Raw genomic sequence first — 72,089 nt, 5'->3', positions numbered from 1 at the left:
AGTCATTAAGGAAGCAAAAGGAGACTCGGCATCTTCTTCAGCCCGAACTGCGTCCTTTTGGCGTCCCCACCCACACAGCCAGCGGCAGAATTTAAGAGTGTCATTGTCCAGCCATCAGAAGCACACCAACTCTAACGGAAATGCCTCAAATTCACTCTTCACTTTTAAAGTAACACACTTTAAAAAATTATTAATGGTTTAGTTGTGTGATCATCCATGAATGAAGGGCATTTCCCTCTCCCACATCTTTAATGGAAATAATTAATGAGGTGTTAGAAATTAACAACAATTAACAGTGCATAGGAACAAAGGCAGAAGGTCAGAGACTCCAAAGTAATACAATTTTGCTTCTTGAGTAGAATCTTGCCATGTCAAGAAGTGACACACTTCTCCTGAAAGAGAAGCATTTGCGTGTTAAATAGGTCGCCATTATATTGATCTTTCAAATGGGGAAAAGTACGGACAATAGTTCCAGTAGTCTCACATGTAACAGTACAGATTTCTCTAATAAACTCTGAGAATTCCTAGCTTTGGTATGTATCTCTGGGGCACAAATACACCCATTGCTCCAGAACATGGGCGCAAACACCATTATTTTTTAAGATTATGATGTTAACAGAAGGAAGTAAATTACTTGGCACTTCTATCAAGCATACTGGTTTTGCTGAACAAAAAAAAAATACTAAAACATAGAACATTTTTCAGCTTAGTATTGATAAACATTGCTTGACAGAGCAGACTTATAATTTAGCAGTAGTGGGATCATTTTAGATTATATTGGATTCTAGTGGATTTCTGGAAATAACTGCCGCTTAGAGTAATTATTAATGTATATCAGTTATACGAATTACATATGTGTTTTTATATTTAGCTATAGGATCCTGGTGAACATCATTTTATATATCTATATCTATATACACAAGGGTTTCCCTCATGGCTCAGATGGTAAAGAATCATCTGCAATGCAGGAGACCTGGGTTCGATCCCTGAGTTGGGAAGATCCCCGAGAGAAGGGGATGGCTACCCACTCCAGTATTCTGGCCTGGAGAATTCCATGGACAGAGAAGCCTGGCGGGCTACAGTCCATGGGGTCACAAGGAATCGGACACGACTTAGTGACTTTTACTTCACATACACAGATATGTATGTAAATTTATAAATAGTTTGCCTTAACCTTATCTACCTGATAGATAAGTGCCAAAGAATATTACTACCAATATATTGGGTCTCCCAGCTTCACTCCATGCATTTGTTCCCATTTTCTAAAGCACAGCCAAGAGTCCTTGAGCCAAGGTCTTATGTATATCCCCAATATTGAAAATATAGTCAGAGGGAGTGAGTCAAGCTCAAATCTACAACTAGATGACCTCATCAAGGATATCCACCAAGGATATTTTACTAGAAAATGGGTATGGGATAGACCTATTCCTCTTCTACCCACAAAGTAATTATAATTATAATTACATTACCTGCAATTATAAACATAATAAATTATATTCCTGCAGCACTTTAAAGCTTACCAAGTACATTCACAGACATTAATTATTTAACCTCATCAGTTCTCTGTGAAGCAGGCAGAGTAGAAAACCTGCAGAATGGCACCAAGGACTTCTCACTGAGACCAGACCTGTTGCCTCCGGGCTTCCATCTCTTTCTGTCTCTCATGATTATCTCCTTAAACCAAGTATATGCTGAAAGTGAAAAAAAAAAGACAATTTCTAGAAGCAATGATGCTTCTGGCTTCTTGGTCAAGCCATTTTCAAACAAAGCAGCACAAGTGCTGTTCAGAGAAGGAATGAGCCAGAATTTCTGGGAGGAGGTACCAGGTTCAGTGACCTTGAGGCTCTGGTTCGGTCCAGGTTTCCAGGATCAGCTCACATACCCAGAGCTACAGTTGGGTTCTCATGGACAAGAGTCATTAGCAGAACAGACTCTGGGAGCTAGAAGAGCAAAATGTCCATGGCACATCTAGGATATGCACCTACAGTTGGGAATGCCAAAAGAGTAAGTCAGAGCCCCACACAGCTCTGGTAACGGGATGGGATCTTGTCATGACACCATGCAGTTCAGCCCTTGGCTCTTGCCGGTTAGAGGCTCAAATGAACAGCCTTCTGCCTGCTTTTCAAGGATCTCCCTCATACCCACCTCTCAAAATGCAACCTAACACATCACTAAAGGCTTCCCTTTGTGCCTTCATATCCCATCCACTCGCTGTCTCACGACCAAGCTACCTCCTGTTCATGGTCCCAGGTTCCTCACTGTAGGGCTCCCAACCCTGTGCTCCTTCAAGTCCCAGTCCAAGGACTCCTCCTCTGGATAGAAGGGAAAGTATTAATAGATGTTGGTTTTTCTGTTGAGAACTTGGTTTTCTTGAAAAAGAAATTTACACTCAAATAACTACAATAGAAGTTGTAAGATGTTCAGGGCCCTAAAACAGCACTACTTAAAGTGTGAACAAGTGACATCAGTAGTACCTGGGAACTGGTTGGAAGTGTAAATTCTTGACTCCCGTGCAAGATCTACTGAATTAGGATCTTCAGGGCTGGGCCCAGGAACCAGTATTTTAAGAAGTCCTCCAGGTGAATGAGATAATCTAAAGTTTGAGAGCCCCTGCCTTGAAGGGAGATTTTTATGCCAAGTCAGAGAAGAAGTGCTTTTGGAGACAGCCCTTTAGGAATGATAGGAGTCAGACCCCTTGTTACCCTGGAGGTAACAAGCATTCCAAAGGTGAAGGCAAGGGGACCAGAGGCCTGATCCAGGGAGGTGGTCTGGAAATAAGGATTTCCATATTGCTACACCTAGGGTGGCTGCAGAGTTGCTGGTAACTTTCAATAGTAACATATTAACATTTGGGCTTCTTTGGTGGGCCAGTGGCTAAGAATCCTTGTGCCAAAGCAGGGGACACAGGTTTGATCCCTGGTCCTGGAAAGTTCCCACGTGCCACTGAGCAACTCAGCCGGTGCACCATAACTACAGAGCTGACACGCCGCAACATACTAAAGCCTGAGCACCTGGAGCCCGCGCTCTGCGACAAGAGGCGTCACTGCACGAGGGGCCTGTGCGCCGCAGTAGAGTACCCCCTTTCTTCCTTGAAAGAATTCAATCAGGTTTCTTCCAAACTTGGAAGCAACAGAACATACCAAGTGAAGCAAAGCCAATTAACTCAATAATTGGCAACCTTCTTCAGACACCAGGATCACCCATGGAGCCTTCCAAACGTGGCAGTGATGGGACTGCACACCCAGACATCAGGATCAGTTGGCCTGTGAGGCCAGAGCAGCACTTCTTGTTGTTTGAGGCTCCCCCAGGTGTTCGGGGTGCACACAGCAGTAGGATGCAGAACTGGCCAGTGGACAAGCATCTGCTGCTTACCTCCTCAGCGGGAGGCGCTCTGCTCCACGCAGTGGGAGGTGCCAGGGATGAATAAGACACTGCACCAGCCCTAGGAGTGGATATCTTCCAGGATCTGCAAAAGACCAAGGGGGAAGATAGAAACAGTACTAGGGAGCAGAGCAAAGGACGTGAACTTAGCTAATGCCTCAGAATTAAACCCTAGACCCTGCTAGGAGAATGGGGGAGGACTCAAGAAGGAGAGTGTTTATACTAAAGAAAGCAGATAAGGAAACCATCAGAGATTGCTGTGTAAAGTTATGCTTCCCCTTTGGAGGTTAACTGGCATAGACTAATTTGTCACCTTCTGCCTCCTTTCTTAGCAAGAGGAACTCTGAATGGTTTAGTATCCAGGCCTGGGTCAGGGTCTGGCGCCTATACTGCTGATGGTGGGACATGTCTTTCTCTTGGCCAATGAGAAAAGAAGGAAAACGTTTCAGGAGCCGCTAAATCCCAGGGTCTTTATTTGAACTTCCCTGGACCAGGCAAGTTAGTGGTATTTATGGCTTAAAAGAATTTCCATCTGCAAGTTTATCTTCTTGTTAAAAATCAGCCACCCCCTACCCTAAACAACCAAAGACAATAAATCAGGGCTTAAGTAAAAAACAAATACTTATCTCCACAAATTGGAATCCCTGTGGTCGCTAACATACTATTTTTTTAGTATCAGACATCGTAAGAGGTTACATGATTTGTGGACGGGAGTGAGTTTCCCTTCAACTGGATACACAGAAGGCATGGAAATGAGACCAGATGTTGTCCAAGCTAAAGGAGGAAGAGCTGGGCTAACATTTCCTGATGAGTTCCAGTGCTTACTCAAGCTTTTACCTCTCCTGAATGACCCACACGGGGGTTGCTGTTATTTTTAACCAATTCTGCCAAATGATGACTATCTTTGCCAGTCTGGTTCCTTTTTCTTTCACAGAAACAATGGTGTCAATGGCGGATTCAATGTATGGCAAAACCAATACAATATTGTAAAGTAAAATTTAAAAAAAAGGAGACAAAAAAAAAAAAAAAAAAAACAAGTAACATCTCATTCCTGACTACTGAATTGATGCACAGCTCTGTCATTGTCATTGACAGAAGGACAGCAGAGTATTGTGCATGTGCTTGTTCAGTTGTGTCCGACTCTTTGCTATTCCATGAACTGTAGTCTCCTAGGCTCCTCTGTCTATGGAACTTTCCAGGCAGGAATACTGGGGTGGGTTGCCCTTTCCTTCTCCAGGGGATCTTCCCAACTCAGGGATCGAACCTGTGTCTCCTGCCTTGGTAGGCGGATTCTTTACCACTGGGCCAACTGGGAAAAGCATAGCAGAGTATGGTGGCCACCCACTGGTGCAATAAACTACTACTATTTTTATTAAAATCTTTTTTTAAAAAGGTGTTATTTGTTGCCCACTGCTGAGTGACTTCACTTTCACTTTTCACTTTCACGCATTGGAGAAGGAAATGGCAACCCACTACAGTGTTCTTGCCTGGAGAATCCCAGGGACAGAGGAGCCTGGTGGGCTGCCATCTATGGGGTCGCACAGAGTCGGACACGACTGATGTGACTTAGCAGCAGCAGCAGCAACCTCAAAATAGCCTCTTCCAAAAAGGCTCTATACTTTTCGTGTTCATACCTGGACTCAAGTATAGCATCAGTGATGGGTCCAGACAACAGCCTTTCTACCCTGACACCCAAATTGTACCCACTCCCCATCCACATTGCTTGGGGGTGTCAATCTCCCCCTGTTCAAAGTCAGCCCTATTTAGAGATACAATAGAAGTAGTTTATATCAACTATGTCTACTGATCTGTCAATGTCACATTGTCTGAGATGTCTTCTTTCATGAAAAATTTCTGAATAATCTTTGGCAGTTTTCTGTTTTGGAAAATATGGGACAATTTCTCACTCTCTCAGAACCTCACTTAAAATGTATATGATCTTTGGGGATTTGGGTTCCACATCTTCAGCCATTTTCTGTTATTTATTCCCCATGACACAGTGAGTTTTCCAGCACTATATACTAAATGATAATACACACAACAGAGTTGTTGAGTTGAATTTAAAACCTACAAATCATGTTCATGGAAATGACTTGTTCTTCACAAACACTATTCCATGTGGGCAAACTGAGCCTTCACCTCTCTGTGTTAAAAGCCTGTCTCCTAGGAGTGCTCTGTGGTGCAGGGTGCGGTGAGAGGTCAAGAGAAGGGAGACAACCTGTCATCAGAAAGAGCTTTTCCCAGGGAAAGTCCAGCATTCACTCAGTTTTTCTTCCTTTCACAATGGGAAGTGCACATTGCTATGGTCCTCCAAGGCTCAAAGGGAAATCTATACAATTCTTTCCCCTGACAGACTTTTCTCCCACCCCACCACCTTTTCTTGGGAAATTTAAAAGACACAGAAAAGTTAAACTCTCACACTCACACTTCCCAGAGTTAACAACTGTTAACATCTGGTCATACTTTCCTACAGGTTTTTTTTTTTTGGTAAGAAATAATATGTTTCAGATTCTAAATTCCATCCTCTTTAACCAGTCTACTCCTCCCACACCCACATCCATAGAAACAAAACCACTTTCATGAGTTGGGTGTGGGCCTTTCAGTTCAGTTCAGTTCAGTCACTCAGTCGTGTCCGACTCTTTGCGACCCCATGAATCGCAGCATGCCAGGCCTCCCTGTCCATCACCAACTCCTGGAGTCTACCCAAACCCATGCCCATCGAGTCAGTGATGCCATCCAGCCATCTCATTCTCTGTCATCCCCTTCTCCTCCTGCCCCCAATCCCTCCCAGCATCAGGGTCTTTTCCAATGAGTCAACTCTTCGCATGAGGTTTAGAGTCTATTAAAAATGTATATGTTTTATACATATAAAACATATACATCCTTATCCATCAGAGGGCTGACAGGATGAAAACCACAACCACAGAAAACTAATCAAACTGATCACATGGACCACAGCCTTGTCTAACTCAATGAAACTATGAGCCATGCCAGGTAGGGCCACCCAAGATGGACAGGTCATGGTGGAGAGTTCTGACAAAATGTGGTCCACTGAAGAAGGGAATGGCAAACCACTTCAGTACTCTTGCCTTGAGAACCCCATGAAAAGTATGAAAAGGCAAAAAGATAGGACACTGAAAGATGAACTCCCCAGGTCAGTAGGTGCCCAATATGCTACTGGAGATCAGTGGAGAAATAACTCCAGAAAGAATGAAGATATGGAGCCAAAGCGAAAACAACGCCCAGTTGTGGATGTGACTGGTGATAGAAGTAAAGTCCGATGCTGTAAAGAACAATATTGCATAGGAACCTGGAATGTTAGGTCCATGAATCAAGGTAAGTTAGAAGTGGTCAAACAGGAGATGGCAAGAGTGAACATAGACATTTTAGGAATCAGTGAACTAAAATGGACTGGAATGGGCAAATTTAATTCAGATGACTGTTATATCTACTACTGTGGGCAAGAATCCCTTGGAAGAAATGGAGTAGCCATCATAGTCAACAAAAGAGTCCAAAATGCAGTACTTGGGTGCAATCTCAAAAATGACAGAATGATCTCTGTTCGTTTCCAAGGATTATTCAATATCACAATAGTCCAAGTCTATGCCCCTATCAGTAATGCTGAAGAAGCTGAAACTGAATGGTTCTATGAAGACCTACAAGACTTTCTAGAACTAACATCCAAAAGAGATGTCTTTTTCATCATAGAGGACTGGAAAGTAAAAGTAGGAAGTCAAGAGATATCTGGAGTAACAGGCAAACGTGGCCGTAGAGTACAAAATGAAGCAGGGCAAAGGCTAATAGAGTTTTGCCAAGAGAACACACTGGTTATAGCAAACACCCTCTTCCAACAACACAAGAGAAGACTCTACACATGGACATCACAAGATGGTCAACACCAAAATCAGATTGATTATAGTCTTTGCAGCCAAAGATGGATAAGCTCTATACAGTCAGCAAAATAAGACCGGGAGCTGACTGTGGCTCAGATCATGAACTCCTTATTGCCAAATTCAGACTTAAATTGAGGAAAGTAGGGAAAACCACTAGACAATTCAGGTACGACCTAAATCAAATCCCTCATGATTATACAGTGGAAGCGAGAAACAGATTCAAGGGATTAGATCTGATAGACAGAGTGCCTGATGAACTGTGGACCAAAGTTTGTGACATTGTACAGGAGGCAGGAATCAAGACCATCCCCAAAAAAAGAAATGCAAAAAGGCAAAATGGTTGTCTGAGGAAGCCTTACAAATAGCTGTGAAAAGAAGAGAAGCGAAAAGCAAAGGAGAAAAGGAAAGATACCCATTTGAATGCAGAGTTCCAAAGAATAGCAAGGAGAGATAAGAAAGCCTTCCTCAGTGATTAGTGCAATGAAAGAGAGGAAAACAATAGAATGGGAAAGACCAGAGATCTCTTCAAGAAAATTAGAGATACCAAGGGGACATTTAATGCAAAGATGGGCACATTAAAGGACAGAAATGGCATGGACCTAACAGAAGCAGAAGATATTAAGAAGAGGTGTCAAGAATACACAGAAGATCTATACAAAAAGATCTTCATGACCTAGATAACCATGATGGTGTGATCACTCACCTAGAGCCTGACATCCTGGAAAGTGAAGTGAAAAGTGAAAGTCGCTCAGTCGTGTCTGGTTGTTTGCAACCCCATGGACTATACAGTCCATGGAATTCTCCAGACCAGAATACTGAAGTGGGTAGCCTTTCCCTTCTCCAGGGGATCTTCCCAACTCAAGGATCAAACAGGTCTCCCACATTGCAGGCTGATTCTTCATCAGCTGAGCCACAAGGGAAGCCCAAGATTACTGGAGTGGATAGCCTATCCCTTCTCCAGAAGATCTTCTCAACCCAGGAATCAAACCAGGGTCTCCTGCATTGCAGGTGGATTCTTTACCAACTGAGCTATCAGGGAAGCCCAACATCCTGGAATGTGCAGTCAAATGGGCTTTAGGAAGCATCACTACGAACAAAGCTAGTGGAGGTGATGGAATTTCAGTTGAGCTATTTCAAGTCCTAAAAGATGATGCTGTGAAAGTGCTGCACTCAACATGCCAGCAAATCTGGATATCTCAGCAGTGGCCACAGGACTGGAAAAGGTCAGTTTTCATTCCAGTCCCAAAGAAAGGCAATGCCAAAGAATGCTCAAACTACCATACAATTGCACTCATCTCACACACTAGCAAAGTAATGCTCAAAATTCTCCAAGCCAGGCTTCAGCAGTATGTGAACTGTGAACTTCCAGATGTTCAATCTGGATTTAGAAAAGGCAGGGGAACCAGAGATCAAATTGCCAATATCCGTTAGATCATAGAAAAAGCAAAAGAGTTCCAGAAAAACATCTACTTCTGCTTTATTTGCTATGTCAAAGTCTTTGACTGTGTGGATCACAACAAGCTGTGGAAAATTCTCCAAGAGATGGGAATACCAGACCACCTGACCTGCTTCCTGAGAAATCTATATGCAGGTCAAGAAACAATAGTTAGAACTGTATGGAATATGTCAAGGCTGTATATTGTCACCCTGCTTATTTATATGAAGAGTACAACATGAGAAATGCTAGACTGGATGAAGCACAAGCTGGAATCAAGATTACCCAAGAGAAATATCAATAATCTCAGATATGCAGATGACACCACCCTTATGGCAGAAAGTGAAGAGGAACTAAAGAGCCTCTTGATGAAAGTGAAAGAGGAGAGTGGAAAAGTTAGCTTAAACCTCAACATTCAAGAAACTAAGATCATGGCATCTAGTCTATGGCATCTGGTCCATCACTCCATGGCAAATAGATGGAGAAACATGGAAACAGTGACAGACTTTATTTTCTGGGTCTCCAAAATCACTGCAGTTGGTGACTGTAGCCATGAAATTAAAAGATGCTTGCTCCTTGAAAGAAAAGCTATGACCAACCTAGAGAGCACATTAAAAAGCTGAGACATTACTTTGCTGACAAAGGTCCATCTAGTCAAAGCTATGGTTTTTCCAGAAGTCTTGAATGGATGAGAGTTGGACTATAAAGAAAGCTGAGCACAGAAGAATTGATGCTTTTGAACTGTGGTGTGAAGACTCTTGAGAGTTCCTTGGACTGCAAGGAGATCTAACCAGTCCATCCTAAAGGAAATCAGTCCTGAATATTCATTGGAAGGACTGATGTTGCAGTTGAAACTCCAATCCTTTGGCCACCTGATGTGAAGAACAGACTCATTGGATAAGACCCTTATGCTGGGAAAGATTGAAGGCAGGAGGAGAAGGGGACGACAGAGGATGAGACGGTTGAATGGCATCACCGACTCAATGGACATGAGTTTGAGCAAGCTCTGGGAGTTGGTGATGGACAGGGAAGGCTGGCATGTTACAGTCCCTGGTGTTGCAAAGAGTCGGACATGACTGAGCAAATTAACTGAACTGATACATTTTTGTATGCAACAATATATAGTATTACTTCCTATATGTATTTTGTTATTTAAATGAATGACATAATTATTTATAGTTTCTGCAACTTGCTTCCCACCCCCACCCTACTATTTAGCATTAGGTTTTTGGCCACCTATCCATGTTGAGGTACGTAGACCTGTTTCACTCTTTCCATTTTGTATATATCACATTTCCAGTTCACCGTTGATGGATATTTAAATTCTTTACAGTTTTCCACTATTTTCTGCCAGGCTGCAACAAAGATTCTTATGCAAGTCCCTTTGTACACAAACAACTCAGGAAATATACTCAGTAGCAGAATCTATGGGCCTAGTATATGCATGATTTCTATTTTACTTAGGTTCTGCCAAAAGACTCTGAAAGAGACCACTAATTTACATTTATTTCTACCAGCAGAAGTTGATTAGACCAATACATACTGGCCAATACATGATATTATAGGACACTTAATATTTTTCCAATTGAATGGTTAAAAAATAATGGCTAAGTATTGGTTTTATTTCTCATTTCCATGATGATTAGTAAACTAAATTATCTTTTCGCAGGTTTATTGGCAATAGCAGTTTTCCTTGATCATATCCTTTACTTATTTTTATTATATTATTGTATTTTTATTATTATTAACAGTTTGTAAGGGTTTACATGTACCTTGGATAATAATCTTTTGCAAATTATATACATCTTTTAAAATAAATCTTCATTTCTTATTTTTGAATTGGTAATGTATATACATGGTAAAACCTAAAGAGTTACAAGAGTATATAATGAAAAGCATTTTTCTGGGGCTATTACCCTCTCTCCATTCATTTTATTTTCTTGAAGAAAAGTAATGTTCTAGTGTTCCCTTCCAAAGAGTTCTATGCATATGCAAAAATAATAGTTTATAGTTTCCTCCATAATTACTTTTTATAAATTCATAAAATAGTATACTATACATTCATTTTGTATCTTGCTTTTTTTCACTTAAAGCTATCTTAAAGATCATCCTAAATCAGTTTATATTTCTTCTCTTTTCTATTTATTTATTTTTGGCCACAGTCTTTTATTTTATTGATGGACCAAAATTTATTTAACTAGTTTCCTACTGATTGACCTTTATGTTGCTTCCCATTTTTATTATTAAAAATTGTGTTTCAATGGATACTCTTATATATGTATATTATTTCATATACGTATAGATAGGTGGAACAGTGGTAAAGAATCTGCCTGCCAATGTAGGAGACACAAGAGAACTGGGTTCCATCCCTGGGTTGGGAAGATCCTCTGGAGTAGGAAATGGCAACCCACACTAGTATTCTTGCCTGGAAAATTTCATGGACAGAGGAGTGTGGTGGGCTACAGTTCATGAGATCGCAGAGTTGGACATGACTGAGCAACTGAGCATGCATGAGTACAAATTGTCAGAAGTGAAAGCATTATTTAAAGCTAAATATTTAAAAATTTTTAATAGGTATATCCAAATTATCCTCTGTAGAGGCCATGCCAAATCACACTTCTACCAGCAATGTGTCACTCGTCTTGTTTACAGATTATTAGAATAATAACAGATAACACTTACCAAGTGTTTACTATAGGCTAGGCATGGTTCGAAATCCATTGCTTGTATTTTTAAGAAATCTTTATGGAAAATGTCAAATGTGAATAAAAGAAAAGAATGTAATAAGCTCTCATACACCCTTCATCCAGCTTTAGTAATTAAGAACATATCCACAATGCTATATGTCAATTATGTCTCAATAAAACTGTAAGAAAAGAACATATGGCAAATCTTTTATCTATACACCCACCCCCATTCTCTTTTCCATACCTATTGGATTATTTTAAAGTGAATGCCAGGCACTGCATCATTTCATTCATAAATATTTCAATAATATCTCTAAGATATATGGATTTTTAAAAAAGTAACCACAGCATCATTATCATGCCATAAACAGTTACAATAATTTTTTATGATCATTTAATCACCTGTCAGGACAGTTTCCCCCAACCAACCCACTAACATCTTTCTATAATATATTTGGTTTCTTTGAATCAGAATTCGAATAAGGTCCACACATTTCATTTGTTAGTTCCTAACAGCCCTTCTCCCTCTTGTTTTCTCACCATTCATTTATTAAAGAAAAAAGTGCCAAGGTGGTCAAAAGTTACAAACTTCTAGTTATAAAACAAATAAGTCATAGTGCTATAACATACTGCACGGTGATATAGTTAACAATACTGTATGGTATATTTGAAAGGTGCTAAGACAATAGAAAAATTGATGCTTTTGAACTATGGTGTTGGAGAAGACTCTTGAGAGTCCCTTGGACTGCAAGGAGATTCAACCAGTCCATCCTAAAGGAGATCAGTCCTGGGTGTTCATTGGAAGGACTGATGCTGAAGCTGAAACTCCAATACTTTGGCCACCTCATGCGAAGAGTTGACTCATTGGAAAAGACCCTGACGCTGGGAGGGATTGGGGGCAGGAGGAGAAGGGGACGACAGAGGATGAGATGGCTGGATGGCATCACCGACTCAATGGGCATGGGTTTGGGTAGACTCCGGGAGTTGGTGATGGACAGGGAGGCCTGGTGTGCTGCAATTCATGCGGTCGCAAAGAGTCGGACACAACTGAGCTACTGAACTGAACTGAACTGAACTGAAGACAATAGGTCTTAAAATCCCCATCTCAACAACAACAAAAAATTATAACTAAATGTGCTAATGGATGCTAATTAGACTTATTATGATGATCATTTATATACAAGCTTAAAAGGTTGAAAACCTGAAACTAATATAATGTTATATTAATACATCAATTATATCTCAATAAAAAGTGTCATTTGTTCTGTTCAATTGCATTTTAACTTTATTTATAGTGGGTTTTACTTGTTTGTTGCCATTTAAAGTATTTTATATGGAATTTTGCTATAATCAAATTTAGGTACATTTTTCTTTATAGTGTGTGTTATTTGTATCTTGTTAAAGGAAGCCTTTCCTAATCCAAGAAAAAAAATTCTTCTCCACATAGGCTTAAAGCTATGTGATTTACATTTTAAGACTTTAATCTCATACTTTATACCATATGCTTAATTCGCATTAAGCTCATTTGTTTTTCCCATGGGGTAGGTCCATTCTATACTCTTTCTTCATTGATTTGCAATGTTATCTCCAATACAATGGACTTCCCTGGTGGCTAAGAAGGTAAAGAATTCACCTGCAGTGCAGGAGACCTGGGTTCAATTCCTGGGTTGGGAAGATCTGCTGGAGGAGGGCATGGCAACCCACTCCAGTGTTCTTGCTGGAGAATCCCCATGGACAGAAGAGCCTGGTGGGCTATGGTCCATGTAGTTGCCAAGAGCTGGACATGACTGAGTGACTAAGCGCACAGCACACTCCAATGCAATGCATGGCTCGATCTATAGGCTCTGTCTTTTTGATTGATCTATTTATCTGATTTGACTTTAATATCTCACTAGTTAATGACTATAGCTTTGTAATATGACAGGCCATTGTTAGGACAAATCTTGTTTCAAATTTTTTTAATGTACAATAAAATGAGACTAAGCAGATCCTTCATATGTCAAAAAAAATGATGGATTTTAGTTTAGGAGGATAGTGACATTTTACAGGTTGTTAGAATTGAGGTAGGAATCCATGTTGTGCTGAAAGATCACATTTAAAAGCTAGATTTACTTTGTTTGTAAAGGTTTCATGTAGTTCTTCCACAAGTATGGTACTTTCACAATGTCTTCTCAGATCACAGAAGATTTTACCCTTTCTTCCTCTTCTCCTCCATCCTTATCCACACACGTGGGTAGAGAGAAAGGGAGAGAAAGCTCATGAATCCAGGAGGCAGGTGAAGGTAAACATGCAAGCCTTTGGTTTATAGATTAAGAATAAGAGGTCCCAGAAGTGGGAGAAGGTCAAGCCCCAAGTCATAGGACTCTTGTTATTTACTGTCCTGACAACTACTAAACATGGTAGATTCCAATGCTTCAAAGAGCCAATGATTAATTCATCAGATACTTCCTGCTTGAGCAATCCTAAAGATGTGGGAGGGATGGGGCAGTGATTGTACCGATCAGCTCTCAGATGAGAAAGGAGTGTTCTTGCAACAAGGAAAGAACACGGAGAACCCCAGACCCAGAAACCTGCCTCACTTCCTCCAGGGTGAACATCAACTGAAACTCTAGCTATTCTGCACATGGCCCCACACTTGACAATCCCTCCATGCTTTTGTTCGTGCCATTCTTGCTGCCTGAATTGTCTCCTCTACCATCTCCATGAAACCAATTTAAATGACATCTCTTCTATGACACCTTTACAAATACCTCGTTAGGTATGTCTCTCTACCTCTCTTACCACAGAATCAAATAATTGTTTTCTCCAGGCTGGATCGAAAAGAATGCTAATGGATATCTGTTCCCCTGCTGTCTCCTCTTCCAGGGAGTCCTGCATACCACTGCTGGATAAATCCACACATTCTTCCTTCCATTAGAACTTTTCTCTGTTAGAGGAACTCCAGCATCCTCGCCTAAAACATGTGCCCTTCAGCTCTGCAGTCCAGGGACGCCATGGGTAAGTGACGGAAGCTGACTTTCCCAGCAGAGAAAAGTCCCTCCCTTTTGTCAGATGGGCTCCATCTACATCTCCACCCACATTTCTTGACCCTTCCTCTATGCTCAGGCCATTTTTTTTAACCCCAAATTCTTTCCCCTCTTTTCTGCTAAGAAATGTTTTATACTCCCCTCTAGAAAGACTTTCTTAACTAAGAGGGCTGCTCTTTTTATTTTAGACTTCTTGATTACTTGGCCAGACAGAAATCAAGTGTCTGGATCTGTAGTGATATGAATTATTTCCTAGCCATTTGGAGTATTGATATCTTCTCTTCCTACCAGGAATATACATGCATGTGAACATGCATGTGAGCACAGTTGCTCAGCCGTGTCCAAATCCTTGCGACCCTGTGAACTATAGCCTGCCAAGGTTCCTCTGTCCATAGAATTTACCAGGCAAGAATACTGGAATGGGTTGTCATTTCCTTCACCAGGGGATCTTCCTGACCCAGGGGTTGAACCTGCATCTCTTTCGTCTCCTCCATTGGCAGGCAGATTCTTTACTGCTGAGTCACCTAGGAAGCCCCACTAGGAACATGAGCTACCTCATATTTCTTTTGCCCACTCCCACCCACCTGATGTATCTAGCACACAGGAGACAATAAACATTTGTTGATGTTCATTAAACAAGTTATATCTTATCAGCAGCCATCTCATCAAAGAACAGCTTAAACTATATTTTGTGCTGAGAAGCAAAACTAAATAGAGAATTTTTAAAAAATTTAAAGATGTATTGCAAAGGGGAGATCAAGAAGAGAAATTGAATATTAGCAGTGAAACAACAAGGTTAAAAAAATCCTTAATAGCTTCCCAAAGGAGTAAGCATGACCACTTTAATTGAAGCAGAAAGACACGAACACCAGAGATGTGTTCATTTAACACCAGAGAGATGAATTAGAGAAGCTGCTCCAAATATTTTTCTTTCCCCTGAGTGATGTATTATGTGATGAAAAGCTTATAATACATTATGGTTGTACCCTTGACATAGGATTTAACCCATTGGTGCACTGTCTGGACTTCTCGATTTGCCTCTGTCTGTGTCTAGCTTTTGGAAAGGAGATTCTGAAATAAGAGCAGAAACGGAGTCTTATAAGGGTTTGATGGAGACAATAAAGTCTTTCTGGAGATTAATGCTGAGAGTTCACAGTAGCTTAACAAGAATTGCGAAGCTAAACAGTCCAATATGAAAGTTATTCCTTAGAGACAGATCACTCTGAAGTCTGGCTCCAAGTGGTCTTCCTACTTAAGCTTCCAGGCTGAATGATGGCAGGTGAATATATTGCTAGAAATTGGAGATGCAGCATTTCACTCTTCCAAATGTTTTCAGAAAGGTAACTTTTATTGCAGGAATATCTTCAGAACAAAGCAACACTGAGCCACTCTGTAGATCCTCACCCTGACCCAGGCTGAGGGAGATGGCCAGTGCCTAGCTGGCCCATCAGATGGTTCTGAGAAGGAAGCTTCAGAACATTCTGAGATAAACTTGGTGAAATCAGATCCAGAGTAGAGAAACAGGGGGTCCTCTCTGCATGTCCTTTGTGTTCTGTTAACCCATACAACTCTTGGGCATGAGTTTAAAGCTACTAGCTTAAACCTTATTTTCTTTTCCAGTAAAAGTCTTTTCAATATTTTAACAGAACACATGTTTTCTTCACTTTAGGGCTATGCTGCTAGCTCATTTTTAAAGTGCATTACAACCCCTAAATGTTTTTCTGCCCTGCTTGCATGAAGCCAGCCCAGCTACATCTCATGTTTGGCAGGTTAAATGGGTTTCCTCTCCTATCTCTATTTTCCATCATGAAAATCATTCCTGAAGCATTTAAGCAAGAATGGACTCAGCCCTATACTCATAAACCTTGCCTTTCTCTGCCTTCTAGGTCATACTGACCTGGTCTTGGGATCACCACTCTGGTTATATTCTGTTAGCTGGTTGAACACCCATCTAACAGTAGTGTGGTCTACACAGCATCTTCCTCCAGATGACTGATAACTACAGTACTCAGGAGCACATTAAAACAAAACAAAACAAACAAGAAAAAAAAACAGAGCACAATAGAAAACAAAGTATATAATCTGTTTCCTTTCAACCCATCAGGCCCACCTCATGGGCATTGATCCAGGCTAGCTAATGAAACATTTTCTGACTGCTACCCTATTTTCAAAAATAATTTGCTATGACTTTGCTGAATTAGAATCAGTGCCTCCTTGCATTTGCTAGATCTCTGAACTCCATCTGTGGCAATTAGCCTTAGATGTTCACTTATGAAGCAGTCTCACCACAAAGTCTACAAAGATGTATCTTGGTTTCATCCACACATGATTCAAGACTCCTCCTTCCCCTGTCTTCCTGCTCCAGGTTACAGCCCTAGGATAAACGCTAGGCTCTTTATTCTCTGTGATCTCTCTTCCCTGTCCTTTGGCGAATGTGTAGCCCGCCTTTTCCTCCAGGATTCTGCTTCACAGAAATGTATATGGATCAAACTATAACATTCCTCATTAGAGGGCTTTGGGGAGGTGTGTGGGGGAGGGGAGGTGCAAAGTGCCTGACTCAGGCTTACCCACAAATCTGAGAAATGAATCTAGAGTGTTCTGCTGTTCTTCAACAGCTGTCTTTGGAGGGAAAGAGCTTGCAGAGAGAACAGATGTTCTGAGTTCACTTAACAGAGTTATTTCACTGAATCAGGTGTGGAGCCTGAAGAACCCACAGAGCAGCAGGCAGACATGACATAACAATGTGACCCAAAACTTCCACCCCAAGGGTGGACAGACTGGGTGTTTCTTTTTTAAAAAAGCTTCTCCTTTGAAGTGGACATTCCAACAGCAGGTGGGACTCCTTAGCTCAGACCAGGAATCTAATTTTTGTCTAAAGTTAGGATCTCTACTGAGGGAAAAGAGAAGATAATAGATACTAGATTATCATATTCTACTGATGTAGCACAAAATCTTCAAGAATACTTTAGCTTCTCAATCCATCTAGGATTGAAATGACAAGTGGTAAATAAAAGATTGAACTGAGGAAAAGCAAGTTAGTGTACTTAAAACCTTTTGTTATTAACACTAATAACAATTAATTACAAACATTAATTCTGATTTATGGACACCTGCTTAGCATCAACAACACAGACCCACCCTTCCAATTATTTAGTGATACAATGGCACATTCATGTTGCTCAGAGGACCACGACTTTTCTCATTTCCTGTGTTGCCACCTTCAGCTCTGTGTATATCTTCCTATTTTAAATTACCACCAGGCCTCAAACATAAGTGCCTGGTTTTGAAAGCAGCAGGAGGTGCTTTTTGAAGTTTCTGGAATGCATACACATGGGTGTATGCATTTGCATGCGTGCACACACCCAGAGGTCATTCCATCTACCGACAACATGGTATGATCCTTTTTATATCAAAGTTTTCCAAGGACTTAATATCCCTCAGATAACAAAACTTTTCTCCCCTTATTTGAATGATCTATCACAATTAGCTGTGTTTCTTATTTATAACACTATTTTTGCAACAACAAAAAAAATGTGGGATAAGTGATGATCAAAATGACTTTAGAAGTCAGCATAGGACATGATTTTCTGCTATTAGTCCTTACCAATGTCAAGTGCAAAATTTAAATTAACAAGCACTTCCCTTATTGGAATGACTTCAGCATTTCTGCTGCCTTCCATTGATTTCTATTTACTTTGGCAGGCACAGGCAAGAAGAACATATTTCTGTGCTTGAAGAATCAACCTAAGACTACATGAGGCTGTAGAGATGCAAATGTCAGGATGAAATGTTGCTGTGAGGTTATTCTAAGAATTAACATAATACAGGAGGACCACTATTTATATAGTGTTCCTGCAGGCCTTAACTTCCTGTTAGTGTTGTGTTAGAGCTGTCTCCCAGCTGTATTTCTCATATTAACAACTGGTCTATAGTTCTTTCACCTAGCAGTAAATATGATGTCAAAGCCATTTAAAAACCAACCAGTTTACCTGCAAATATGTCATACGCCAGCTATCCCCAGCCAGAGGTAACCTTGACCCCAAACTAGCTCTTGGGGAAGAAGCCCATGTTACTGCTTCATCACTAAGTTACTGTTGGTAACTTGTGTCTACAAGGCGTTATTCTTCATTAGAAATGCCAATAATAAACATTTCCATGGTCCAACTTGGCCTCAGAAAGGTATAAAAATCTACAGAAAGGTCAAAATAAGCTTTAGACTTATTATCCAGGTTTTTTGTCTTTTAATTCTTTTAATCTGCTAGTCTCAGGTTTTTTTGAGTTGAAAAGTTGGTGGAATAAGCAATCAGAAGATATTCCCTCTCTTTTTTTTTTCTTCTCCATCTTATTATCTGCAGTAAAAACTCCAGCCATACAATGGTATCAGTTCAGTGCAGCTGCTTAGTCGTGTCCAACTTTTTGCGACCCCATGGACTGCAGCACACCAGGCTTCCCTTTCCATCACCAACTCCCGGAACTTGCTCAAACTCATGTCCATTGAGTCGGTGATCCCATCCAATCTCATCCTCTGTCAGCCCCTTCTCCTGCCTTCAATCTTTCCCAGCATAGGGTCTTTTCCAATAAGTCAGTCTTCGCATCAGGTGGCCAAAGTATTGGAGATTCAGCTTCAGCATCAGTCCTTTCAATGAACATTCAGGACTGATTTCATTTAGGATAGACTGGCCTGATCTCCTTGCAGTCCAGGGGACTCTCAAGAGTCTTCTCCAATACCACAGTTCAAAAGCATCAATTCTTCAGTGCTCAGGATTCTTTATAATCCAACTCTCACATCCATACGTGACTACTGGAAAAACCACAGCTTTGACTAGACAGACCTTTGTCGGTATACTATGGTATATTCAATTCAAATTCATCTACCAAAGGTAACCCCAGGCAGAAATGTGAGCCACCTGATTTTCATGACCCTGTCTTCTTTATCCTGGCATTGCAAACATTTGCCAACAGCCAAAAGTCGCCCCACTGGCTTTATCAATAGTGTAGAAATAAAGAAAATAAGTTAAGGTAAATTTGTAGAAGTTCAATCAAATCTAGAAAACTACAGAAGATATTTTCTCACTCTGTTTAAACTAAAAAAAGACTCTGCTGATCCAATATCAACCTCAGTCCTCCTTCCAGACCTGGTGGTAGCTGGACACAGCCCTGGGACAGGACAGAGGACAGAGGAGACACCAACAGCCGGGTAGCTGGGTGGGAAAAGTGGTACTTGACCCGCAGGAGGCAGCTCATTCAGCGGCGCCTTAACCAGAGCGCCTGTGCTAACACTCCCTCCAGGGTGGGAGAGAGGGGTCTGGGCTTCTTAATGACCCCGGAGAGTCAGGACCTCTGTTTTATGTCTTACTGCAATTACTGGGGTGCCGGGCCAGGTAAGTCAAAGCAGCTGCGGGTCCACATGCACATGAAGCCCGGATGCGCCGCCTCCTTCAGATCGCCCCACCCAGGCACCCACCACCCCCCAACCTAGGCCAAATCCATTTCTTGAAGGCATTGTACACAAATGCTGCTTCTCAGAAATTCTGAGTTACTTTTGAATGCTGCATTGTGCTTACTATCTTCATCTCTCTGAAATATTGGCCAGTGATATACATAGGGGAAAAAAATCCACCAGACCCTACAGAAATGGATAATAGCTAAGGAGGAAATTTCTACAGCAGAAAATGTCTCACAGCGTCTCTTGCCATTTTGATAGGTGATTCCTGCGCAGCTGTGCTAGTGGCCTGCCGTCCATTATCCAGTCACTTAACCACCCACATTTGCGCTCCCTGAGCTGGTCAACACACCTATCCTGACTCCTGTAGGAGCCAGGGCCTTGCTCTCACTCAGCTTCTAAGTCAAGAGACAATTTGTTACTGTGAGGGGTGGTGAGTGTGTGCAGAAAATGAGAACAAAAACTATAACAACCATGAAAATGGAGGTTCTCAGGCCAACTACACAGAGACCACCCTCCCTCTGTAAAGGTCAACTTTAAAGGAGACCAAGAAAACTTTTTAACCACTTTGTTGTAAAGGAACATGTAGTCTTTCAGGCCCAGATGTGATTTCTGCCTATATTCTTGGAGGTTTTCCAGGTTAAAAAGTAAATCTAAATGTGAACTTCTGCCTCTTTAGAATATAAGCAAAGACTGGACTTTGTTAAGTCTTGCATCCAGTTACCAATTTCTTTATAAGCTGCCTTCCTCATAGTCGCTGGAAAGTAGTATTGGGGGATTTCGAATGCATTTATTTGTTAAACACCACTAGTTTTAACCCATTAAAGCCTCACTGGAACCCTATGAGAGAGGTGCTGTTAGTGACCCCATTTACTGATGAGGAAACTAGGCACTGAGAGGTTAAGTTACAGGCACAGGGTCACATAGCAGGTGAGAGTAGTAACTCCCACTCAATCTTTTTTAATCTGTCTGGACATCTGTATGTCAGGGAAGCTCTCTGAGAATGACAGTCTGAACAGCTCATCCTCATCCCCAAGGCACCCCATTCTCTCCTACCTACTGGAAATACCCTCACCTGAACTCTGTGTCCACAGAAAATCTGCTCCATGCCAGGAAGAGCAAGAGACCATCAATGCAAACCCCTTCAGGCCCTGAAGCCAGGGATGGAAGAACCAAAGCAGAGTCCACTCCCCTAGACTTGCAGGAGGAGAATCTTGTGCCTAAGAAATCTCAGGGGAAAAGAAAGTCTAATTATTAAAGTCTTAAAAAAGGCCAGGCAAAACCTCCAGAAGATCTGCAAGAGCCCCTGCTTTAGGGTAGGTAAGAGATAGAAGGGGGCAGTCTGGCTCACACCCACCTCGGCACTCCAGTGGCTGGGTGCTCCGGCTCAGAGTGCCCTCCCTGCCCAACCGATGGCACAAAGGATTTGATGAGGAAAGAGCAAGCCTTGGTTTCTTTCCTAGGAGTCTAGATATCATGCATAACCTTGACCATGACAGTGTGATAGATACCACCAGTCAAATTCCAAGCATTTTGATGGAGAATTGCTCTTGCAATATAGGCAAGGGGCATTTGCAATCTTGCACCACAAAATTAACCACCCGCAGTTAACAGAACAGAAGGCATCAACACTAAAAATAAGACACAGGCTTTTTCAAGGGTGGCAAAGCGAGTTCCTTGACACTAAAAGTATTCAAGCATCACTTGGCCCATATGTTTCAAAGGGAATTCAGGCATTGAGGTGGTTCAATGAGATCAACAGCTTCCAAACCCAGACATTCACCACAGTCTCTTGGAGAACTTTGAAAAAATACTATTGCCGAGCTCAGTGCCATATGGTCAGATTCATTAGGTCTGGAGTGGAACTTAAGGAATCTATAATTTTCATAAAAGTCACAGCTATTCCAGTGCTCCTGGGACTGGAAACCTTTGGACAGGATAACTTTGGTGATTCCTTTCGACCCGAAAGGCTATGATTTCTTGCCAAGTCTCTGAGCCTCACCCACCACATAATGACAGGTAGAAAAATGCTGGTGTAGGTTGCTTGTCACTGGGGAATGGTTTTTACCCCCACGCAATGCAGCGGTTTGCATATTTGCTGATGTTTCCCCAAAAGCACGCAGGAATGAATCATTATTGAAACAATTTACTTTCCGTTAGTGCATGAATGCCTTCCCATGATGCTCCGATGCTTTGTTTGTCCTCCTATAAAAATTATTTATGACCCAAGTGTGATCTTTTAAATCAGAATACTTATTCCTGAAATCAAAGCTCTGGCATGCTAATGCAAGTATAAACCTTGATAATTTTTCAAAGCCATGTTGAATATTCAAAAGCTGGAACTGAAGGAAAGGAGTTAACATTAATTAATATTTGAAGCAGTAAAATAAAAGCAACAGTGAAGCTAATTTTGCAGGACAATTAATCATGAGTCTTGCTAATTACACATGGGATTTTGCAAATGATTTTTTTTCCTCAGGTAGCAAAGTAAAAATGATAATCCGCTACCCATCAAAATCATTGGCTTCTCACCAATGTCCCCAGCAAGAGCAATTAGTGGAAACAGCAGAACCCTAGTAATTGCATGTCAAGAGAGGAGAATGTGAGAATTTTAATTGCTCTAAATAAAGACCACTTGCTCATATGTACACCTGATTGTCCAAAACAACTCTGCAAGATGGAGCAAGTATGCCTCCACTTCCAGGTGCCCGCATAAAAATAACTCTGGGGGAGCAGTATTCTCCCAGCAACCCATGCAGTTTCTGGAAGAAAATATCAATATGCATTCACATTCTGAACTGCAGTGTCATCACTTGAAAATAAGAACTGCAAAAAAAAAAAAAAAAAAAAGCACCCACATGGGAAAATGTGCATATTCTTTATATTTGCCAAATATTTATTGCTGACATTTTTTTTGAAGAACTTTAACTATCTACAAGGTGCCAAGGGCTTCAGATTTACTGAATTTTAGGATCACCAATAAAATGTTTTTAACAAGACATCTCAAGAGGACATAAAATAAAAAATTACCATATTCATGAGTGTAAGCCTCTAAGATTGCAATGCTATAAACTGGATGCTTATAATTTGCTTGTGGCTTTCTTAATTAAAAACTGGTAATTAGAAACTCAAGTACTATTTTTACACTTCATCTTCTACACTTTCCATGCTACTGTTACTTTTCAGTTTAATATATATACACATGGATGCACACAATTGCAAATGATCAATAATATTTAACTGTGTGTCTAAAACCTAAATGATGATGGATACATTTAAATATTGCTTTCCAGGAGATTATTATTGCAATGGCCATGTCGTGGCTTAAACATTTAGTTTAAACAAGACAGCTACCATTTTTTGCTCTTCCAAACATGCATCATTTACTCTCATTTTTAAGCTGATTTGCTGAATTGCCTTCCATGTACTACTGATATCTATTGTCTGCATGCCTGGACTTGCATCTTTAAGACACCATATTGAGGTGCTAAACCACCATGCTCTTCCCACTATTAGCTTTGTCGGCTGGGTGTTAATCGAGGAGCAGTAACCTCAGCTTCTACCACATCTTCTTTTCAGATCCAAAATTGTACTATACCATTTACCACACCAGGACATGGCAGGGCTGCTTCCTACCCTCAATTGCCAGAAGATCACAGATGTGTATCTGGCCCCCAGAGGTGATTCAGGTAATAACACTCGGATGTGATTTAAATGGTTAGAAGCTTTTTCAGGGAAGATGGTCCTCACAGTAGTATCATTTTGCAGCTATTGCTCACAAATGCCAGATTATTTACCCAGACTTCTTAAGTGATTGCTTTTGATTTTTACTATATTTTAAAAGAGAAACCTTTGAAGATGGATGCTTTCCTGTCAAGGCACAACCATTAAGCCATCCTTAAGTTAGAATTCCTTCTTTGGGTTATCATATACACATATCTCATGAGACCTTAATCTAATCCCCTTCTTTTTTCAAATATCAATTTGGGGTCAAAAAAGGATCTGAGTCAGAACAATCACTATTTACTTAGAAGCTTGTTACTAAGACACAAACAATATGCTGTTTATTTTTGTAGGAAGATTTTTCTGAGGACCAGGAATGAATTGACAAAGAAAGCCATGAGGGCAAAAAAGCTGACTGAGTAACATAGCCTTGTGGCTACATCTTAGGTGGCCCTAAAGAACCTGATCTGACTTATCAGATGATTTTTAGAAAAAGCATAGTTTTCACAGATCAAGATTACAAGGACATACCATTACACTAAAACTCTAAAGAGCAAAAAGAGTATGGTGCAGAATCCTCCAAGTTTCTTCCTTGGGCTGCAGAAATTCTTTCAGCAGCATCTAGAATGCTCACATATGCATTTCGTTTCCTGGGTTGTTTGACATTAACATCCAGGGATTGCTAAAGTGCTATTTATATTGGTACTCATTACTGGGAAGGAGAGGACAAGGAAGCTTTTTGATCAAAATGTGTAATTTCCCAACATTAAATGTTTATAGAAGAATGTTACAGTAATAAGGGGTTTGGTGTGCCAGAAGTTTCCAAATCAAGTGCCAAACCACTTCAGAGCAAACTTGGCATAAGTATTCCTAGATTCTAACTGCCCACTGAGGGAACAGAGTAGAGCTTGGCCTGACCTTTGCCCCACACGACCCTCAGGACCTTTTGTGGTTTTTTATGATTATTGCATCTGCAGAGATGTTGGTAATTTCTAACACCATGGCTGACTACAATTGTAATGAAGCAAATCTATTGTATTAGCCCTTTCATAGAGTTTATGGTGCTATATCAATTAAAAGAGACAGTGAGAAGACTTCCTATCACTCATCATTTGGGAAGATATTTGCTGGAAAATAAATTTTCTACACATCTATCAATTTAGCATCAAAGAAAAAATAGACATATACATAAAAGGAAAGGAAGAGGATAACAGAAAAAACTATGAAATTGGACAACCCAAGGCAGGTCACTTACATTTTGGGGCTTCAATTGCCACCTTTGGTCTTGAAGAAGATCAGAGATTCCTAATCTGGGTTTCCAGTATCCCCTAGGGGATCTGCTGATGGGCTTGATTGTACCCATGAATCCTTTGAAATCATGGACCAAATGTTTGTTTTCACATATACATATATTTCTAGATTTGGCTTTTATAGCTCTTATGAGATTCTCAAATAAAAGATCATAATCTAGATAAGGATATTGTCTAGATAATCTAGATAAGGATAACGACTTCTGGAATAAATGATTGCTCAGGCCTCTTCCAGGTCTAGTTTTTATAGTAAGGGAGAATATAGTCAGAGCTATGGTTTCTCCAATAGTCATGTACAGATGTGAGAGTTGGAAGGAAGGCTGAGCACCAAAAAATTAATGCTTTTGAATTGTGCTGGAGAAGATTCTTCAGAGTCCCTTGGACAACAAGGAGATCAAACCAGTCAACCCTAAGGAAATCAACCCTGAGTACTCATTGGAAGGATTGATGCTGAAGTTCCAATACTTTGGCCACCTGTTGCAAATAGTCGACTCACTGGAAAAGATCCTGTTGCTGGGAAAGATTGAAGGTAAAAGGAGAAGAGGGCAACAGAGGATGAGATGATTGGATGGCATCGCCGATTCAATGGACATGAACATGGGTGAACTCCAGGAGATGGTGAGGGACAAGAAGGCCTGGTGTGCTGCAGTCCATGGGGTTGCAAAGAGTCAGACATGACTTAGTGACTGAACAACAACAACAGAATTTGATAATCCTGTTTCTAAATGAAGACTGTTCCAAATGGCTCTCTCATACTCAGAAAAGCCCAGAGCTCAAACTCTTGTTTTAGTTGTATTGTTTAATATCATTGCTTTCTGTGGTTGGCATACATCTAGAAATTTGAGACCCCTCAGCAAATATTTCACAAGGTTTCACTTTAGTCTTTGTTGTCCAACCCTTCTTCAAGGATGCAATACTTAATTGAGACGCATTAATTGCCATTAAGGAAGAAAAAGGAGAAAAGCACTTCCCTCTACTGAGGGCCAGAGCCACTTGACTATCCAGATGGCCTGAGCAGTAGCAGGTCTTCTGTGGGTTGATAACACCGATAGGGTTAGTGAGTTGGTTGATAATAACATTGCAAATTGTATTTGTCTATTTGATTGTTGAAAATGAGCTATTGCTCTAGCCTCTACACTGAATAGTAGTCTTGCTATATTCTTAGAGTTTCTATGGACTGTGTGTCAGAGATTTTGAAAGGGCTTTTATTTATTTTTAAATTTATTTATTTTTTTATTAAAGGATAATTGCTTTACAGAATTTTGTTGTTTTCTGTCAAACCTCAACATGAATCAGCCATAGGTATACATATATCCCCTCCCTTTTGAACCTCCCTCCCACCTCCCTCCCCATCCCACCCCTCCAGGTTGATACAGAGCCTGTGTTTGAGTTTCCTGGACCACACAGCAAATTCCCATTGGTTATCTATTTTACATATGGTAATGTAAGTTTCCATGTTACTCTTTCCATACATCTCATCCTCTCCCCATGTCCATAAGTCTATTCTCTATGTCTGTTTCTCCACTGTTGCCCTGTAAAGAAACTCTTTACCATTTTTCCAGATTCTGTATATATATATTAGAATACGATATCTATCTTTCCCTTTCTGACTTACTTCACTCCGTATAATAGGTTCTAGGTTCATCCACCTCATTAGAACTCAGATGTGTTCCTTTTTATGATTAATATTCCATTGTTTATATATACCATGACTTTTTTATCCATTCATCTGTCGATGGATATCTAGGTTGCTTCCATGTTTTAGCTATTGTAAGTAGTGCGGCAATGAACAATGGGATACATGTGTCTTTTTTAACTTTGGTTTCCTCAGGGTATATGCCTAGGAATGGGATTACCGGGTCATATGGTGGTTTTATTTCCAGTTTAAATGGCCCATGTGTTAGTTGCTCAGTCATGTCCAACTATTTGCAGCCCCATGGACTATAGCCTGCCAGGCTCCTCTGTCTGTGGGATTTTCCTGGCAAGAATATTGGAGTGGGTTGCCATGCCCTCCTCCAGGGGATCTTTCAGACTCAGGGATTAAACCCAGGTTTCCTGCATTGCGGGCAGATTCTTTACCGTCTGAACCACCAGGGAAGCCCAAGTGTCCCATATTTATGTTAAAAAATGAAGGGAAAGGAAATTTAAGAAGTTGAAAAGAGTTGAATGTGTGGATGCACAGGAAGTCTGGGATTCTCTTGAACTAACTCTTTAAACACAATCAACAAAATGAAATGAAAGCACATACCATGGATTATTCAAAACAGAGAGAGCTCTAAGGATGCTTGCATAGTCTGACAGTAATGGAATGTGAAGGGGAAATCGGCAGCTGGAGAGAAACAGGTAATAAAATAATCTAACTGAATTCTTAAATGGCAGCTTCTAATTTTTAAAATGTAAATATGGGTGTCCGTTTTCTCAACTAAATTGAAGAGGTCACCTAAAAGCTCCTCTTTAGCATTACTACCCTGAAAATATAATACTAAAGACAACATAGAAAATACTGCTCTTGAAAGATATGAGAAGAGGTTATAGGGAGGATTTTACAACAAAAAGTTATAACAGGAAGATGGAAACATAAGCAGGATACGCTAAGATGCCACAGGAGAGCAATCTTCCCTTCTGTCATGCTCACACACTCTGGGGCTCATCAGGGCTGGATGCAGACAGTATTGGGTTTGGTGTTCAACAAGGACACTTGGGTATTGCAAGCAGAAGGTGGCTCAGTGGTGAAGATCCTGCCTGCCAATGCTGGAGATGCAAGAGACGCGAGTTGGATCCCTGGGTCAGGAAGATCCCTGGAAGAGGAAATGGCAACCCACTGCAGTTTTCTTGACTGGGAAATCACATGGACAGAGGAGTCTGAAGGGCTACAGTCCATGGAGTTGCAAAGAGTCGGACAAGACTGAGCCTCTGAACATACAGTTTAGTGACTTTAAATTCATGTGGTCCTTAAATGAAAGTAGATACAAAATGGAACATGGAAGTAGTTACAAAAATGACATTTTCTTGTGCAAAAGTTTGCATACTGACCCAAATTAAATAAAGTTACTGGGTTTTTATTCAAACAGATGGCCTCCAAGAGAAATTTCCAGCAGGGAGAGAGTATACTGTGTATACTAAGACAAAAGCAGCCTCTCTGAAAGCCAGGGGTGTGGCATGTCAGTGAGCTGCCCCAGGGAGCAGAGTTAGGCCCTTCACAAGGGAGACTGAGAAATGTCTTGGGCCCCTCACCAGGCAGGTCCCACAAAGTCAGGCCTCTGCTGCCCACTGTCTCTCTCCTTCCCAACCAGATGATTTTCCAAGCACTGTGAGAAAACATGCCCAGGTAGCTTTAGAGTCTCTGGGCTCTGCTTAAATGAAAACACTGTTAATAACCCAGGAGTGTGATAAAGGGGAGTGAAGGTACATGGAAAGTTAGACCCCTTTGAACAAAGGAGGGAGAACCCTGTGACTCCACTTTCTCTGTCTTCTTATTTCCAAAAAGCATCATCTTCACAAATTCAAGAAACCTCTTCCTCATGCAGTAAAGGAAGTCAGCCTGAGCAAATCATCATCTTTACAGACATTAATCAGCCCCCCTCCTTCTGCCCCTTGAACAAAACATTCGTGCCTTCTCCTTTGCTCTGTTAAATTGTCCTTCTTGAGAACTCCCATCTTAGAAACAGCTGTTCCCTGTCTGTACCATATTTCTGTTTCTCTTCGCTCCTTGACCTTGTAAACAAGCTACTGGCCTGGGATCAGATGGGGAGCACTGAGAAAGCATGAGGAAAGGAGAGGTGCAAAAGTGTTCAGGACACCAAGAAGAAATGGCCAAATAATGATGCGCATGGGGCCTATGCCAACAACCATAAAGACTCTGACTCCAGAAGGAGCCTAACCATCACTTGCAATGCTGATTTGCAGATCAGGATCTGAAACCCTCCCTTCCCCCTCATAGACTGTAAAACTGGTTAAGAGTCCTCAACACGCCGTGTGTGATACTAGGAATGTGGATTATGGAACACAACGAGAGGCGAATTATTCTCTGACATAAAAATGTAATTTTTTTCTCTTTAGTTTTCTAGATACTGGATTAAATTTTCATATTTTTTCCACTTCACTCTGCCAGAGATTATCTGGTCAGTGAAGTCTTTATAAAGCATTTTAAAATAGTGCAGACTTTGCATCACAATTTAAACAAATATGCATCCTATGAGACATATATGCCATCAGTCAAAATATGTCTTATCATTTTGTTAAGAGTAAGGAGACTTCTAAGAATCTCAAAGCATTTTGTGATTATCACATTTTGAGAAGGGGAGTAAAAGATAATATGAATAGCTAGCATGAGAATTCTTCTTCAGAAGTAAACTATCTGCTTGGGAGAATCCCTCAATAAGCTGTGAGGGGGAGATGATGAAACCCAGAGGACCCAGGAGCTAAGGTAGAAAAAGAGGGGTAAAGTTGATCTTCAGGTGATGAAGGAGAAAGAAGAAAGGGAAAAAAAGGAGAACAGAGAAGCCAGGATGATGGCCTGAGACAGGGCAGGTAGAGATGATGAAACTGGTGAGGAATAATCTCTTGTGGTAGGGAGGGTATGGGGGGACTCTTAAGAAGGAAATGAATAAATTCAACTTGATGTATTCACTTAATATTATGATGTAAGTCCCTCCTGTGTCCCCGAAAGCCTGAAGGAAAGTGTATTGAACACGTCTTGGATTTTTTTTCCTTTTGGTAGAAGTCAAAGATTGGATCCTATCCCATGTTACATTCTGAGGTGCTGGTGGTTAGGATTTCAGTAAAGGAAATTGATGAGGGAAAGTAATTCTGCTTCAACACATTGTTTCATGCAACATTATACATGAATCTTAAATGCATATACAGAGTGAAAGACGCCAGTCTCACAAGACTATATAGTGTGTAATTCCATTCAATGATATTCTGGAAAAGCAAAACTAAAAGTATGAACGAAAGATCAGAGGTTGCAAGAGGTCAAAGGTGAGGAAAAGTTTAACCAAAAATGGGTAGCACGAGGTAATTTTAGAGAACAGGGGGCATGGAAACTGTTTGGTAACTTGATTATGGTGGTGTCTACATGACTGTATGCATTTGTCAAAATGTACAGAACAGTAGACAAAATAATGAATATTCCTGCATGTAAATCAAAAATTAATTTTAAAAACTTGGGTTCCAAATTACAAAAAGAAATGGTTTTAATTTAATAATCTGTCAATTTAGAGAAAGACCCGCCTGTGGAGCAAATAGATGAGGTGTGGTTTGCCCCATGATAGCTCAGCTGGTAAAGAATCCGCCTGCAATGTGGGAGACCCTGGTTTGATTCCTGGGTTGGGAAGATCTGCTGGAGAAGGGATAGGCTACCTACCCCAGTATTCTTGGGCTTCCCTGGTGGCTCAGCTGGTGAAGTATCTGCCTGCAATGCTGGAGACGTAGGTTCGATCCCTGGGTTGGGAAGATCCCCTGGAGAAAGGAAAGGCTGTCTACTCCAGTATTCCGGTCTGGAGAATTCCATGGACTATATATATATAGGGCTGCAAAGAGTTGGACGTGACTGAGCAACTTTCACCTTCAGGTGTGATCTCTCCACATCCTTTTCATCTCTTCTCCTCAATAAACCCAAACTGAAGAAATCATTATTAAGTATCAAGGTTCATTTTCTCTTCTCAGGGTTTCTTCCTAACATGAATTCCACTCAGAAAGTCAAGGTTTAGTTATTTCCATAGGTTGGTGGGCTGGGAGCATGCATCCTGACTCACAGTCAGGAGAAAGGAACCACTGTCTGAAATCCTGAGCCTCAAATTCTGCTCTTCACTGAGGGGTGGGGCTCTGACTCCTGCTCTCTAGTTCTAGCTGCTCCCTTCTCCTTGTATCCTTTTTTCCTCAAGCCCCATAAATCGAGAAACTGCAGCTTTCCCATGCCCTTCCACACAGGGGAATCTGTTGTCTTGGTCATACTTACAGTCACGGTTATTCTTAATAAATCATTATCTGTTCATACAAAGCATTAATAGGGCCATCTTTTATTTACGTTTGTTCATTTATACTTTGTCTACTTCCAAAAAGGTTCTGGGTAGCTTAGTTTTATTTCATTAAATAAACATTTACTGAGTTCTTACTACATGTTAGGGGGCTGGGGATATGGGATGAAATCATAGTCCCTGCTCTCGAGATCCCCACAGTCTAATTAAAGGACAAATGAGAGCACAGATGGTCACAATACACTGCAGTAAGGGTCCTGGCAGAGGAAGACATGGGCTGCTCCAGAACCTCAGAAAGTGAAAGTTGCTCAGTCGTGTCCAACACTTTGCAACCCCATGGATTATACAATCCATGGAATTCTCCAGGCCAGAATACTGGAGTGGGTAGCCGATCCCTTCTCCGGGGGATCTTCTCAACACAGGGATCGAACCCAGTCTTCCGTATCACAGGTAGATTCTTTACCAGCTGAGCCCCCACTCAGAGAAGGAGTATAAATGCCTGCTTGGGAATCAGTGAAGGCTTCAGAGAGCTGGATCTCGAAATGTGAGCTGGAGTTAACCAAGAAGCGTGAAAAGGGGTGCAGAAAGGGTTGAAGCTGTTCTATATGGCTGGGACATACGTGGGGCAAAGAAGCGAGAGGCTGCTGGAGAAAAAGGCAGAAACCGATCATGAAGGGCCCCATGCCTCTGTGAAGGGGTGGATCCAACAAGCAGGGGCATGGCGCGGTCAGACACAGAAAGGCCTCTCTGGCATCTCTGTAGAGAACAGGTTGGTCCAAGTGAGCCTGGAGGGGTGGAAACTGGGGGACACATTTCTACAGCATTTCAGGTGAGAGAAAGTGAGTGGACCTACACAGATTCAGGAGATAAAGACAAGAGAGACTAAAGGCACAGCTGCAATCATTTGTACACTGTACTGAATACGCCCAGGTGACATTCATCTGCTTTACCTGGATCTAAATCTACTTATTGATCTAAATACAATAAGTAGTTATTACATGGACAGTTCTCCCTTTTGATAGGAAGGCACGTTTTTCATTGTTATGTTAGGTCCCCATTTTCTATTTTAGGTTAGGTCTTTGTTGGAAAAGAATTGTTTTATATGAATGTGAGCTTTTTATGCACATAAAAAGTTTAACAGAATTATGTTAGGTAATGGAATATTGCACTTAAAGATTTACACACTTCAAAAAGAAGTGCATTAGACATGTTAATATGCCTAAATGCGCAAAAGGAATTTAAATATGATGATTAATTCATCACCTGTTGACAAATAGCATTTTATACATAATGTTAGAGGAAAAATATTTTTCATGAAATGGCCAGTTCTAATAAATATGCCAAATGTGCTTGTAAATTAAAGGTGATAATGTTAGGCAGCACGTTATAAACCCTGTGAATTCAATCTACTCAAAGTGCTGTGAGTGCAAAAGAGAAGGGTAATAACACAGTGACAGAAGACCTACAGCTAACTTAAGAGGGAGACGTTCCAGGTCTGAAGACAAAGACACATGTGTGGTTCACCTCACCCGTTTTGCTTTCCTGATGCTGCGATTAATTTTCAGGAGGACATCACGAAACATGTGTTCCTGGGTAAAGTCCTAAATTCTCGGGCTTTATCACAGGCTGGGATAAAGGGTTTCTTTAGTGGCATTTTTCCTTTTCAGAGCAAGTTTATGTTTTACAAATTAGGAGGGACTTCCCTGGTGGTTCATCGGTTAAGAATCTGCCTGCAAATGCAGGGGACATGGATCTGACCCCTGCTCCCAGAAGATTCCTCATGCTGCAAGGCAGCCTGTGTACAACTACTGAGCCAATGCTCTAGAGCTGGAGAGCCACAAATACTGAAGCTTGTATTTTGCAACAAGAGACGCCACCTCAATGAGAACCCCTTGCACTGCAATTAGAGAAAGCCCATGTGCAGCAACAAAGACCTAACACAGCGAAGTAAAATAAATAAATACAAACTTTAAAAATAATACATTTATTTAAAAAATAAAATTAGGTATAACTTCAAACATCTCTAAATTTTAGAGAATTTTTTGATTACTAGTTGCATTTAGCCAAGACTATGCCCCAACCAGTAACACTGAAGAAGCTGAAGTTGAATGGTTCTATGAAGACCTACAAGACCTTTTAGAACTAATACTCGATAAAGATGCCCTTTTCATTATAGGGGACTGGAATGCAAAAGTAGGAAGTCAAGAAACACCTGGAGTAACAGGCAAATTTGGCCTTAGAGTATGGAATGAAGCAGGGCAAAGGCTAATAGAGTTCTGCCAAGAGAATGCACTGGTCATAGCAAACACCCTCTTCCAACAACACAAGAGAAGACTCTACACATGGACATCACCAGATGGTCAACACCGAAATCAGATTGATTATATTCTTTGCAGCCAAAGATGGAAAAGCTCTGTACAGTCAGCAAAAACAAGACTGGGAGCTGACTGTGGCTCAGATCATGAACTCCTTATTGCCAAATTCAGACTTAACTTGAAGAAAGTAGGGAAAACCACTAGACCATTCAGGTATGACCTAAATCAAATCCCTTATGATTATACAGTGGAAGTGAGAAATAGATTGAAGGGACTAGATCTGATAGACAGAGTGCCTGATCAACTATGGATGGAGGTTTGTGACATTGTAGAGGAGACAGGGATCAAGACCATCTCCACGGAAAAGAAATGCAAAAAAGCAAATGGCTGCCTGAGGAGGCCTTACAAATAGCTGTGAAAAGAAGAAAAGCAAAAAGCAAAGGAGAAAAGGAAAGATGTACCCATTTGAATGCAGAGTTCCAAAGAATAGCAAGAAGAGATAGAAAGCCTTCCTCAGTGATCAATGCAAAGAAATAGAGGAAAACAACAGAATGGGAAAGACTAGAGATCTCTTCACAAAAATTAGAGATACCAAGGGAACATTTCATGCAAAAATGGGCTCAATAAAGGACAGAAATGGTAAGGACCTAACAGAAGCAGAAGATATTAAGAAGAGGTGGCAGGAATACACAGAAGAACTGTACAAAAAAGCTCTTCACAACCCAGATAATCACGATGGTGTGATCACTCAGCTAGAGCCAGACATCCTGGAATGTGAAGCCAAGTGGGCCTTAGAAAGCATCACTATGAACAAAGCTAGTGGACATGATGGAATTCCAGTTGAGCTATTTCAAATCCTGACGGATGATACTGTGAAAGTGCTGCACTCAATATGCCAGCAAATTTGGAAAACTCAGCAATGGCCACAAGACTGGAAAAGGTCAGTTTTCATTCCAATCCCAAAGAAAGGCAATCTCAAAGAGTGCTCAAACTACCGCACAATTGCACTCATCTCACACGCTAGTAAAGTAATGCTCAAAATTCTCCAAGCCAGGCTTCAGCAATACGTGAACCATGAACTTCCAGATTTTCAAGCTGGTTTTAGAAAAGGCCAAGGAACCGGATATCAAATTGCCAACATCTGCTGGATCATTGAGAAAGCAAGAGAGTTCCAGAAAAACATCTATTTCTGCTTTATTGACTATGCCAAAGTCTTTGTGTGGATCACAATAAACTATGGAAAATTCTGAAGGAGATGGGAATACCAGACCACCTGACCTGCCTCTTGAGAAACCTGTATGCAGGTCAGGAAGCTACAGTTAGAACTGGACATGGAACAACAGGCTGGTTACAAATAGGAAAAGGAGTATGTCAAGGCTGTATATTGTCACCCTGCTTATTTAACTTATATGCAGAGTACAACATGAGAAACGCTGGGCTGGAAGAAGTACAAGCTGGAATCAAAATTGCCCAGGAGAAATATCAATAACTTCAGATATGGAGAGGACACCACCCTTATGGCAGAAAGTTAAGAGGAACTAAAAAGCCTCTTGATAAAAGTGAAAGAGGAGAGTGAAAAAGTTGGCTTAAAGCTCAACATTCAGAAAACTAAGATCATGGCATCTCGTCCCATCACTTCATGGGAAATAGATGGGGAAACAGTGGAAACAGCATCAGACTTTATTTTTTTGGGCTCCAAAATCACTGCAGATGGTGAATGCAGCCAGGAAATTAAAAGACGCTTACTCCTTGGAAGGAAAGTTATGACCAACCTAGATAGCATATTAAAAAGCAGAGACATTACTTTGCCCACAAAGGTCCATCTAGTCAAGGCTATGATTTTTCCAGTGGTCATGTATGGCTGTGAGAGTTGGACTGTGAAGAAGCTGAGCACCGAAGAATTGATGCTTTCGAACTGTGGTGTCGGAGAAGACTCTTGAGAGTCTCTTAGACTGCAAGGAGATCCAACCAGTCCATCCTAAAGGAGATCAGTCCTGGATGTTCATTGGAAGGACTGATGTTGAAGCTGAAACTCCAATACTTTGGCCACCTGATGCGAAGAGTTGACTCATTGGAAAAGACCCTGGTGCTGGGAGGGACTGGGGGCAGGAGGAGAAAGGGAAGACAGAGAATGAGATGGCTGGATGGCATCACCAACTCAATGGACATGAGTTTAGATAAACTCCTCCGGGAGTTGGTGGTAGACAGGGAGGCCTGGTGTGCTGCGATTCATGGGGTTGCAAAGAGTCGGACACGACTGAGCAACTGAACTGATTGAATGATTAATAAATCTAGTAAACAAACCAATAAAACTGGTTCCTGGACTATTTTTCTTTTTCAAACAAATACAAAGGACTTGCCATACATTGTTATGACCATTATGTGACCAAGTATACAATGCACAAACCATCACTGTGAAATGGAGTTCAAAAAAAAAAGGGGGGGTGGAAATTAGGCAGTGTTTTAATGTGAGCAGGAGACCTATTCTTTGATGTTGAGCTCATTACATTTTCTTTTACAATCCTTCACTGGAAGAACTTTAAAAAGATGGGACAACTCATCTTTTCTCTCTTCAGCTTCACAGAATTAAATTTGTTTAAAAGTTTATAATACACTAAGTTTGATAGGATTTATCTGGATTTTTTAAAACAAAAATTTCTATTACCCAGCACCTTTTTATATCCACAAGACAGGATAATTGGTTTTTCATAACAAGAACCATAAAGTAGTAAGATTTTTCAGAATTAAAAAAAATTTTTTTTTTCTTTTCTTTTGGAATTGAAGGATAGTTGATTTACATTGATTCAAGTCTACAGCAAAGTAATTCAGATATAGATAAGATAGATGACTGATAGATATCAGGGAATCTTTTCAAATTCTTTTCCACTTTAGGTTATTACAAGATATTGAATATAGTTCCCTGTGCTATACAGTTCTTATTGTTAATCTATTTAAATATGGTACTATGCATATGCCGTTTCATACTGTTCATGGGTTTCTCAAGGCAAGAATACTGAAGTGGTTTGCCATTGCCTTCTCTAGTGGACCACATTTTGTCAGAACTCTCCACCATGACCTGTCTGTCTTGGGTGGCCCTACCTGGCATGGTTCATAGTTTCATTGAATTAGACAAGGCTGTGGTCCATGTGATCAGTTTGATTAGTTTTCAGTGACTGTGGGTTTCATTCTGTCTGCCTTCTGCCAGATAAGAGGCTTATGGAAGCTTCCTTACGGGAGAGACTGACTGTAGGGGAAACTGGGTCTTGTTCCGATGGGCAGGGCCACGCTCAGTAGAACTTTAATCCAAGTTCCTGTTGATGGGTGGGGCTGTGTTCCCTCCCTGCTGTCTGACCTGAGACCACACTATAGTGGGGGTAACGAAGATAGTGGCCACCTCCTTCAAAAGGTCCTGCACCTGCACTGCCACACTAAGTGTCCATGACCCGATGGCATCACCGACTCGACGGACATGAGTCTGAGCAAGCTCCCGGAGTCGGTGATGGACAGGAAAGCCTGGCATGCTGCATTCCATGGGGTCTCAAAGAGCTGGACACGACTGAGCGACTAAACTGATACATATGCCAATCCCAACCTCCTAATTTTTCCTCCATGATCCTTCCTCCTAAGGTAACCAAAAGTTTGTTTTCAATGTCCATGAGTCTATCTCTGTTTTGTAAATAGCTCATTTGTACCATTTTTAAAGATTCCACATATAAGTGATATCACATGATATTTGTCTTTCTCTAACTTACTTCACTGAGTATGATAATAATAATCTCTAGGTGTATCCATGCTGCTGCAAATGGCATTATTTTATTATATGGCTGAGTAATATTCCATTGTATTTATCCTTGTGGTTCAGTTGCTAAGTGGTGTCCGACTCTCTGCAACCCCATGGACTGTGGCACACCATGCTCCTCTATCTTCCAATATCTCCCAAAATTTGCTCAAATTCATATTCATTAAGTAGGTGATACTACCTAACCATCTCATCCTCTGCTGCCCCCTTCTCCTTCTGCCTTCAATCTTTTCCATCATCAGGGTCTTTTACAATGAGTCAGCTCTTCCCATCAGGTGGCCGAAGTATGGGAGCTTCAGCTTCAACATCAGTCCTTCCAATGAATATTCAGGACTGATTTCCTTTAGGATTGACTGGTTTGATCTCCCTGCTGTCCAAAGGACTCTCAAGAGTCTTCTCCAACACCACAATTTGAAAGTATCAGTTCTTTGGTGCTCAGCCTTCTTTATGGTCCAATTCTCATATCCATACATGACTACTGGAAAAACTATATGACTACTGGAAAAACTATAGCTTTGACTATATGGACCTTTGTCAGCAAAGTGATATCTCTGCTTTTTAATGTGCTACCTAGGTTTGTTATAGCTTTCCTTCCAAGGAGCAAGTGTTTTTTAATTTCAAGGCTGCAGTCACCATCTGTAGTGATTTGGAAACCCAGGAAAATAAAATTGTCACTGCTTCCACATTTTCCCCTTCTATTTGCCATGAAGTAATGAGACTGGATGCCATGATCTTAGTTTTTCGAATGTTGAGTTTTAAGCCAGCTTTTTCACTCCTCTCTTTCACCCTCATCAAGAGGTTCCTTAGTTCCCCCTCACTTTCTGTCATTAGAGTGGTATCATCTGCATATTTGAGGTTTTGATATTTCTCCTGGCAATCTTGATTCCAGCTGGGGATTCATCCAAACTGCCACTTTGCATGATGCACTCTGTATACAAATAAGCAGGGTGACAATATACAGCCTTGATGTACTCCTTTCCCAATTTTGAACCAGTCCAGTGTTTCATGTCCAATTCTAACTTGCTTCTTGGCCCACATACAGATTTCTCAGGAGACAGGTAAGGTGGCCTGGTATTCTCATCTCTTCAAGAATTTTCCCTTGTTTGTTGGGATCCACACAGTCAATGGCTTTAGCATAGTCAATGAAATAGAAGTAGATGTTTTTCTGGAACTCCCCTGACTTCTCCATGATCCAACAGATGTTGGCAATTTGATCTCTGGTTCCTCTGCCTCAAGCTGTACAAACCCAGCTTGTACATCTGGAAGTTCTTGGTTCACGTACTGCTGAAGCCTGGTTGAAGGATTTTGAGCATTACCTTGCTAGCATGTGAAATGAGCACAATTGTACCTCAACCTAGACATCTCCTACTTGGACATGTCCAATATACCTTGATTCTTGGACCTAACATTCCAGGTTCCCAGACAATATTGTTCTTTACAGCATCGGACTTTAACTTTCACTACCAGGCACATCCACAACTGAGAGTCATTTCCACTTTAGCCCAGCCACTTTATTCTTTCTGGAGCTATTAGTAATTGCCCACCACTCTTCCCCAGTAGTATATTGGACACCTTGCAACCTGGTGGGGTCCATCTTCCAGTGTCATATCTTTTTGCCTTTTCATACTGTTCATGGGGTTCTCACAGCAGGAATACTGGAGTGGTTTGCCATTTCCTCCTCTAGTGGACCACATTTTGTCAGAAGTCTTCACTATGACCTGTCTATTTTGCATGGCATGGCTCATAGCTTCACTAAGTTATGCAAGTCCCCTCACCATGACAAGGCTGTGATCCATGAAGGGGCATTGTGTATATATGCCACATTTAAGTTGTTTCCATATCTTGGCTGTTGTAAACAGTGCTGCTATTAATGTTGGGCTGCATGCATCTTTTCAAATTACAGTTATCATCTTTTCCAGATATATGCCCAGGAATGGGATTGCTGGATCATACAGTAAGTCTATTTTTAGTTTTCAAAGGAACCTCTATACTGTTCTCCATAGTGACTGCACCAATTTACATTCCCACCAACAGTGTAGGAGGGTTCCCTTTTCTCCACACCCTCTTCAGCATTTATTATTTGTAGACTTTTTTTGAGGATGGCCATTCTGACTGCTGTGAGGTGATATTCGTTGTAGTTTTGATTTTTTGCAGAATCTTATAAAACATTAAAGCAATATATTATGGGAGGTGCCATTTTAGAGTTAGCATATTTTATCATAATTTGAAAAGTACCTGAATATTGAATATATATAGCAATATTATTTTTCAGAACAATTGATTCAACAGGCATGCAAGTAATAAAGTTTGAGCAGTTGGTCAAGGACACATCTGTTAAGTATGATAAACTTGATTTGGAATTCCAGTCCTGTTTTTTATTAACATGTGATTGCCTCAGTTTCCTCATCTGTAAAACAGGGTTACATTAGTACCTATCCTATAGTGTTGTCATGAAGGTACCAGATCATATAGCGGAGCATTTAGCACAAAAATAGGCACAAGATACACACTCTAAGACCGTAACTAATATATTATTTTGAGTTTACTTATTGTGGGAAGCACATGATCATCAGACATGTAGTTAGGGAGAAGCTGAGCAAAAATATTCTCCAAAAGGCTCAACACAAGAAGGGTCACTCTGAATTATCAAAGGAAGGAAGGAAAGAGAGAAGGAAGAAATGAAATGCTCACCTCGAGCCTAAAATAATTCAAAAATAATGGTCGCTCTGAGCAAAAGGATAAATGTCTCTAAAGGGAAGAGAATACTACTTTAGTATAGTAGTAAAGAAAGCAACAGTGCACATAAACAAGTGTTTTGAAATGAGTCTTAAAAAAAAAAAAAGAAACTAAGAAAGGAAATGTCCAGTCCCAAATTCACCTAGAATTGGCAAGGTCACTGTGGATTTTGGTGAGGAAAGCATTTGGGGCTTAGAAGGGAGCAGGGCAGGGCTGCTATGTAATGCATGTCCAAAGCACCATCCGCAAAAGACACTACTATAGAGAGACTGTCTCCTCTTGCTTCAGGCTGTTAAGTGAACAGAAATGTAAGAACCACTGTCACTATAGCTTTCCACTAGCTTGTTTATTTACCCATCAAGAACCATAAGGACCTTTACTGCATAAAATGCCAAGTGTGGTGGTAATTGACATCAAACGATCCATGTCTACCAACAAATAAAAGACTAAAGTAATAAACATAGAGAGATGAGTGTTTAATGACCTTCAACAAATTTTTATTGTAAGATCCATAACAGTTAACTATATACACTGACATCTCTGGCCTCAAGCAGTCTCTGTTTTCAAAGTCAAAGGAAGAGGCCCAAATCCTGCTTCGCTACAGTAGCTCATGAAAACTGGCTTGAATATATCAGCCTGGAATGGGCTTACCAAAACTGTTCAGGTCCCTGAGACTCCCATAATGTCCATAAAATTAGAATTTTTCACCTTGAGTGCCATCTCCCACCATAACCCACCCCAACACATTCCATTAACTCCTTCCATAGCTGGATAAAATACTACAGTCAGCAGATACTTTTTCACTTCCCCACACTAAGATATTCATGTGAAACATAATAAATACCATCATTCAAGATGCCAGAATGTTTTCTAATACAATAAATGCTTTCTAAATTCTTATCTATGATAGCTGTTTGGGATACTAAATAGAAAAATGATGGTTTTAATTTTCTATGTTTTCTAAGATATTAATTAAATTATAATGTTAGTTTTTAAAAAATTTCAGAGGCTATGAATTCAATTGGCTATGGCAAAGAAGACTGGTAGAGGAATATCAGTTTAGAGGAGAAGACAAAATCATCTTGGTACCTCAAAATCTTCAGAATCACTTTTATAGTGATGTAGGCTTTGGGCTCAAGCATGACCCTAATTTCTTGTGATTTACAAGTTTCTATAATTCAGGGAAGGAACTCTCCAAAAACTGGATAAAACTGAGGTAGAAGTTCAGAGCTCTGGACTTTGACTTCAGTTATTTTTTTTGTCTGCCCAGAATAAGATACTTCTTTAGGAAATGCTCCTTCTAATATGTGCTTCAAAGAGGAGTGGCTGTTTTCTAATAGATCTTACGTCCCACATGGACCAGCTATCCCACTAAATCTGAGCCAATCATTAAGCAAAGCCCTCTGGTCACTATTGGTCCAGGGGATGGCACTTAATCCAAACAGATAATCAGAGTTCTGTCTGGGCTATTTTTACCTTGAGATAAGGACAAGTCTTAGCGTCTCTTTGCCTCTCTGGGACTGAAATGAAACGTGGACGTCTGCTAGGTACAGGTTAATAGGTCCAAATCATGTAAAAGAAACTGGTTTTCAGTAAAAGAGGAAGATACTGACATTCAGAAAACAGCAGAGCAAGATAAAGAATGCAAATAGAAGATGCTGGTAACATCCCAATCACTGGATCCAGTTGTCCTCCTCCCTGTAATCTGATTATATTATATTTCCACTATGTAGATATAATACACATGAACTCAAGAGCTTCAATAATAGCAAACTTAAATAAAATAATTGTGAAGAGATAAGTTGTTTTATATATTTATTACCTTGTTCTTAATACAATTTATTTAATAGCAAGTGTATATAATTTAATTTTTAATGATGGTTTTGTTTAGTAATGGGCTTCACTGATGGCTCACCAGGTAAAGAATCTGCCTGCAATGCAGGAGACACAGGAGACTCGGGTTCAATCCCTGGGTTGGGAAGATGGCAACTGATTCCAGTACTCTTGCCTCAGAAATCCCATGGACAGAGGAGCCTGGCAGACTACAGTCCAAAGGCTTGCAAAGAGTCAGACCCTACTGAGAGACTAAGCACGCATGTACTGTTTAACAATCAGCTTGCAAATTCCTAATAAGTTAACTGTCAGGTCTGATAAGAGATGGATGATGCAAGCACACACCTGGACCTTGGTAATCTTAATTAGCTGAAGTTTTTTTCATACTAAAAATTTAAATTCTTGTATAGTTAGAGCTATCAAAACTTTGTGAGTTTTGCCTTTAGTATTATATTAGGAAAGTTTTCACCTATTAGAGGATTATAAAAACATTCATATTTTACTCCAGCATCTTCAGCTGTCCATAATAAAATAAAACAAAACAAAAAATCTTTATCTGAAATTCATATACACATAAAGTATGACTCTCCAGGTGGCTCAGTGGTAAAGAACCTTCCTGCCAATGCAGGAGACATGGGTTTCATCCCTGGATCGGGAAGATCCCCTGGAGAATTGATAGGCCTAGAACAGGATGATCAAATAGTTAGCTTAGAAACCCCATTAGAGAGTTAGAGATAGAGAGGGGACTTTAGGGGGCTTTGGGAGACCACAATGAGACTAATGATCACTGAAGAAAGTAAAGGGAAAATTCTGAAACAATGTGGGCTTGCTTGACTCATAAAGCAAAAAAGTCACTTTGTATCAAAGTAAGACTGGCTTGCTTAACCAGAAAATCAAGCCAACTTGCTTAGCAACAAAACCATGCAACAGAAGCATGGGACATGCCCCAAGAACAATAAAACAATAGTGGCCTGAGACCTACATCCTTCCCAGTGAGCTCAGTAAGCTAATAACCCCAAGACATGCTCTTTGGCCCCTCAGGCATATTCTTGGCACAATGCCTCCAAACAATAAAGCAATAATAGAAAATAAGGCCTATGACCTGCCCAGTGGTGTCATCAAGTTAATGACCCCCAAAGCATGCTCTGTGCATACAAAAACACAATCATTTATGGAAAGGTTGACTTTTCAAAATGAAAGACCCTCATTGTACTGAGACTTGAAAATATTTTTCCAAAGTTCTATGACAGTCCTGGGTCTGACCATATAGGGACAAGAAAACTTCCCCACTCTACCTGGGAGAGGAACTGATGATGGAAACATGACGTCTACTCAAGAAAGAAAAGGATCTTATCCTTCTCCACTGTCTTCCTCTAATTATAAAAATGCAACCCACTGAGTACCCAGGGCAGTGCAATCCTTGCCTGACCACTTGTGACCTTACAAATATCCTAATAAATCACTTTTCATCCATCACTGTGCCTCTTGCTGAATTCCTTCCTGCATTGAGGCAGAAAGGACTGTGGTGCCAGAGCTCTTTGGAGCCCTGGAAACAACACCTAACAGTTTCAGAAGGAAAGAGCAACCCACTCCAATATTCTTGCCTGGAGAACCCCATGGAGAGAGGAGCCTGGCAAGCTATAGTCCATGGGGTCGCAAAAGAGTAGGACACAATTTAGCAACTAAACAACAACAACAATGAGATAAAGACCTAATCTTTTCCTCCCAAATGTTAAAGTGTTGTCATAATACTTTTATTTGAATAAACTGTCACGCAAGTGTATGTTCCTTGGTTCTTTGTCTCGTCACAACAAAAATTTGGAGTGACGGACATTAAAGCCCCTTGGCGGGTCACAGCTCTCAGAGGACAGACCGTGTTATAGCTCTCAGGTCTCGAACGGACCGTGTTATAGCTCTTAAATAAATCAGTGTTACAGCTCTATTTATTTAGATAATAGCAGGAAAATCCATCTTCGAGGCATGAGGGCACGTTGATCCAAAGACGCGACGAGAAGATCACCCCATCGCGCGGGAGAGAGAGAGAGAGAAGAGGGCTTTGGCTCCTCTTTTTATATGTTTCTCTGTTCCTGGGCCTGTCTTATGTAAATTGGGCCAGCCAGGAGTGTTGTTTGTTTTACCTGAGGTTCTCACTCTGGTCCTTGGACCTTCCTTTGTTCTATTTTTGTGGACTTTCCCTTCCAGGTCTTTTAGCCACTGCCATTTTGGACTCTTTTTCCCTATTCTAACTACCTAACAAAACCATAATACTTTACCTTTATAATAATCCTGATGAATACTTGGATGTGTTCCCTGGATTTCTGTTCTGGTCCATTGATTTATCTCTATTTTTAAAGATGAGTATCACACTGTTCTAATAAGTGAATCTTTAAAATACATTTTTATCTCCTTTAAAATATCTCTTTCATTTCTCTTTTAAATCTTTCTGAGCTATTTTTGTATGAATTACATAATCATTTTTGTCAGGTTTCAAAAAAAATCCCATTAGGATTTTGATTGCAGTTGTATTAAACTTTTTGCCTCCTCACAATATTGAATCCTTCCTAGAACATGATATTTTATATCTATAGCTATATGCTTTTAATTATATCTCAATTTATTCAAGTCCTCTTTTATTCTTGCAGTTAAGTTATATATATATATATAATACATATAAATTTTTAAATTTATGTCTTATACTTTTCTTATTGCTTATTTCTACAAATTTTCTATTCTGTTGTTTCTATATTTTATTGTTAGTGAAATTTCTCATTTTAATCAATCAGAAATTTTTATTTAAAACTACAAATGAGTCAACTTGAAAGGCTATTTTTTGTTTGTTTGTTTATATACTTATAATCCAGCTTTCTGGCTTTCTTACTAATTCTAACGGTTCTTATTTGGTTCTTGTCTACAAATAAATATGCTTTTACTTTATCTCCAATTTTTATAACTCTTTTTTCCTTGCCTTGTCTGATTGCATGGGCTATGACTGCCAAACAGTGTTGAATAATAATGATAAAAATGGACATGATTGTCTTATTTTTTCTCTTTATGCAAATTTATATAGCTTTTGCCTTTAGATAAATACTTAAATTATTTTAGAGTCATTTCATTATAATCTCATATAGCTAAAGGATTTTATTAAGATTGAATATTGATTTTTAACAAATGTTTTTCTGCCTTATGAGATTTATACTGTTTTTCCCTTTATTTTTTAATGAATCTTTTAATGTTGACATATTCTTTTATTCCTGAAGCCTCCTTAGCCTTAAGTTATTTTTTAATATTTGATTTAAGTGTAGCCTGATGACTTTCACAGAACAAATACAAAAAATACTGTCTGAATTACTGGCTAATCAATTAGAAAATGAAAATCAAATTCACTGATCTTCTCTATTAATAGTAACTGAAATTTCCATGATGACTTTCTTTTCCTTAGCATACTGAAGGAAACAAGATTCAAATTAATGAGGTCCAGGAGTGATGAATGCCAAAGATGAAACTCCTCTCGGTAATAAGTCTCAGTTTCTGGGAGAAGGCAGTTACTGGCTTTAAAGTAGATTTTTATGTCCCTTGACTTGATAGATGCTAAAGTGAATTGGATAGGTTAACATCTGAAAAAGAGATCTGCTGTGGGAACCCTTAGGAGATATCACTCTGTCTGAAAAAGTTTAACTGGAATAACTAAAATAGTAAAAATTTCCTGTGGCACAGTGTCTGCCAATATGCTCTCTTTTGCACTCAATCCATAGTAAACAGTTTCTTCATTGCTTCCACTCTCTAGCTGTGGAATCTGAGCCCAGATGGGGGACCACCTCTTCCTCCTTCAACAACCCTACTTCCAGTGAGAGCGGAGTCTAATCCAAATTACCCAATATTCAAAACCTGTAAAGAAAGATGGGAACCTTGTCCTAGAGACAATTTTCAGGTTTTCACAGTCATCTTTGTCAAGAAACTCTTCCTGACATCTAGGCTCAATTCCTCCCGCTCTCTTTCTCTTTTAATTGGCATTTCTTAATGGTGCTTGTCAAATTTCTGCCAGAATAGTTCTTGCCCTTCCAGGTAGTCACCCTCATTAGGAATGAAAACTAAGAAATCACTACAAAAAAAAACCCCTGACTCTCCCAACTTCCACTTCCTCAGCATGGGTTTGCTTAGCACCTATTTTGTACCAAGTACCAAAGCAGATGCTAAAAGGGAGTAGAGAGGGGAAGATAGGGAAACTTGTAGCATAAAAAGGAATCAGACCTGGTTCTTGCCTCTTTGAAGCTTGTGAGTTACCTGAGGAGCAAATCTGAGAAACATAAATTTATTCCCTGTGGGTACTTTCCAGAGCTTGTGACTTCAAAATGTGGATCTCACTTATGGGAGAACGTTACCTGCAAACATTCAAAACAAAGCGTTTCACACTATTTTATGTTTATATAGATCATTTTCCAAGAAAACAGAAATGATTTATATATGGTCCCTCAATATTTACACATCCCCCTCACCCGCCAAGGGCCCTGCTTCCCTTCACACACACTTAGGGCTTTTACCGACTTCAAAGGAGGCTTGGTGCGTAAGAGAGAGACCCACACAGGCTGAAATGGACACACACTGCTATTAATCTCAGAACACTTCTCTGAGCTGGGGCGTCAGGAAGTGCTGTTACAGGCCTTTAAAGACAAAGGAATTAGACACAAAGATTAAACAACTTTCTCAGAGCCAAAATGGTTCCTGGAGTTGAGAATGGTGGCAAAACACTTTGGCTCTGATGTCAGATTGTTGGACTGTGAATCTTGGTCCTAATCCTTGTCACCAGTACAAACTCAAGCAATTAATTAACCTCTTAGTGGTTTCTTCATCGGTAAGATGGGGATAAAAACAATACCTACCATGGTTTGAGGATTAAATAAGTAATGCATGCCAAGTATTAGAATACTGCTTGTCATTTATTAATTAATCATTCATAAGCATCTATAAACATTGTTCTGGCATAAATAGTATAGGTTAGTTTCATGTCCCCTGCATAAGTATTAAAGTCACAGAAAACCCAGCAATTGAAACATTAAAGACAGAAGTCACTCTTAAGGCATCTCACTAAATTAGAAATAATGGAACTAGGTCCAAACTAGTTCAGCAAACTCCAGACAAAATTAGAGTCTTTCCTCCCTGCCATCTTCCTGTAATATCTTTCTTTTCATTATCCTGAGTATCCAAAACCAAAATTTCTTTCAGCTGAAATTACATATTTCCATTACCCTGTTTCCATTTTTTATGGCAAGATCACAAAGATGACATAGAGCCTGAGAAGGTTCATTTTGCCTGAGGAAGATTACCTGGCTATTTCCAAAGAGACATTGCATACAAGTCTTGAGGAAGGAAAGAACATCTCATTCTTATGGCCAAGCTATAAAAATTTCTTATACCTAAATCAAATTGTCAGGTCATTCTTCATTTTTAGTTAGTTTCATATGGGAAATATTACTATATGGTCATGATTATAAGCTGTGTTTTTAAAACATCCATACACAAAACAAAACTGGATATTAAAAACCTTGATCTATAAAATCTTGCTTCCCATCACATATAGGCACATAGTCCTCATCTAGGAATCTATATTATAAATTTATTGTGATATAATAGAAGCAAGATCTACACCCTTCCCTCAGTCCAGAAAAGCCCTAAATTAACCTCCATTAACCAGAAGCAATGATTCATCAGCCTTAAGCAAAATTCAGAATTCCATCTTTATTTGAATCATTTACCTTGCCCTTTCGCATGGTTACAGACAGGCACCACTGTCCCCAGCCTGACTGAATTCAGCTGGTGTTGAATTCAGGATCTTGCTCAAGAGCCATTAGAATCAGACTAATTATGAATTCAGAAGGCTTGCCCAAAGCCTCACAGATAGTGTAAGTTTTAGTTCTGTGTGTCTGCTCCCTTACAAACACTTTAAGCAACATTATCCATTACCATTCTTGGGAAAAATGACATTTTGATCCAACCAATAGTGCACTAAGCATTGGGGTTATTTAATTAAGAACATAGAAATATATTACTCATTTTTTTATTTGCTTAAGGTTTATTTGCTTAAGAGGTTTTTGAAATATCTGCTCCGACTCCACTGACCAAGCTTGTCTGAGAGCTGCCTGCCTCACGCTCCAGGGTAAATCCTTGGCAGCTATGTTTATAGCTATATCACCCTCTTTCAAAAACAGAAGTTTTACACTGGCCCAAGTTGGACCAATCATCTCTCCTCTCCTGAGAATCTGGGGTTGACTCAGTCCCTTTGTCTGGGCTGGAAAAGACTTGAGTAAAGAAGATTCAAAGTCCTCTTTCTGGTCTCTCCTCAACAGGTTTGCAAATAGCATGAAGGGGACTGGAAAACCCAGTCTAGGGACCTGCACTGTTGTCAGCAGAAGCCAGAATAATGTTGCCTTGTTGGAAGAATCACTTCCTGCATGGGGAGTTGCCTGGTGGTCTAGTGGTTAGGATTCAGGGCCAAAGGATCACTTCCTGCAGGAAACAGTGTCGATGACTGGAGTCCTGCTGACATCACAGGAAAGTGGCCCTGGCGTCAGCAGCTGAAAGCCAAGACAAGGCCAGGCTGTGGGACAGGCGGAGGACACAGCCTGTCACGTGAGAGGATGGTGTCCTTGCTTCAGGGTGGCTGGCAGGTTGCTCCTTCACTTTCTGAGCACCTTCCCTGGTGCGACCTCCCGCACTCTCTGGGTACCAGTTTCTCACACACTCTCCAGGCAGTTAGTCACAAAAAGTGGTGAGTTCACCCCTTTTAGGGGATTTCCTATAAATAATTCTAACTGTTACTTCTTTAAGTATTAGTCGTTCAGTCGTGTCTGACTCTTTGTGACCCCATGGACTATAGCCCACCAGTCTCCTCTGTCCACGGGATTCTCCAGGCAAGAATATTGCAGTGAGTTGCCATGCCCTTTTCTAAGACCCAGGAATCGAATCCAGGTCTCCTGCATTGCAGGCAGATTCTTTACCACCAGGGAAGCCCAAAAATAAGATATTTTTTAAACGGAAGTCAGTGCTGGAGTGGGTTACCATTTCCTTCTCCAGGGGATCTTCCCTAGCCAGGCATCAAACCCACGTCTCCTGTGTCTCCTGCATTGCAGGCAGACTCCTTACCAACTGAGATATCAGGGAAATCTTTAAGGATATTTATATTTCTATAGGCATTACTACTACTCCGGTAGTAGTGCTGGTATTAGGACTAGTACTCCACTCCTAGTAGTGATGATAATGGATAACAGTTTGAAGACTTCTCCTAAGGTACTGCAAACCAGACATCCATCTGCTACTCCCCTCAAGTACTCTCTCCTACACGGACACCCACCCTTTCCCAAGGAGCCCCTGTGAGCTCCAGAAGTCCTGATGAAGTCTCTCACAGTGCCTTCCACCTTGGATTAGCTCCCTAATTGATTTTATTCAAATGTTTCAGGATCCAACACACACAGGGAGACAGGCAGAATGGGATCTGGGGTTGGGAATCATTGCCTGAGAATGGAACCCTCAGAGAAAGAGGGTAGAGTAGGAATAAAGCCAAAGACTGATTTCTGGAGAACACAAGATATAAGGGCTTGGGGGTGGAAAAGAGGAACTAGAGTCAGCAAGGAGGAACCAAGGAAAATATCAGAAAGGTGAAGGTGGAGAGAACGTGTCTAAGGATAGAAGTTGGACAATAGCGCCACAGACAGAGAAAGACGGAAAGGGAGGAGAGTCAGCACCTGAGAGGCAGCGGAGACCTGGACTCACCCATCTCAGATTGGCACAGGATGACAAGGCAAACACTGGCCAGCTAGGGTGGTCAGAATCTGCCAGGGAGGAGGCAAAGTCCAACAGCAATAGGAGGCCAGAGACTAACTGGCTAAAACTAGTCTCAAGGAGTCACAGATATTGAAGTTGCTAAACTGAGAAAAATTAAGTCAATATTATATAGAAAATACTTTAAAAGACTATTCGTCAATGTCACTCTCCTCTCACCACCACCAAAAAGGCATAGCGTGGGCACTTCATACTTTCCCAGAGGAGTGCTACTATGCCTGGTGACAGTAATGAAACCAATATATTGACCAGCTTTCTGGAATTTTAATGACCCAGATTTTATTCATCTGTCCTCCACTTTTAAAACAGGGAGGAAAGTTATTTTTTTTAAAAAGTACTACACATTTTAGAGATTTATTCAACAAAGAAATATAGAATCTGTACAGATTCAACTCAAAACCCTCATGCCTCTTCCAGCCATACAAGAACAGATGTTTGGGATAATAACCCTGAAATAGAAGATCCCAATCACTAAAAAACTACTTATGCTTATATACTTTACTTAACAAAATCTTATCCTTTAAAAAGTTCTGTTCCACTTAATCTTGTCAATAACCCTAAGAGGTAGATATTATCTCATTAGGATTAATCAAACTCAAGTGGTTGTAGAGATTCACAGTAAATTTATTTTGGCAATATTATAGATAGTCTTGTTGCTCCTATGAGTTTCAGATATCAAAAATTAAATCACTTATGAAGAAAACAGCCTCATGTGTTCTGAGAAAACACTTCTTGAAATATTCCATTCCTTTCTGTAACTATTTTTAAATTATTGAGATATGAAATGAAAAAAAAATTTTTTAAAGCAGTATGTTTGGGAGGTTTCCTTGTATTCCCTAGGCTCAAAAATAACAAATTTAATAGGATTTTAATTCTCTAACTTGGGTGACGGGGTTCTACTGAAATATCTGTCCCCCTTGACTATTTTACTGACAAATTAATAGGAAAGTAGGAGAAGATATTAAACCAGTATATAGAGAAGCCAAGTTTATAACTCATTTTGCCCAATATCCTTTCTTTTCTATTTTATTTCACTCTATTGTTTCCCCATCCATAGACTCTCTGAACTAATGGTAGAGTCTTACTAGAAAAATTAAGGCCTGGTGCACTGGGAAGACCCAGAGGAATCGGGTGGAGAGGGAGGTGGGAGGGGGGATCGGGATTGGGAATACATGTAAATCCATGGCTGATTCATATCAATGTATGACAAAACCCACTGGAAAAAAAATAATAATAATAATAAAAATTAAAAAAAAAAAAAAAAAGAAAAATTAAGATATGTTACTCTAATATGTTAATCAGTGAAATGTTGCATATATCAAGACTGACCCCAAATGCCCAGATGTTTCAGTACATGATTAGGAATTATCATATTCAGCTAGAATGCATGGTACCTCTCATATTCTCTCCTCTCCTCAGTCAGTCTTTCTGACTAGGATGCCTTGTGAAAGGTTATTGGGCTGTTGACTGACTGTTGACTGACGGATCCCTCTGGGTACCCAGTAACATCTGACTCATTCTCCTTTTCCACTGGCCAAGCCATGTAGTCAAAGGAAAGATGTCCAGCTATGAGAAAAGAATCGCTCCAGGAAAGGGCATATGTGCTAAGGGCAGCTGTTTCCCTTCTCTCTCAGGACATCCAGGTGGCATTACTAAATTTCCTGTATGCGGGGCCCTGGAAAAGTTCTCTGGCCTCAGGCAGGGATGTAGGGAGGGGCAGGGAACACTTTTCCCTTTCAAACTGTCTTTCTTTACCCATTGTAACCAGAGGATCACTGCTCGCTATGTTGTCTTATAAATTATTCCTGTAAGATTTATAGTCATTTCTATGCTTCAAGTCAAACATTCTTTTAAGGCCAAACAGAGTAATTTACTGGATTGTGTCTCTAAACAATCTTATAAATAGTTGCTCTCTAGTTCAAGGTGAATAACAGTCAGTGGCAGGCTGGTATCAAAGAATACTGATTGCAATTCAATTTTATTACCTCTGAGGATTCACCCTGAGGAATAGGGCAGACTGGTCAAAAATCTATAGGCTGATCATTGTGGGTCTACATTAGAAAATCCTTTCCAAGTAAACACCTCTTATAAGGATTTTTGCCTTCTCTCTTCATCGATGACCATATATATTTTTTTCTTTCCTGGAGACGCCAAGATGACAGTATTACTAATCACACCTGCAGTTATGGCTGAGATGGGCAGTGCATGTTCTTTCCAGCCTGCTTGCACACAAAGCCTGATCTCTAGGTTGTGGCTGCAAATGCTTGTTTAGACCCTGACACACCCCATAAACGCCCTCTATCCCTGACATCATTGCAAATGGCAGTGAACAGAATGTTAACACTCATTAAGCCTCTCATTCTTGGTTATTTCATTTGCAATGTAAAGCTCAGATAGATGCTGGCAAGATTTTCAGGAGACTAGATATTCTGTCCAGGCATATTTAACTCTCATGGTTCTAGAAATATTCCTATTAGCCTATGCTCTTTGATTTGGCATGCAGTTTGATAACACATTGATAGCATTTTCTGCCTGTATACCTACCAAAGAATACACAAACCTCTTAACTTTCCCCAGAATTATATGGAATGTTCCAAAATGTGCCACTGGACATAGTCACCCCAGGAAAACTGTGGTAAGGAAGTACAACACTGTGAAAAAAATCTAGACTATGAAACTCAATTCTGGTGGTGATTTTAGCCTAAGGGAACACAATAAGAGTAAGTCATGCTCACATCTGTTTTGTTTCATGTCCTTACAATCCAGAGAATGCTTAGCCAAAGTAAAAATTTAACTTTTTATCAAAGATTCCTTTCTCTCATTATCTCACTTTTCAAGTCTGAAGCATTTCAGACTTCAGTGCTTCTCCAGGGCCAAACTCGGTACTCAGTAAACAAGATTTTGCCAAATGTGCATGTGTGCTGCCTTAGCAACTAGATGTCAAGGGTAAATCAAAGGTGAGGAAGAGGAAATGAAGTGCAGATGAAATTGTAATGTCTTTGTTATTGGTGATGTCTGTGAGATAGGAACCAAGTCATTATTGTGAGGTGCAAAGGATTTGTGTTAATGTTACAACTAGGTAAACTTTATTGAAACTACCTTTCAGCTCCCAAAAGAATGCTACTGCATTAAAGCTAGCTACCTTAATGTTCATCCTGTTATATTGCTGGTTGCTATGGCAATATCCTCCTAGGTATTTGTAAGGTCACAAAAGGAAGAGCTAACCGTCTTACTCCTGGAATAACTAATGCGGTTCTGTTACTTGCTTGATGTAAATGGTCTCAAGTGACAGCGAACTGTACATATAGTCAATTACAACTGCTCAAAGGAAATGATTTGTTGTAACAGCCGCTGTTCAACCTCTGTGACATCAATGTTTCTATGGAAACAGTTGCCTATTGCACTGCTTTGAATTGAGTATTGATCAAACTAGGACCAACACTATTTCAGAGACTTGCTACTTTACTGTGTGGCAATTTACGATAGGAACTCATAACATCACTGTATATTTCAAGCCCCAAGGAACCAATTTAGCAGACAGTTACAGTAGAATATTAACAGAGGTCAATAATGGAAGTCTGATTATAGTCCTAGGACAATTATTCAATGCTTTTGTTGTCTGCCCTTCCAAATTCCAGCAGCAATTACGGTTTTCAAATAATAATATTCATGCCTGAAGAAAGTGCTATATCCATTCATCTCCTATTTTAAACTTTATTTTTCATTGTTATGTTATCTATCAATAAAATTATTTGGCTATATTAACCAAGCTGTGACCCCTCAGAAGTAAATAACTATTGATCAGGGAGTAAAGATCTACTGGTGCACAACACTGTTTTCCATTAATGATCTTATTGGCTCAGTCGATAAGATGGTCGTCCTCAAACAACTGAAGATGCAAAAGCAAAGAATAACATAGGTATAATTTCCATAAAGAACAGCTAAGTTTGAACCCCTATCTTTGTTAAAGAATGGACGCTTCCACCTCAGTTGAAGGAGTAGTGAAAATAAAAACAATGTCATGCTGAATTCTTCTGCAAGTCTTTCACTCTGCGCAGTATTTCCTTTGTCTGTGGATGTTTCATTCAATCTGCTTTGGAAACAACCTTCATGATGGTCTCATCCAACCCTCGTCCTTTACAGATAAGGAAACAAAGCGACATGGCCTCTCTGGTGTCTTTCATAAGATAAATGTTCTCCTTTCAAATATATGTGATATCTTGTGTTGAAAAAAATTCATGATTTATTCATCTGAATGAAAATACATGCCAATTATTTTCCACTGTTAGATTGATTTGTCAAGAACCTCAGTCAACAAATTCTATAAAATTATTTATTTCTATCCTTCCTTATCCTGGAAAAGGTCAGTTTTCATTCCAATCCCCAAGAAAGGCAATGCCAAAGAATGTTCAAACTACCACACAATTGCACTCATCTCACACACTAGCAAAGTAATGCTCAAAATTCTCCAAGCCAAGTTTCAACAGTATGTGAACTGTGAACTTCCATATGTTCAAGCTGGATTTAGAAAAGGCAGAGGAACCAGAGATCAAATTGTCAACATCTCTTGGATCATCAAAAAAGCAAGCGAGTTCCAGAAAAACATTTACTTCTGCTTTATTGGTTATGCCAAAGCCTTTGACTGTGTGGATCACAACAAGCTGTGGAAAATTCTCCAAGGGATGGGAATACCAGACCACCTGACCTGCCTCCTAAGAAATCTGTATGCAAGTCAAGAAGCAACAGTTAGAACTGTACATGGAACCACAGACTGGTTCCAAATCAGGAAAGGAGTATATCAAGGCTGTATATTGTCACCCTGCTTATTTAACTTCTATTCAGAGTGCATCATGTGAAATGCAGGGCTGGATGAAGCATAAGCTGGAATCAAGATTGCTGGGAGAAAAATCAGTAATCTCAGATATGCAAATGACAACACCCTTATGGCAGAAAGAGAAGAACTAAAGAGCCTCTTGATGAAAGTGAAGGAGTAGAGTCAAAAGGTTGGTTTAAAACTCAACATTCAGAAAACTAAGATCAGGGCATCTGGTCCCATCACTTCATGGCAAATAGATGGGGAAACAGTGGAAACAGTGAGAGGCTTTCTTTTCTTTGGCTCCAAAATCACAGCAGATGGCGATTGCAGCCATTAAATTAAAAGATGCTTGCTCCTTGGAAGAAAAGCTATGACCAACCTAGAGGGCATATTAAAAAGAAGAGACATTACTTTGCCCACAAAGGTCCATCTAGTCAGAGCTATGATTTTTCCAGTAGTCATGTATGGATGTGAGAGTTGGACTAGAAAGAAAGCTGAGCACAGAAGAATTGATGCTTTTGAACTGTGGTGTTGGAGAAGACTTGAGAGTCCCTTGGACTGCAAGGAGATCCAACCAGTCCATCCTGAAGGAAATCAGTCCTAAATATTCATTGGAAGGACTGATGCTGAAGCTGAAACTCCAACACTTTGGCCACCTAATGCGAAGAACTGACACATTGGAACAGGCCCTGATGCTGGGAAAGATTGAAGGCGGGAGGAGAAGGGAACGATAGAGGATGAGATGGTTGGATGGCATCATCAACTTGATGGGCATGAGTTTGAATAAGATCCTGGAACTGGTGTGGACAGGGAACCCTGGCGTGCTGCAGTGCATAGGGTTGCAGAGTCAGACACGACTGCGCGACTTAACTGACTGACTAATCCTTCCTATTCCAACAGAATTTGAGGCAGATAGCCAACCATTTTATTGCAGTGACATTGACCACAGCACAGATTGTGAAAATTAATTTTTGCAGCTAAAGTTATAAAACTTCAGAAAGCACTTGAATAACATGGCTACATGCCAAAGTAGGGCAGGTATCTATGAATGAAATCTGTTTCAATACCTAGATAGAACCACTAACTTTTTATTACCATAATTGAAAAATTATGGCTTGGGGAATGATTCTTGTCAGGTAATAACAAATTCATCCACCTGCTTGAAAGAAGCTCTTCCTTAAATAAGGGAAAAGAATATTCTCCTAGCTAGCTATTGATTTTTAAAATCCTATATGGATAACTTGAAAATAAAAATCAGTTAAAAAAATCAGTCTAAGTCAAGTATAAAATAGTATTTAAATCAGTCTGGATCTCATCACACATTTTTTAGTCACTAAGACTGAGTATTCTTGATAATGATTACTGTCTGTATTAGGAGATGAGCTTTTCTTCTTCATACAGAAAGTATTTATTGAGCACTCACTGGATACCAGATACTAGTCTGAACATGCAGACATGGGGCTGAATGAGGCTAGCTCTCAGTAATAAGTGGTAAGAGTCCTTAGTCATGTAGAGTAAGGAGTAGGAAAGACATGGTCTCTGATCCCTTACTAAATGTCCTCCCTTTGTCTCTTTTGCCATATTCTACCACCATTTTTGCCTGCTTATATATTTATATTCTGCTTTGCTATAGAAAGGATTTGAGGTGGACCATAAATTTTATTCTGAGCTTCCCAGCAGCCAGCACAAAAAAAGGAAACATAACCAGCCATGTGATTCTATGTCTGGAAGATTAAAACAAAACTAAGCAAAACAAAAAGTATGTGTGCAAAAATGTCCCACAACACTGTGTCGAGACCAGAGAGAATTATCCCAGGTCCTTAGAAACCAAACCTTGACAATGTGAAACAACATCTTCTCCAACACAATTCCCATAAATGTACCACTGTGCTTTGTGGGGCTAGAAGGGTACAGCTTTCCAAAGTCCATGAACATACACCAAAGTGCAATTCAATAAACACAATCCTGCAGGAGAATCAGATAGTGCCTTTTCTGAAATACTGCTTTCTGTCAACATATAGATCTTGAGGAGTATTAAAAAATGAAACCATTAGTAAACCATCTATATAATATCCAATTTTGAATAATGTACCTTCCTAGTCTACCCTGAAAGTCACGCAGGTACCAATATTTACATCTAAATATTAACCAAGAGATGAGTTGGCTTACTCTCCTGTTCCTCTGTCTATATCCATTGTGTGTATCTGTAATGTTTACTCTGTAAGTGAGACAATGTAGAAGGGTTTTTATAAAAATGTTAATTCTGGTTTTAGTCTATGGATCTCAAACTGTTTTGACTTGGACCATTCCTAGCTTATCCAAACTAGATCATCTGTATTGAAGAAGAAGGAGGAGAAGGAAGAGGAGAGAGAGAGAGAGGAAGAGGGAGAAGGAAGAGGATGACAAGGACAAAGGACAAGGAGGAAGATAAGGAAAGGGAGAGAAAGAATTATATGAAATAATTCTGGATCTAGCTAATCCAGCGGTGGCATGAAGTTATTTAAAAGCATATTAAGCAGGAAAGGCTGGGACACAAGGCTGCTTTATCTCCATTGAGCCATCAAAAGGCCTTACATTGAGTTCATGTTGCCTAATCCATATATAGAGAAAAAGCAAGAGAAGGGCCAGCAAAATTCCACCACAAATCTAATGGATCACTCTGTGGAGCAGTGAAACTCACATCAGAGGTCACAGAGGAATAGCATTAAAGCCCCCTTCCTCCTCATGCTCTTTGTGACTTTTCAAAAAGGAAACTGGTTTGCATTTGACTTACACATTTACAAGTCTATAATCAATCGAGAAGAACCCACAGTCAAAGCAGCTTGAGTTACAAAGTCAAGGTAGTTAAATAAGGTAGTTAAATAAGGAATAGTGAGTTTCTTAGGTGTCAATGGAAACTGACTTTCACTTACAACCAGTGTACCTGATCAGGGGTTAATATCCAAAATATACAAAGAACTCATACAACTCAACTTAAAAAAAAAAAACAACTGATTTTAAAATGGGCAGAGGACCTGAATAGACAAATGGCCAACAGACACTTGAAAAGATGTTCAAAATCACTAATCATCAAGGAAATGAAAACCAAAACCACAGTGACATATCACCTCATACCCATAAGAATCATCAAAAGGATAGAAAATAACAAACGTTAATAAGAATAAGGAGAAGAGGGAATCTTCATGTACTGTTGGTGGGACTGTAAATTCATGTAGCCCTTCCAGAAAACCATTTGGAGTTTCCTCAAAAAATTAAAAATGGAACTGCCTTATGATCCAGCAATTTCGCTTCTGGGTATTTATCCAAAGAAAACAAAAATACTAATTCAAAAAGATATATGCATACCAATGTTTTTTGTAGCATTATTTATATTAGCCAAAATATGGAAACAACTTAAATAATGTCCACTACTAGATTAATGAATAAAGAATATGTGATACACCTACACATATATGTATGTATATATACACACACAATGGAATGTAGGCTCAGTTGCTCAGTTGTATCCGACTCTTTGCAACCCAGTGGACTATAGCCTGCCAGGCTCCTCTGTCCATGGGATTTGCCAGGCAGGAATACAGGAGTAGGTTGCCATTTCTTCTTCCAGGAGATCTTCCTGACCCAGGGATTGAACCCACATCTCCTGCATCTCCTGCATTGGCAGGTGGGTTCTTTACCTCTGAGCCATCAGGGAAGCCCCAGTGGAATATCACTTAGCTACAGATAAAAATGAAACCTTGTCACTGTGATAGCATGAATGAATCGAAAGGTTATTATGCTAAGGAAAATGAGTCAGACAGAAAAAGACAAACATGATCTCAAACATGGAATTGAAAAAAAGAAAACACACAAAATGAAAACAGACCCTTAGATACAGAGAATAAACAGGCAGTTGCCAGAGGGGAGCCTTCGCAGCTGTGCCTCAGTCCTGACCAGATACTTGCCAGCCTCCTGTGTGCTCTCCCCAGGGCAGTGTTGAAAACTCAAATGTGCAAGCTCTCTCCCAAGCCCTCTGCCTCAGGCTGGCTTTCTGCACGTGCTCACTAGTCATCTAGAGGCTCCCGTTGCTGCCCTCGGGTCGAACTCAGGGAGTTAGTCACAGGGTGGAGGTGGAGGGTGATGGTGTCATGCTCAGAGCACTGGGGGTGCCTGTGGGCCAGTTGAGGGGATCCCCAGAAGCTCATGGACAGGCTTCATGATGGAGTCTGTGAAGGGGTTAGTAGGCTTGGTGTCCTCTGATGCCCTCTGACAGTGCTGGCTGCTATTCTTCCAGTCCTTCCCACTCTCCTAGACAGCGCAGCCCAGCGTCCTGGATGGGGCAAGAAAGAAGTGGACCTCTTTGAAAACACCCCACAGAACCAGAGAACCCAATGCTCAAACACAGGCTCTGATTTTCCCTCAGGGGAGTAGTGTGGGCCATGAAGGTCTCTCTTGACTCTGACCTGTGCTGTCTTGGAAGAAGGGAGATGTGAGAAGAATAAAGCTGTCCCTCTTACCCTCTTCAATGCATTCAATCTTGACATTTTTTTCTTCAACAATATGCTGGAACTTCTCTAGTAAACCCCCAGCATTCCACAAAGTCACCCTCACCCATTGGAGTTTGTCAAAGTCAGTATTCTTTGGGGGAAGACAGTAGAAAACTTGTACGCCAGCATGTTGTTGATGTCACTCTCCTACTGTCTGTCCTTCCCCTGTTTCCCTCAGTGAAGGTGAGCTGTGGGTACAATGAAAGAACATCGGGGTACCAAGACTCAAAGCCCCACCTCTGCTTCCTACTGGTTACCTCTCCTCTGAAAAGTTGTAGCAAGTGGCTTTCAAAGTCTCCTAGTCGAGTCAACACATCATATATATGCATTCTCTCTTCCAAAGGAATTTGAAGATTCATTGAGCTACTGTATGTGAAACTGTCTTGTAAACTGCAGAACATTATTTAAATAGGAAAGGATACTTTATTGAAAGCATTTTTTTTTCATGGTCTGCCTAAATCTCAGAACAACTAGGTGGTACTTTGGGTTTTCTGATCTCTTACAATATATTTTAAGAACTGCTGGAAACAGAGTAATACAGAGAGGAACAACTTAGCTAGGTAAGTGGAATCCACATGCTGGCATGGGAAAAACCACAGGTCTCAGACTCTGATGTTTCCAGTGGGCTCCGGCCTCATCACTCTCCCATGTGAGCGCAGGCTTGGCACTTGGCCCTCTGAGCTTGTAAACTCAGGTGAATGATCTCCAGCCTGACAAAGCCTTGTGATGATTAGGGCATGCAAGGGCCCCTGGCAGGTAGCAGATGCTCAGTAAGTGAGAACTCTTACAGTTTCACAGAGAAAGGAAACAATAAACTGAAGAGAACTATATATATATATCCTGTTCATAGTATTGTTCTCTCTCAGGGAGATTTGGAATAAGGAGGTTTTGTCTTGGAACCCATCCAGGCAGGTTTAATTACTAGGGTGCCACATTACCTTCAGGAGTCTATCTCAACAATGTTCAGTTAGTAGAGGAGGTATTACCTTCATTCTCGTTCTAAAGGTGAGAAAAATCAAATGGTTATATTAATTAGTGGAACACTAGAACAGGACAGGAATCAAGGTCTTCTGATCACCGTAGTTCTCATGTCCTCCACAGTCCCCTCCCATGTACCCTGTAAGGCAGCCCCAGGACAAGCAATCCCAAAGCATAGATAACATCCTAACAAAATGCCAACACCAGAGGGAAGTACAGGAGGATGCTACCTGTCGACTTGGGATATTAAGTTTTAGCTGGCAAAAAATCATCTGGAGAAATCCTAAAGAGGGCATATCCATCCCCAAGTCTTGAAAGAAACCATTCTAAAAATGCCAAATTTTAGTGTCAGTCTAGAAAACAAGAGATGCTGCCACAAGATGGGTAATTACTTCATCTACTTCAAGGTCTTCCAGCACCCCTGGTCCTTGTATTATCAAATCTGGGCTATCTGAACAATTCCTACCAAATATAATGTCATCCTAGACATGCTCGTTGGAAAAGACCATGATGCTGGAAAAGATTGAAGGCAGGAGGAGGAGGGGACAACAGAGAATGAGATGATTGAATGGCATCACCAACTCAATGGACATGAGTTTAGGCAAATTCCAGGAGGTGGTAAAGGACAGGGAAGCCTGGTGTGCTGCAGTCCATGAGGTCGCAGAGTCAGACACAACTGAGCGACTGAACAACAACAGACAAGGCTTTAAGGATCTCTGATGGCCAAAATCCCTGCTGGTTTGGATTATCCAAGGCTTTGGGAAGGAAATATGGGAGAGGACAAGAAAATTATTAATGGCCAAAAGCAAAAGATTTCAGCTAAATGCCACTGCACATTCATTCTTTTGGACCTCAGAACCAGCTTAGAATTCAAGTATAAAGGTCATAGACTCAAAGGGCTGTCAGTATAGATCATGAGCTCCCCTAGCCTGACAGTTGGAAAATAGTCACAACTATAACCACTCCATCTGAAACCAGCTCCATTTCCCCATCTCTCCAATACCTCCTACAGACTTAAAAGTTACCACTCTCCTTTGAAAAAACTACTGCTAAGATTTGCCCTAGAAATTCACAATGAACTTAGTGAGGAGGTGCTGTCAATTCTGGCTGATTTATTAATTAACTAAGGAAATTATATATTTATATTATATATACATATTATATTATATTATATTATATTATGTATATTATATTATATACATATAATAATATATTATTACACAATAGAAAATTTCTTTAAGCAAAGACTTCAGTGGAAATTTGGACTAACTGAATTTTTCAATTGGATACCTAATAATAATATTTTGTGGCTATTCTATATGCCTTGATTTCACAACTATTTTACACATTTTCCCAATATCTTTTCCCACCCTCTAACTGTCCCCATCAGGAAGGTCAACATGACTAATCTTGAACTTTGAAGTAAGAGGAAGGTGGTCATATATACCCCAACATTTATTTGCTCCAGGCTTCTGAAACAAATAATGACTTGAAAGATCTTTACGTTTTTTTCTTAGGGAACTGGTGAAGTTATTGGATTGGGCTGGGAAGATGCCTTCTCCAAAAACTGCAATTTCTATTGAAACTATCTCTGGAAATACAAAGTCCTTGAGAGGATACCATTGCATAATTTTCTGCCTTCATTGCAGGCATGTAAACAATGAGTTATTGATGTTCTGTGCATCTCCCTAGCCTCTGACAGTTTTGCACTCCATCACATCCTAAGTTTAGCAGACAAGTAGGTAGAGCCACTTCCCTGGAATTTACAGGTCCTTCATGAATGAAGAGCAGCTACAGAAGGAAAGATGACCTACTCCAGTGCCCATGACCCACCTTCCTGACCTGATCTTGTTCTTTCTCCTGGGGACATCCACAGAGAACTGGAATCACTGGGCTGGGTGCACAAAGACTGTAGTACTGGGGGAGGGGATAGCACAGGGGGTGGGTAGGGATCAGGCTGACAGCTGAAGGGCAGAGCAGGGGATTCTCTCAAATGCTGAGGATGTGGAGGAGGCAGCCTGCAGCCTGTTTCACTTCATGGCAGTTCACCCACAGACATTCATCACTTCCTGGATTCCAACCTCAAACGCAGCACACAGTGGACATTTTGCCACATATGTGCCATGTGTCTCAGACACATGGCTTACCTGACGGCTCAGACAAGAAAGAGTCCACCATGCAATGCAGGGGACCTGGGTTTGATCCATGAGGTTTCTTTGTCAGGGTTACACATCATAAGCACACAGGCCAGAAACAGGAAGCTCCCAGAGTCAGAAGCCCTTGACAGTGAGCTTCTTCCAATCCTCGGTCTTCCCCTTGGGTCATCCTTTTGAGAGGTGCATGTGAACACCCTGTGTCCCCAATCCTAGTGCTACCCTTTTCCTTCACTCTGGTCTGGGTCACCTCATGAAGAGAACAACTTACAGCTCAGTAGTGCATTTCTGAGTTTCTCTTATTTATTTAGTTCTCAAACACAAAAGCCCGGATCCAGGGATGGCACTATAAACCTCCTTAAACACAAAAATAAAACTGGATATTTCCATAAGGCCACAGAGAAAAAGCATTGGGCCTGACTTAGCTATTCCCCTGAGTTCTCTCCACAAGCCAGGGGTAAGGAAAGCTATATTTCCCAGCATGGACACAGCATACACCTTTATGACTGAAAGAGGATGTTTTTATTTGCACTGCATTATACCCATAAATTCCATCCACTCAGCAAGTCAAATTATTGCTGGCCTCCAAAATACATTAAGTTTGGGTTTAAATCAGTCACTTTTGAAGATATACTGCAGCCTACTTCCTAGCTATTTTTGTAATATATTCACCCTGCAAATGTTCTTTAAAATGCATTGTTTGTGGAGTTGTCTTCCTTCAGTCAGCCATGTGAAGATATAAGGAATACAAGCTCTAATTTGCAGTTTCTTTGTGTGTGTGATTGCTCATGATCCCTGCTCATGGAGCTAATGGCTGCCAAAATGCTTTCGTGCTACAAAGAGAAAGAGCTAGCTGAATCTGAATCAAATTAGAATTAGTGGTATGATAGTAAACAGCAATGGAAAAATATGGAGCCCTGAGCAGTTTATGTTAGATTTTGGTAACAGCAGACAAGCTTTTCCAGAAAAGAGTGAGAAGGAGAAAGTCAAGGAGTTATTTGGGATGCTTAATGGTGTATGACAAGATTAAGGTATACTTAATGGCGATGCTCAAAGTTTCCTTTCTTTACCTAGAATTACTATTTTACCAAGTGTTACACATTTGACTTCCTCATCAATTGTTATTCAAATAATTCCAACACAAAGAACTGATTCAGAGAGTGCAAAAGCCAGATCAATTATCATTTTAAGAGGCTGAGAAAGAGATCTGAGATTTCCATGGTTCTCTTGGGGAAGAAGACCTGTTTTCTCTGAACTTTCCTTTGTCGAGTTGACTTGTGCTTGAAGGAGTGGAGATGGGCTCCATGAAGGGGAGGTGGGGTTGGGGTGGAAGGGTGAAGAGGGGGCACCTAGAGATGCTCAGTGTTCCTCTGAGCTGAGTAAGGAACTTGGATCTTTCAAGCTTGGGAGAAGCAGCACATTTGGATAGTTTTGCACCTGCCACTGTTGTTTATGCCCACCTTATTTCAAAAGGCTGGTTTTTAAAGATAAAACCTGCTAACACCTCACCAAGAAGGAAGATGCGAAACACATTATCCATGTTGAAAGGAGCATCTTTAAAATAACATAGCATGGATGGTTCTTTGTCTTTCTCAGAATCAAGCACATATGTTTTTCTTTTTCAAGGGTATTTGTGAGGCAATTGCCCATCTAGGCACACAAGCCATAATTAATATCTGGCCAATATTCAGATGTGAATTTCCCATAACCCAAATGCCAGGACCATTTGATATGTATAATATTCCACATTACCTGATAATCAAAATATTTCACATAGATTTAGGGACTGCTATATGCAATCTAAAGATATAATAATATAAATAACAATCACCATTTTTGATAACTTACAAGCCAAGACCCTTGCTGGGTACTTTATTATCTCCCTTGTACAACCTATCAACTTTATGATAGATATTATTTCCATTTTGCCACTGAGGAGACTGGGGATCAGAGAGGTTAAATGGCTGGGTAGAAATCACAGAGCTAGTAAGAAGCAGAGCTAGAATTTAGCCTTGGGTATTATTCACTCTAGAGCTACTTCAATCACTCCCCATGTCTTTCACCATGATTATTGTACACTGGGGATCAGGGGTTTGCTGGAGTCACTCGTGTAACCTTGGAAAAGCTAACTGTTAAATTTTCAAGAAGTCTGTGAGCTGGTTGTTGTCATGTTGGTGGCTTAAAATTGGCCACAGAGGGAGTATTTACATGATGGAAGTAGGCAAACCGAACAAATAAGGGCTTTTTTTTTTAAGGGAATGGGAGCATGAGTTTTTAAACATTGACCAACATATCACAGCCAAAGAAGAACATTTCCAAGTACCATAGAATTATTTGGCCCTTTCTTCCCCTCCATACTGTTGTCTCCAAAACACATAATATGACAGAGTTAGCAACAAAGCAGGACTGATGCTCTGAAAAAGGGTGACAGTCTCTAGACCACGGATGTCCCTACTCAGTCTCAGCATCAGTGCCCAGTCTGACCTGATTCTGCCAGTTCTCTTCAGCTACTTTCTTCCCTCACCTCACCTGTAAACCACAAGGGGGTTGGCAGGGCAAATAGAGACATTTGGTACAGTTGTTTCGATGAAAAGTTCTGTCAGCCAAATTCAGTTCTTGGACTCAAAATGAATAACCTCAGCCTAAGGCATTGATTAGTTCTTTCTCAGCTCTTTTTTTCCATCACATGACTATAATGTAAATCCAAGGAAAGATACATTCTCAACATAGAGGGCATCCCTTTAGGTCCACAACCTGATTTTCACTGGAGAGTCACGCTCAATATTCTTTATTATTACACAATTAACATTTATTGAGTGTTAATAGTGAGCTTATATCTAACACAGAGACCATCAGTATACCTGGTTTCTTGGCAGATTGTGGGAACAGCATGTTTTTGATATCTTGGATGGCACTACGCTGACTATAATTCCCCAATGAAGTCAGTTGCTCTTAATTTCCTGAACATCTGTGCATCAAATTCATTAAATGGCTAATGAATCCAGACATATAAGGTTCATAAAAATATTTATATCTGACATTAACAAAATGGCACTCCTGCTTTGTTCCTCTACGTGACACTCTTAAGACAATCGAGTTTTTGTCACTGGCTGGAACTTGGTAGAAGAAGGCAAATGACTGAAATCAGTGCCCCATGTGTCTTCCATGGAAAGAAAGGATAAAGGATAAAGCCAAGGCTGAAAGTGGTTGGTGAATAAAGAACAAAGAAGGCGGAAATAGGAGCCAGGGGTACAGACAGAGTCAGAAGATGTCCATATCCCATACGGTCAGTATGTGAAGGTCCCAAAACACATGGATTGAAGCTTCACTAGGGGTAGAGCATTATGTGCGTGTAATCAGTGATTACATGTGTGACCCCCCTCCATGCTCTGACTACCACCACCAGCCAGGTCCACGGTCTCCAGGCTAAGCCCCTACTTATAAAACAATTAATAACCATAATGCTCTATTCTTAGAACTTTAAATATCCTGGCAAACACTTCAGAGACACTATTTACACGAACACTGAACTAACAGTCAAATGCTGGGGTTCTCCTCTGAACACTGACATTCCCTGACTAGGTAACCTTGTACCTGTTATTGGATTCCTCTGTTGCCTCAGGCTCTTCCACCCCCATGCACAAGTGTGTTGGAGGTTAGATTTCCAGCCCCTTTCACATCTAAAAGTTTTAGGCTTATTCTACTGAGGCAAGTAGAAGGTTAGCAATTAATGTTTGCCACTAGAACTTTAGCCCAAAGTTTACAAACATTGCTCATTTTTAGTTTGCACAATCTAAGGAAAGGGCTTCATCAGAGCCTGGCAGGAGAAACCTGCAATTTCAATATCCTCTCTGCAGACACCTTTTCACTTCCCACTGGAAGTCAGGTCTGCAAAACAAAGGCAACTTTGGTTGGGAAGAGAAAACCAGGAACTCAGAGATCTGTGAGCTCCAAAACATCTTTCCCTGGTTACAGAGGAGCAATGCTTGCCAAAAGCATTCAGTTAGGTGGTGAGGTTGGGCAGTACATCACCTAATGAGGGGAACTGTAACCCTTAACACAGAAACACAACCTACTAAAGGGCCTTATTTATCACCAGGACCATCCACTGCGGAAGGAGTTCAGGAGAAGTCTTCCAGATTTTATTTGCTTAAGCAAAACTATCTCAGGTTGAAAGTATACCTGTGTTAATAATAAATGCTGGAGAGGGTGTCGAGAAAAGGCTTTCTACACTGTTAGTGGAAATATAAATTGGTGTGGTCACTACGGAAAATAGTATGGAGTTTCCTTAAAAAACTAAAAATAGAGTTGCCATATGATCCATCAATCCCATTCCCAGGCATATACCTGGAGAAAACTCCAATTCTAAAAGATACATACACTCCAATGTTCATAGCAGCATTATTCACAACTGCCAAGACATGAAAGCAACCTATGTGTCCATTGACAGATAGATGTATAAAGAAGATATGGCACATCTATACAATGGAATATTCCTCAGCCATAAAAAAGAATGAAATAATGCAATTTGCAAAAACATGTATGTAAATAAAGATTATCATACTATATAAGTCAGAAAAAATATACCATATGATGTCACTTATGTGTAGAGTTTAAAAAAATAACACAAATGAACTTATTTACAAGGTAGAAGTAGACTCACAGACATAGAAAACAAATTTATGGTTACCAAAGGGGAAGTCAGTCAGTCAGTCAGTTCAGTCGCTCAGTCGTGTCCAACTCTTTACAACCCCATGAACTGCAGCACACCAGGCCTCCCTGTCCATCACCAACTCCTGGAGTTTACTCAAACTCATGCCCATCGAGTCGGTGATGCCATCCAGCCATCTCATCCTCTGTCTTCCCCTCCTCCTCCTGCCCCCAATCCCTCCCAGCATCAGGGTCTTTTCCAGTGAGTCAACTCTTCACATGAGGTGGCCAAAGTACTGGAGTTTCAGCTTCCGCATCAGTCCTTCCAATGAACACCCAGGACTGATCTCCTTTACAATGGACTGGTTGGGTCTCCTTGCAGTCCAAGGGACTCTCAAGAGTCTCCTCCAACACCACAGTTCAAAAGCATCAATTTTTCGGCGCTCAGCTTTCTTCCTAGTCCAACTCTCGCATTCATACATGACCACTGGAAAAACCAAGGGGAGTGTAAATTAAGAGTCTGGCTTTAATAGCTACACTCTGTATAAAATAGATGAACGACAAGGTCCTATTGTATAGCACAGGGAACTATATTCAATATCTTGCAATAACCTATAATGGAAAATAACCTAAATTTTACACACACACACACATATATATATACAACTGAAGGGCTTCCCAGATTGCTCAGCAGTAAAGAATCTGCCTGCCAATGCAGGAGACACAGGTTCAAACCCTGGGTCAGGAAGATCCCCTTTCTCTGTGACTCTGAAAGTCACAAAGAAGGAAATGGCAACCCATTCCAGTATTCTTACCTGGGAAATCCCACGGACAAAAGAGTGGGCTACAGTCCATGAGATTGTGAAGAGTCAGACACAACTTAGTGACTAAACAACAAAAATATATGACTGAATCATTTTGCTGTAAACCAGAAACTAACACAATATTGTAAATCAATTATACTTCAATTTAAAAAAATATATGCCTGTACTTATTTGCTGATTAATTCTGTTAAGTACTGAACTCTCAGAAAATGTTCTTCAGTTATTTTTTATCTTAAGTTATGAAATGGTGAAAGAACTTCCACAGAGAAAGAAAAAGTATAGAAGGAGGAGTGAGACTCAGAACACCCCAGGGGCACATTTGCAGCTTTGTGACTTGCTCACAGTTTCATTGCCTGGAAGGGCCCCTCAGCACGTTGCACCAGCCCTTCTCCCACACAACTCAGCCTCCACCTATGCTCTTCACTCCTCGAAACTAACTCAGCCCCAAGGAATCACCTCATTGTTCTCAACTTCTCCAAAGCAATATTTTATAATCAAGTACTGCTTTGTGATACCACTCTTCTGCTATCAAAGTATTACTCAAATTATTATTAGTATCTTTTAGATATGCACAGTTTATTGTTCCGATTTGATTATAAATTCCTTAAGAGAAAGCTTTGTGTCGTTCACTCCAGAGTGTTCCCACAAGACCCTGGTAAGTTGCTCTATAAGGCTCTGTACCTTAGTTTTTTCATTTGTAGAAAGGGGGATAATGATAGTACTTTACAGACCTATTGTGAAGAGAAAGGGAGACTTGTGAGGAGGAAATTATGACTGATTCAATCATTGTCAGATAACATCTTTTATTAGTATTATCAATATTCTATTAGGGTAAAAGGAAAAAATATAGTGCTAGAAATGAGTAAAACTGAAACCTGGTTCCACTTCTATCAAAGAGTAGCTTTGTGACTTTCAGAGTCAATTAAATTATCCGAGCCTCAAATCTTTCACTCGGAAAAATCAGAAATGTAGCACTCCCTGCCAACACCCCGTTGCTGTGAAGATCAAATAAATACTTTGAAGGTGTTTTACACATGTACAATTTATTGTTACTCAGTAAATATTATTTGAATTATGTTGTCCTTACTTTATCACTCAAACAGCTTATTTTCACCCCTTTGAGGCTGACAGGGCACCAGTCTAGCATCTCATAGGCTCAGAGCGGAAAATGGGAAACTCTGGATCTTCTGAATTCCCAACAACTAGCTTGTGTTGCATGATTCACAGCATCTTGGCCTCCTAAGTTCATAGCCCAGGCTTCTCAGTGTTTACTTTAAGTGGATATTTCTATAACATCAGAACAACCAAAATAAAAACGTAAAATGTCTGCCAGCTATAACCTGTCATTTTGTTTAAAACAAGTAACACATAGTTTTAAATAGCCATTGATCAATTCTTGTTTGATTGGTTATGCCTGTACACTCACTTAAAAGAGAATCATAAGAGAGCCAGAAAGCTCCATGATCCCCAGGGATGTCGCAGGGTGCCTCCCTTGGGGACCAAAACCTCCTCCAGCCCCGGCACACAGGAGCCTCGGCACAGAACAGAACAAGGCTCCTAGCCCATGCCGAGACAAGGCCGTCAGTTTCAGGAAAAGCCAAACGCATCACTGCTTCCCTGGCAGCTCAGATGGTAAGGAATCCGCCTGCAATGAGGAAACCTGGGTTCGATCCCTGGGTTGGGAAGAACCCCTGGAGAAAGGAATGGCTACCCACTCCAGTATTCTGCCTGGAGAGCTCCATGGACTGTATAGTCCACAGGGTCACAAAGAGTCGGACACGACTGAGAGACTTTCACTTTCACTTCACTAAACATATCACAGTTTAAAACTGCATGATTTGATTTCTTAACTTCTTATGGTCTAAACTGACTCCTTTCCCTGCAAACCATAAATATGATCATTCTTTCCTTTCCAGCCTCGTGTTATTAGGTGTTAGATGCCAGAGGTCATCTAAGTTATAGTAGCAACACACCAAATATTCATTTATTTATCAAATAATTATTTAACATGACTATGTACAAGGCCCTGGGACACACAAGATGAATGACACAACCTTTTTTTAAAGAAGAGAAAGTATTATTCAAGTAACAACATATGGTTAAAATACTTAGAATTTAGTGTTCTTATCCATTCTTTAAAGACAATGAAAGGTGAAAGATTATTTGAGAAGAGTATTTGATATTCTGAAAGGCTCACCTTCATTGCTTCCTGTTTTCACTGTACAAGTGCATTTTTACCAGGTATAACAAAACAACCCAATAAAAAGGTAAAGTATGGTTGAAGTATACAGGCTTTATGATATTTCTTGAAATTACTCTGCTTTTATAGAGGATGATATTCATGCTAGCAACATCTATAAAAATATGGAAATGTAAAAGAAGAGGGATTAAATATGGGATTTATCTCTAAGCCCTGGTACATTAAACCCTTAACATACTTGAAATATGATAACAACCTAGACCCTCAATATCAGGATCATAAAGGGAATTGTAATGCTGACCTGTGTCTTCTCTTCCAAGATTTTAATTTCTGTTGTTTTAAAGGTGTTTTACATACATACTCACCTTGTACAATCATAGACATTTGTCAGTTTAACCAATAGGATGAAACCATTTGACATTCGTGATGTCAGAATCACATTTGTGATATCCATCTTGATCTGACATGCAACAAGGAGAAACTGGTCCTTGTTTTCCCTTTTCAACTTCCCACAAAATGGGAGTCTAGGCTGTCCCACCAGGTAGACATCGTGGCAGCAATCACCCCTGAGGGAACAGGCAGGATGCCCAATTCCAAATCCTCTGCCCATGAAACACTCTGTACCTGTGCATCAAAGTGGGGTCAGTCTTGAATCTGCAAGCTCCTGGGAAGCAAGGCTGTCATTCATCCACCTGTTACCTGTAAAGGCCCCCCAACCAAGGAAGCAGCTAACACACTGGTCCTCCCTAAAGAGTGGGAGGAAAAGGCAAGTTCACCCAGCATATACTGTATCTGAATGATTGAGAACATGATCATCAGGGTCTACCAAGATCTTGATGAATAAAACCAGATGACAAAAACCTTGGGGAGGCAACAACAGAATGAACATGATGCCTGTATTAAGTAGACCTGAGAGAATGGCTGTAAAATAAGGTTTTAATCCAGGCCTGGGAAGAAGAGGAAGCAAGAAGTGCTAACAAAGGGAAGTCATGGACATCAGGGGACAGTTGGAGAGTAACAGCAACCTGGTAATTAATTTTTAAAATAAAAAGACGCCAAGGAATTTCAATTTAAAATGACATCTGGCTAATAGCCCTGATATAGTCTTTTACACACACACACATTCACTAAAAGACAAATATTTACATTGCCACCAAAAATTGAGATCGACAGTCAACTCTTTACCACTAACTGTAAGGTCAATGAACCTGGATATTTAAAGGCAATTAGTGGCCCACCTGTGCTTGCTACCAGATTTAGAGAAAGCCCACCTGTCTGAATGAGAAAGGCCCATTATACCTTCCCCACTGTCTGCCACCTGGCTCATTAAATCAGACAACCATCCTCCTACTATGCAAGAGCTCTAAAAGCTGGAGTGTTATTTTCTTTCCATATCCAACCCCTCAGCCACAGCTCTGGTCAAGAAAACAGTGAAGGCAGTGAACCAGAAAGAACTGGTCAGCAAGAGGGAATGGGAGGAGGGGCTCATTCAAACCAGGAAGGTTCCCCATGAAGAAAGTACGTAAAAGAGAAGAGAGAACAAAACACTCTCTGGCTGCCATTCATACTGAATATTACAGACTTCACATCAGAAAGAAATGCAATGGAAGTATGACAAGAGCTAACACTATGTGAGCATTAATGGAATGAAAGCAAGTCAAACACCAGAAATCGAGCTATCAACTTGCACCCTGGATATAGCTCTGGAAAGGGAATGGAACTCATTTTTGAGTGAACATAAAATAGAACCTACTAGAAACACCAAGTCTGGATAGATCTTTTGTGTTAAGGAAAATGACAAGAAAAATAACTAACGAATGTATTTTGATAAATAACAAAGAAATAGAGATAGAGACTATCACCCTAAGACTTAGGGGGAATGCAAACCTCTGAAAACAATTGATCACAGGAATTGAAAGAAATTTTCCGAGAAAGTTCATCTTCAGTAGAATTCAAGAAATAATGCCCTTTATGGGACAGGAGTAGATATCCATTAGAAGAGACAGGTCACAAGAGACAGCAACGCGAGAAGTAAAGAACATGTGTAAATAAAAAAGGATTGCTATTATTTTAAATCAACTATACTTCAATTAAAATAATAATTTTTAAAAGAACTCTTAAAACTCAATAACAACAACAACAAAAAGACAAAGAACTTGAATGGAAATTTCTCCAAAGAAGATATACAATTGGCCAAGAAGCATATGAGATGATGTTCAACATCACTAATCATCTGGGAAACGCAAATCAAACCTCACTGCAATATCACCTCACATCCATTAGGATGGCCTCAATCAAAAAAGCAGAAAATGACAAGTGTTAGTGAGGATTTGGAGAGACTGGAACATTTACACACTGTTGGTGGGAATATAAAATAATACAGCCAGTATGGAAAACAGTATGGAGGTTCCTCAAAAAATTAAAAATGGAACTACCATATGACCTAAAAATCTCAATACTGGTTATATATGTAGAAGAACTTAAAATAGGATCTTGAAGAAAGATTTGTATGCCCATGTTCATAGCAGCACTATTTGCAGTAGCCAAGAG

Source organism: Dama dama, chromosome 33 (genome assembly GCF_033118175.1).
Source record: "Dama dama isolate Ldn47 chromosome 33, ASM3311817v1, whole genome shotgun sequence".
Lineage (NCBI taxonomy): Eukaryota > Metazoa > Chordata > Mammalia > Artiodactyla > Cervidae > Dama > Dama dama.
This window is presented reverse-complemented; position numbering follows the sequence as displayed.